Source organism: Anopheles coustani, chromosome 2, assembly GCF_943734705.1.
Source record: "Anopheles coustani chromosome 2, idAnoCousDA_361_x.2, whole genome shotgun sequence".
Classification (NCBI taxonomy): Eukaryota; Metazoa; Arthropoda; class Insecta; order Diptera; family Culicidae; genus Anopheles; species Anopheles coustani.
In genome coordinates, this window is record NC_071289.1 from 18,845,111 (window position 1) to 18,896,594 (window position 51,484).

Consider the following 51,484-nt stretch of genomic DNA (forward strand, 5'->3'; position numbering starts at 1 on the left):
AACATGGCGACACATGGGGGACGATTTTTATCGTTATTGGTTTCCCGCGTTTTCAGGCGCTGTCAGGCCCATTCCATTACCGCTGTCTGGTATACATTCTTTCTCTCCCTTTCTTCACTTGAGTTCTATTTTCGATGGAATACAGGAACACATTCGCATTTGACACCCGAAACTAAAACGGTTCAATGGTACCGGTAATTGATTTCCGACCCGCTTTTGGTTCTTTTTCCCATTCGTTCTGCTCGATTGACATCCCGCTGATATATATTTAGCTGTTGGTGAATATTAGATTTCATGGAACTCGTACACGAGGAAGCGTGCGTTTTCGTTTTTGGGCTTGGGAAATTTATTTTTAATGCCACTCCAGAACACTCCGCGTTCGGGAACCTTTTGCGTTTCTAGCAAAGTAGATTTTCGTTAGAAAAAAAAACTAACTTAAACAAAGCTTTGGGTGATTTATTCGAACGGAATGTCAACCTTCAACAACCCGACTCCGTTGTGGTACAACTTTAAACCACCCCGAAAGTGGTCTCATTCGCTTCATTTGGAATGGAATTAAGTCCAATCGCACCCAATTAATGTTTTCCCTTTTCTTCCGTCCCATGCCAGAAGGTCAACTTTAGTCCCCGGGGAGACTTTCAACTTTAGATACCGGAGGGGAGCCGAAACAAAAAATGAGCTCCATAAATCTTGCGACATTTCAGCTTTTTGCTCCCGCTGGCTCGGGGTTTGAGCGTTTTGCAATTTGTCACCGGAAAAGGTTAAGTCATTACGTATTCCACCCGAAGCGCCGAACGGGAGACGTGTGCGCCACCAAACGCAAAAAGAACTCCCCGGGGGCGGGTAGGGGTGGGAGGGAGGCAAGAGGTTACGTAGCTATGATTGCTACGGCGTCAAAGGGTGCAGATCGTGTGGAAATGTTACGCTTCATCAATTCGCTTCGACCGGGCACGGACCGGATTATGGTCTGGTAAATGGAAAAAAGCAGGATTATCATCAACCATCCGGCGCAATTCGTTCGTTCGGTCGCCCTCCTGTTGTGCTTGAGAGTTTCCCACGCGTAGGGAACGAACAAGAAAAACAAACCACTTGCCGGTTGGGTCCTGATGAACGTCGGGTGTGTGTTGTATCAAACACATCGAATGTATGGAGGAAAAGCGTGAAAAATAAGCGACCAAAGAGAGGAAAAAGACTCTTCCTTCTCGGCTCACTTTCAAAGACGGTTCGGTGCGTCAAAAGTCATGGAAAACGCGTTTCAATCCTCCGTCATCGTGGTGCGAAAGGCCATCGCCAGTGGAAATGCTTTCACGTCACGTCGGCCCAGTGGAAATCGGGTTCATTTACATTGAACCTTCGGCCACCCAGACAGTCCGTCGGGAGGCGAGACAATACAAGTTCGCCAGTCCACCCTTTTCCACCCGCTTTTTTCACCCGGTTCCCATACCCCCGGTTTGCGTTCGTTTGCAAAAACTGGGCGAGCTTCGTTTTGTGCCGGGGCGTTATCTAAACTTTCCACATGAAGAGAAATAGAAACACACACACACAAACACACAAAAACACAATTCATGCTACTTTATACCCTCGTTTTCCCGTTGTGCGTCATCGTTTTCTCTTTCCCTTTCCCTTTCCATCTCCAATGGCGACTCGATCAATGACGTCATTCGAAGGGACGACGTTTTGTTGCCATAGCAACCTGTGGCTCGGCTGGCGGCTAGATCGCTCTCCCTCCTTATCAATTAGCACAACCCGGAATCTGTTCGGTTTAGCTCCGGCCCTTTTTTTTGCCTGCTCGTTTTCCCTGGGAAAACAATACCCCATGGCCTGCTCGTTTGGACCGTTTTGCGGAAAACATGATGCTTCCATCTGCCCGGAAAAAAAGGAGGCCGTCGAGGCGACGGGCATGGATTGTGACGAGTGTGCGCAAAAAGGAAAATCGGAGCGAAACAAGAAAAGCGAAATCGAGAGAGGGATTTTCCGGCACGGATGGGAAACTCTTCCGGCATCTTATCAATTCTATTTGTGAGAAATAAAATGTTTGGTTTCTATTGATTCTGTTTGATTTTTGTTTCAAATGGTAAAACGAGTGTTTAATTTAACGATAATTTTTACTAAACTTTCATTCAGCATTAATGATGTCGAAAATTAAAAAATATTAAACATTCAATGATAACTCTGAGGTCTTTCAATAAGTCGAACTTTATATACACGTGTAGCCACTTTTTTCAAATTGGAAAACACTTCAACCTGAAGGCCACCCATGGCGCCAACCCTTCCCTCCGCCCCCTCGAAAGATTTGAAGTGACACTGTCCAGAAGTGGGGAAATCAACTGTAACGCATTTGCAATAAGCGATGGAAATTGGCGTGAAAATATGCTCCCATCGCTCGAACAGAGTGAACGCACCCAGACAAAACAGAACGAAAAGAATGAAGAAGCACCGGGAAGAAACGCCCGAGGTGGGAAAATTCAACCTAAGTGCAAACGATGTGCAGATGTGCGTAGACGCGCACCATTTGGATTTAAGGGGGTTCGGGCAGATGTCCACCATTTTCAACCGAACGCCGTCCACCCCGCCGGCGGGTTTCCTATTTCAGCCGGTCGGGGATATTTTCGAAACCGTCGCTCCGGGGCTGGAAGTACGGAAAAACACGCTCGCCGCCCGTCCTGGGCGACCGGCGGCATGTTTAAAAATAAGACATTATTTTTAGTTCATTTGCCTTAAAATAACTTTCTCGTGACCTTTTTCTCTCCACGCATATGAGCGCTTGTGTTCGTGTGTGTGTGTGTGTTTATGGGAAGATGAAAAACATTACGATTCATAGACGGTGGAGAAGCTGCCGAAACACGACAAGGGCATCGCATCGGGGTTCCCTTGTTCGTTCGATGGATATGAATCGGAGGAGAGAAAGTACAGCAGGTTTGTCGCAAGCCAATGTTTCAATCTGTTTCCACACGCGCGAGACTTCTGCAGAAGAATGGTATCTCCCATGGAGGAAAAATGGAACTGGCTTGACACGTGCTGCGAGTGCGATGCAAATCATCCTTTGTGCATGATTGGGTTTTTGGACACCCGCCGTGAGCTATTATTGTACTCTACAAAATGTCAAATTATGTCACGAAAGCATTTGGAATCCGTCGCCAGCAAATTGGATGTTGTAGCAAATTGAATCACTTATCGCATAAATGGGAAAGGTTGTTTTTAGCGCGCTATGTTTGAAATTTGTAATGATGAAATTAAACACACCACTAAGCGCCTGTCTATCCGTTTGTTTGCAGATGAGAAATATACCAGCGAGCGGCGGCAAAATGAAGCTATCCGAGAGCAAGTCCGACACGTCCATCATCGCGAACCTGTACAAGTCGATCAACAACAGCTACCGGCGGCTGTCGAACACGAGCAATGTCCTGCACCGCATCCCGGACATGGAGATCCCGTGCATGGCGATCGCCGACGAGTACGACATCGAGAAGATGATCGCCGAGGGTTGCTTCGCGAAGATCTACCTGGCGCACCATCGGCCGACCGGGACGACCGTCGTCCTCAAGGCGATCCACACCGAGCTGACGAGCCTGAAGGAGTTTGCGAAGGAGTTCCACTACAACTACCAGCTCAGCCACCATCCGAACATCCTCAGCTGCTACCAGGTGAAGTTCCAGACGAAGGAGTACTACGTGTACGCGCAGGAGCACGCCCCTTGCGGCGATCTGGCGGCGAACGTGGGGGCGAGCGGGTTGCCGGAGAGCAGCTGCAAGCGAATTGCCGAACAGCTCAGCTCGGCCCTGGGTTTCATGCACCTGAAGGCGCTCGTGCATCGCGATTTGAAGCTGGAGAACGTGCTCGTCTTTACGCCAGACTTTGCGCGCATTAAGCTGTGTGACTTTGGCACGACGACGCGGGAGGGAGTGCTGGTGAGCCGGAACAACAAGACCTGGACCGCGTTCCTGCCACCGGAGGTGCTCGATGTGGTGAAGAACGAGCGGTTCATCTGCAAAGCGTCCGCGGACTCGTGGCAGTTCGGCATCGTGCTGTACGTGTGCTTGACCGGGGCGACGCCGTGGAAGTCGGCGGATTGGGTGAAGGACGCGAAGTACGCCGCGTTCATGAAGTACCAGAAGCGCGAGACGACCAAGATCCCGGACAATTTCCGCCGGTTTACGCCCCGCTTGCTGCGAGCCTTCCGGCGCATCTTCGACCATCGGGATGAGGATCGGGCGAAGGTGACGGACATTATGAAGTACATGAAAAACCGATGGATGGACGGGAAGATTGCGACCTCGAAGTCGGCCTCGAACATTGCCTCCAGTGCGGGCCGGACGGGGGATTTGTCTTCCCAGGCGCAGCAGCATCAGCAGCACTCGTCCCACCCGCACCATCACCAGCTGCACACGAGCTCCGATCAGGACTCGGTGAAGTACATCAACCACCGGGAAAGCCGGAACTCGTTCGATGGGAAGCTGCGGGCGCGCCGTATGACCAGCGCAGGGCTGCTAACGCCCGACTCGGGACCCGGCGCGTCCGGTCTGCTTCCCACAGGTGCCGAACAGCAGGAAGCAGTGCGCAGCAAAGTGTGGGGTTGGCTCGAATCGAACGATCTGAGCTGCAGCGGCAGCGTGGACGATCTCACCTTCTGGAGCACCAAGGACACGAAGACACTCCAGCAGCAGCAGCAACAGCAGCAACAGCAACAACACCACCACCACCACCAGCATCAGCAGCAGGTGCAGCACCAGCTGCAGCAGCGACGGCAGAGTGCCCACGTCGCCCATCACCATCAGCAGGACCTGATTAGCTTCAGCGAGACGCACAACATCGTGCGCGAAACGAGGACCACCATCACCAGCGGCAGCGCGAGAATGTTCAAATAGAAAAAGCAACCTACCAAACCTCAGATTCCAATCGCAGGACACCACCCTCGGAACCCAGCAAACAAACACACATCAACCGGAACCATACGCAGCAACGCTGCGTCCTTAGGCTAGTATAGCTAGTGCATGTGATTATATTAATTATATGTGTGATAAATGCCAAACGCAAGGGAAGGAGGAGAACCGACCGGGAATGGAGTGCGAACGAGTTGGGGATGGCAGTGGAGCAAGCGGACGCGAGGGTAAGCGGATATTTGAGTGCGGCAGTGGTCGAGTTTTCGTAGAGGCATTTTAGAGTGATCGTTTAAGCAGTAAAACGCGCAGAGTGTAGTATGAAGGTAAATTAGCAATGGAGGGTTGGAGCTTGCAGAAAAGAAGAGAAAAGATTTAAGAAAAGAAACCTTCAAAGGAAGTACCGAAAAGCAAGCAAAGGTAAAAGCAAAAAGAAACAGGGAGACGTAAAACTATGAAATTTGTTACATTTAATGAAAGTGATACAGTATAAATGAGGATATTTATACCGATATATACAGCTATACAGTTCAATATATACAAGTTTCGATGATGAAAAAAAAAACCAACAGGTGGCCACAGGCTGACGGGATTTGTGGTTTTGAACCCCCTCTAGTCTAAGCGTTGAGCAACAACATAAACAAAAAAACAAAGAAAAGCAAAACCAATTCGTAGAAAAACAAAACCCAAATAAATTAGAAGTAGAAAGCGAAAAGGAATACAAAAAAATAAAACTACCAGGTTTAGAAGAAAAAAAACAACAAACTGCTCACTGTGTATTAACTGTTTTCCAAAGTAAGTGTTACCTTGTTTGTATTATGAAAAAGAATTAGAAAACCTACGTTAAGGACATGATAGATCAGGTTACCAGCCAACTCAGAGGGCATGAAAGGGAAACCCTACAGCATAAAGTGTAAGCCAGCAAAGCTAATAAAGCAGGAAAAATGTGTAGAGATGTAGACATGAAAACAAATATAGAGAAAAGAAAGGAAAGAAGGCCAATCGTCAATAGTACGGAACGGTGAACGATGCAATAATAAAAAAAGTGTGACACATGGGTGGTGTGAAACAAGTAAAACTTTGTTCAAATGAAACAATAAACAAACAAAAGCGAAAGGCAACATTTGCAGAAGAGAAATGTACTTTTTAGGAGATATAACCATAAAACCAAAAACTAAAAAAAAAAAAACAAAGCCCGCAAGAGGCAAGGGGGAAATGAAAATGTACATAGCTAGCTGATAATGGGCGGGCTGGGTTTCGAAGCTGTTTAGTCGATTAATAAAGTATGTGATAGCGAATGAATTGAAACAATATTAATTTTCGTCTAATGGGGTGTTTTCTGGTAATGAGAAAAATGGAAAGGAACGTTTTTTTCGCCTACGTAAGCAGATTGTTTTGAATTAATTGTTTTGAAGGATCACATTTTCCGATCCGTGCCGGCGACAGTTGTGGAAACAAAACACAGAACAAATAAACCGAGCAGGCCGATCCGGAGTGTTTCGGGTGTCATTTCGAGTGACAGCAGCGTTCGCCGGGATGGAAACTGTCACGCCGTCAGTGGAAAACTAGATGGATGCAAAAAACACACGATGGTACGTGGACTGAAATCCGAAATCGGAAACTCGGTTCGCACGGGGGAAAACGCGGAAACTCGCCGTCCGCTCGTTGGAAGGTAATTGAATTTCTTCAAGCGTCACGGACAGACGATCCTCATCCTCGCGAAGGGAGGGAAAGAGAAAGAGTAGCACATGGGACAGTAGTGTCAATTAGTTGAAAGTGAACAAGTGAGAGAGGTTGAGGGAAAATCTCCACTTGGAAAACTAAACCACGTATGGAAAATGAAACCCACCAACTCGCTTCGTTGACGCCGATTTGGTCGAAGTAGTGAATTATGTCACAACGAACGCCTGTTGCATGAGCTCTCTCTACTCTTTCCCCCCCGATTCGCAGAAGAACTGAACTGAAATTGTTGACAGGATTAGCGAAAGCAAAACACCAGCGGAACACTCGGTCGGAAAACGCTGCCAAAAACCGTACCCCCGGGGGGAGGGGGGGTATGAAGTGCAGGAAAGTCGGTGGAACGATGACTCGGGACTCATTTGCGTACGTCTTGTGAGGAAGAAGCGAAAAAGACTACCGAGGAGCGAACAGGACGAACGTCGAACCGGAGGGAAATTGGTTCCCGGTACAAGAAGTAACGTCAACCGTAGTCTCCAATTGGTCCGAATGGAAAACAACGGAAAAGCGAACATACTCGCGCGGTCAGAGTGCTGTCAGCAAGAAATTTCCGTCGTGGATGAAAAATTTAAATAAAATGAAACAGCCACACAAAGGAAAGCGCTTGAATGGAAGCGGTCGACGGAGACGCCTTTGATTTTCCAACGCAGGAAACTGGGTTTCGATGGTAATATTTTATGGAAATCATTAAATTTCGCTAATGAGCTGGAGATCCTTTTCCTCTTTTGACTCATCGTATCCAATGTCTGCTGGTGTCTCTTTCCAAAAACCAAACACACCAACGCGCACTTTAAGTGATTTGAAACAAGAGGCAAAAATGAAGCTATTATTTCCCCGACCGAAATGCTGCGACGACAACCAGGTCGTATGGAATGCTCATAAAACCGATAATCTTCTCCTTTTCTCCTTACCCGCACATTGGTGTTTCGTTTTGTTTTTGTTTTTTGCCGCTGGCGAACACAATTCCATTTCACGCGCGAGCGCTTTCTCTGACGTCTGGCTGAAAACGTATGATCGTCTGCGCCATCTTTTTAAATAGTTTTTTACCTTTCTTTACGGTGTGTTGTTTCAACTCATTCCGTGCCGAACGTTTTTGACTTGTTTTTTCACGTTTCCTTCAGGTTCCGCAGTAAACAAGTGGAAACTCTTTCGCGTTTAAACCGTGGCGTGGACACATACATACCCGGGAACAACAGGGGTTTACGGGCCGTTCGAACAATGGTTTTTGGCAAACGTCGGTTTTCCTCCGTTTTGCCGGTGGAAAAACAGGAAGAAAGTGGATCGGATGTCGGTTTATTTGGTTGTTTACGGGAGGGTCCAGAATGGCGCTTAATTGTGTGCACGTTTAGAACAATAACTTCGGACCTGGATTCGTTGAGGAATATGTCATCGAATATGTTTGAGCGTGTGCGTTTTTTTTTGCTATTTGTGCAACACATTGGTTACTTTGATTGCATTCTTTAGCTTTAAACAATCTAATTGATTTTAAAAAGCGAACGTAATTAACATTAGTTACACATTACATCAATATCATTAGATGAGCTATGTTCGGTGAAAAGTGCATTTTCAATTCCATTTTTAATTAAATCCATGTAACTCAGAAGTAACATAAGCTTCACAACCAATCCTGTTCGACAGGATTCGAACCGGCTCTGATCTGTCGCTTGTTTAGCAAAGGCTAACGAATTGGTAGCCCTTTCCCTTGTAAATGGAATTTTCCACTTTGTCGTTAACGAACTGATTTTCCCGGCGTGGGTCACCGGTTCGCGTTGCTGCTTTGCACAACAAAAACAACAACAACAAGCGATCCATGTGTGATCCGTAAGCAAACATCACACCAAACATGGTAGCGACATTGATTGCATTACTTTCCCCTAGGGTACCGTTTTCGTACGGAAAAGCCCGAGGCTGAAAACCCGTTGGAAAGCGTACTGCGGTATAAATAAAGCCAGTCCGTCGTTCATCAGCGTTTTCTCCGGCGCTCGGGTTGGCGAGGTTTCGGAGGGCTCGCTCGTAACGGTTTCGTAGAAAAATAGTAAACCCTCTTCCAAGAAAGCACTTTTTTCACCGCCTTCCGAGACAAGCCGGCATCTTTGCAGGCCATCCGTCAAAGTTTCCTTTCGGGCCAACCTTTCCTTCCTTCGCCTCGAGCACGATGCCCTTTGCGGTCCGGCTGATGTTTGCCTTCGGACGATTCCCTCATGATACGGCAAACGGGAAGCATTGATTACATTTTTACAATATTAAATTGGAAAGCAAGCACAGGTATCCTATCAGAACCGGGGCGGGTTTCCTTCTCGACGTATCCGTCGATGGTTTTGGGCCTTCGGAGAATTTTCCCGTCCGCCCCTGCCCCTCTGCCAAAGCATCTGTGTTGCTTTTCCTCTCCGATTGACCGGAAGTCGGCAAACGGCAGGACATTTCACCTCATGGGATTGTAGCCATCTTTCCGGGCTCCAGAAAAAGGTATCAAAAAATCTCCGATTTCTTTTCCTTCCTACGAGAAGGTTCATTAAAGATAAAAAAAAAATCAAAGTGTAATAGCTTTCGCCAGTGAAACATACTTTTGGGAGGTTTACTTCGTTTTATTTCATGCATGTTGGACACGTGTAAGGAGTATGACGGCTCAAAAGGATTTTCATGATTTGTCTCCACATGAAATGGAATTGGATTGAACTGGCAATGATTCATTTTTTCTTCGAAGATTTTGCTAAGATAAATCGTTGTTCCCGGTAATGCTTGAAACCGCACACATGTATTCAATGCAGGAGAATGGCACATTTATTATGAAATGCATTTTGTTCGAAACAATTGCGGGAACTATATATCTTCGAAATCTTCGAATTCGCGATTGTTTGGAAACATTTAATTACACTGCCAGGAAAAGGTTTCCATGCGGTTGCATTGCGGAAAAAATTGAAAAAAAGGAAACGCCGTTGATATTTACACGAAGCGGCTTAACGTGTCGGAAAACACCCACCCGAAATACGAAACAGAAAATTAATGTTTACTACATGAAATATGTTGTGCATTTAAAAAGGCTGGCGATCGATCGGCAGGAAGAAAGTGGAAAAAGGCGTTTAAGAAAAATGATCGAGACATAAGCATAAGCGTCGAGGAACGCATTCCTCGCGAGCCACTTGTCTTGTGTTTACATTCCTACAAGACGCAACCGCAACCCACCCGTCCCCGGATCCACCCAACACCCGCAGGTCCGATTGACCCTTTGCGTGCGCTTTTCCCGCTTTTCGCAAGTGGTCTCGTTCGACGAGTGCGCGAAAACGCCGGATTCGATTTTCTTCGAGCCGCGCCACTAATAACTTATTCCGTCTGCTTTGCGCCGATGCTCATGTTGCCCCCCGGTTGATGTTGATGGGAGTGATGGGATATGATGACGGTTAAAAATAAACAGAACATATGCCAAACAATCTGCTGTTCAATGTTTCCGCAGCGCGCCCTCCGTTTCCGCTGGCGGTCGAGGGCCAAAGATGAAAAATAAATTAACCCATTCGCAAGGTGCAAAGAGGGCAAAGAAGGAAAGAAAAAAGATTAACACACACACACACACGCAAACACAAACCAACAACTGACCGATCGTGCCCCTTTGGCGGGACGATTGGCAAACGATCGATTTTTGAACACTTTTCCCAAAAGGAAAACATGCCCACAGCAGCCGTCCTCTTCGTCGTCGTCGACATGTGTGAGATTTTTCTTGCTTTGATTTCGATTTTGCTCTGTTTTTCTCACGCCCGCCAACAATTTTTCCTTTAATTCCTCATTTTACCATCGTTCCTTCCCTGTTTTCCACCGGCCTCCAAAGCCCCGATTGTGCGACCACCACGTTCAGGGGTTTGTTTGTGTACGGCAATGGAAAATCGATACATTTTTCTTTCCCCGCTCTACCCGCACACTACCCTCAACGCATCCCATTCCCTTTGCCCCCGTTTCCGAATGCCCCCATCGGGACGCCGACGGATCGGTCCGTCTGTTTGGTGTGAAGATATTTTTAAAACTTTTCCACTGCCAAAGGTTAATCGGTTTTCGAATAGGTAAAATCGGCAAACTCGGAACCGGTGTAAAAATAGTATTTTTCATTGCCTTTCCGTTTTTGTTTTGGTTTTGCTTTACCTCTTCTTCAGCTGCTCTTGAGTTCCGCGGTCAACGGTGTGATGGATGAGCGGGGGGAGGGAGCGTTGTTGGGGGGCGGCGCGGGTGCTCAAGAGTTTGGCGTTTTCCGGTGCTGTTGCGGGCGAGCGATCGTTTATCATTCACGGCTTTCAGGTATCATTTACGACGTTGGATATTGAAGATGAAAGCGAACAGAAAAGGGCCCTTCCATATTGGCACTAAGGAAACCACCATGTTTATTCAAGATCGCATACAGTGTGCGTTACGGGGAGGGGTTTTTTTAAATGATGGCTATTTACACAATTCTAATATGTTTCCTTCAACACAATCAAGCGATCAGTAAGTGATGGTTTATTATGATGCCCTATTATTTATTTTATATGAGCTTCTCAGTGATAGCAAAAAGATATTTCTTTCAGACAACGCTCGCCTTATCAATCAGCAATCAGCAGTAAAAATAATAAGATTATTATGCGAAAACATACCAAATGAACAAAAAATCAACACCTTCCTCCGATGCTCCATTCTACGAAAATAAATGAGTAAAGTTCAATCTTGCACATAGATCAGATTTCAACCGATTATTAACGATAGAATAGCATGTATGATAACATAATTTACTCATGTAGAAGAATAGAAAGAAGAAAGGAAAACAAATGCTTGTGAATGCGTTTACACTAATTGTTTTAATCATTTTACGCTGATAAATGAATTTTCTATCGATAAATGGACGTTATTTCCTTCAGATATCTCATGTTCAATGTAATGTGGCTATCAAATTACTTTCTTCTTCAAATCGTGTCCGTCCCTAGTTGTTTGTAAAGTGCAACGTAATATATGGTTGAATATTACACAACTGCGTAATAGTTCGTCAATGTATCTCAAGGACTCGCGGTATGTGAGATAAATCAAGATACGTCCTTTATCAAGAATCGTATGAATACCAGAAATAAAAGAGATGGATCCCATTTCGACCGGAAATTGGAAAAGCAACTTGAAATGCTCGAATCATAGCTATTTGCTGGAGTATTTTAGTAGTTTCAAGAACTGCCAATAATCCAACGAGATGTCTTTTAGCGGCAAGACTAGAGCGAACGCACAAGCACCACGTACAAGCGGGAATTTTTTTCAAGCTTTCCTTTTTTCTTCAAATTCAATCTCAGTGTGATCTCAACTTGTTTTTTGTAATAATTTATTTTTAAAATTATCAAATATGCTTCATCGTCAGATCCAAACTAGACATCGTTATACGCATTCAGCCAGTGGCTGCGTCGTGAAACTTTGTGGCTGCGTGTGAAAGTTTTTACATTTGATTGAAACGACGACAGATGGCGCTAGTGTAAGTTTAGCTATTTTTAGAAACATTATCTCGGATTCGTTGAAATAAAAATAAAATCATACAAATTGTTTTACAAAGTACCGGGAATGAAACATACGAAAAAAGAATATCCGCTCAGACGCTTATTAAGTTTTTATCACTGATTAATCAGCCGTAAATTACCCATTATGCTATGTGTTCATCATTGCGAATAATAAACTAGGTTCTCAACGGGAATTGAACCACAATCTATCATAATAAGGGAGCACAGCTTTACGCACTGCGCTATTTGAAAATTCCAAGAACGATGTGCTGACATTACACAAGCTTACTGAAATGTATCCGTCGAAGTCGATTGAAATGGGATTTTCTCTAAATATTCGAATACATCGATTTTGAAGATTTTAAAACAAATGAATATTCTTTTGTAGCAGTTTTGTTAGAAGTAACATCAACGAAACAATGCGCATAGCATAACATTTATCAAAGGATCGATAATATGATAGCCATTGATGGCAAATAATCGTAGTGTTCGGATGTCTAATGAAAACAAATAGCCAGCGGGTACATGTTATAAAGTTTTCCTTTACTTCGTTTCATCCATCATTGGTGGAAGGTAAATGATTGAACGTGACAGCTACGATAAACGAGTCTGAACTCTCGAAAGGTAAATGGCCCGGCATGAAGATGATTGTACACTATGTCCCTATCCTATGCTAGTAATACAACATAAAGCTTACGACTACGCTACCACTACATGCTACTTATACGCAAGCCACTGGTAATATGCTCAATCTTCGCTTATATTTGTTCTCTCTTTGAAAAACGGCATGAAAGTAGATGACAGACAACAGGGAGCTACAAGATAACGGGACGGTCGTGGAAAACATCTCAAGGATCCTTCAAAAAACGTGCGACAACTTTATCCACTTGTCTACCAGGGGGCGAACGATTGTATCTCACCCAGCAGCTTCGTCTTCTGGCAAGTGCCGCGCAAAACAAGTCGAACGCAAACAGGAGGTTTTAATCTTTTCCGCCCCGAAGTGAAAAAAATGAAAGCACATAAAATCTTCCGCAAAGCGTGTGGAAAAGCCCATTGCGCGATAGAGAAAGAACGGTGTAGCTGCAGCCCCCCGTTGACCTCCTCATGGCCATGGGAAGTGATTTTCCCGCAATACGTGACAGGGAAAGCGACACTTTCCTTGGGACGCGAGAAAAACTGGGAAAGAATCGAGGCTAAGAACCCGCAACAAACAATTGAATAATGGCGTTCGTCGGGACTTACGAAGTCGGAAGTGGAATGGTGGAAAATCGTTTTTCCTTTCGACGACGGCAGGCAAAACACGTGCCAAATAACAAAGACGCCGGAGACGAAGTGGACTCGATAAAACTTTCCACGGTTTAATCTCGTAAGATTATGATGTCGCTTCCTGCCTCCCGGAGGGAACTGGGACCTGTTGGAACGCTCATCTAAACTTTCGGTCAAAGTTTTCGCCGCCACCACCGGTCAGGCAATACGGAGGGAAGTAATGATAAGAAACAAGATATTGGATTTGCGAGAGGGATCTTTAACAAGTTTCTTCTCCTTACGACAAACATTAATAATCGTCCGGCATTTCCGCACCCCTCCCGTAGGAATGCTGTCTAAACTTCTAGGTTCCTATAAACAAAAACACAATCATACAATCCTTCCTGCAACATATCAAACGCTCGCGAAGAATATCATAAACACGTTCAAAAATAACACTTAACTCACGAAACGCACAACATACACTTATAAACGCTATAAGTAATTTACTCGTCTAGATACGCAAGGGTTGGCACTTATGGAATCCTCAAAAAAGAGAGAAAGTATTCGTAATAATAAGAGTGTTATCGTTACTAGTAGTAATATTAATGCGTACGGTGGAAGGAAAACACAAACGGTTAAACGGATTGGTAAAGTTATAACCTTCCGAGAGCTTTTCTTCTGAGTCTTTTGTCTGCTATTCTCCTTCGATACAAAGTCTTGTTGCTTTTCTTCATCGTCGTGGTTGCATTTGTATCTTTATGTCTAGCTTGTTCCTGTATTTATTGTTCGGTCTCGTTAAACGACGAAAGTGCTCTTATCGGTATAACAAAGAGGAACGAGTCCACTTCAGTGTGCTTCACTGCGGTAGTGCCTCAAGACCCCTCTCACGTCTGAATGCCTTCAGTTATGTCGATGTAAAAGGAAGCCGGTCGGACAATCGTCACACTTCTCGTCCGCGCTAATTGCTTTTCCCTTACTGCTACCAGCTAGGACTAACGTTTTAATCTACATTTTTGTGGTGGAAACTTTCGATGCTGTACAGATGAAAATGGAAGTGCAGAGCGGGGTGGGGTGTGATCCTCCGTTCAAATGTTGACCGCAGTGGCCGTGGGTGGTGGAGGGGCGGGTGCACCAGAGGACGGGCCATTGGTTGCGCCGGCCGGAACGATCGTCTTCACCAACTCCATGTACTGGAACGGGACGTGCAGGCTGATGCCGTTGTGTTCGACGATCAGGTGTCCCCGCCGATGGGACGCTCCGGTGACCGTGACCGCCTCACCCTTCCGCAGCTGCTCGCCCAACCCTACGGCGGCCGGATCCTCGGGAAAGTTCATCTTCATGATGCGAGTCTGGGGGTAGCCGAGCTTCGAATTTCCCGTGACGGTGTAGGAGCGGGAAGGTGGCACGGGTGGTGGTCGTTCCTACAGCGGGGAGGAGAGGAGTGGTGCAAAACAAAACACGTTAATAATCTCTAACTGGGCTGACACGGGTTTTCGATTAATGGCCGTTCGTTTCCGGTAATAATGAATGGAAACGAGAAATTCAGAAGACACAGGAAAAAAAACCACTACAAAACGAGTACGATCAGGCGAGTTTCCATCGGTGCGCTCGCATGGGGGCGTGTGAAAAACGATATGGAGGTACTTAAAATAAATCAATAAATATTAATACGAGAGTTTATCCGCACAACGGGAGGTGTGGAGCAATCATAAGCCGGAAAGCACCACTGGCGCTTGTTGCTTTTATGACTTCGATAAATATACAGTTTACTCAAATATGCATAACGGGGATGGTGTTTATTCAAGAGGAATAAACATTTCATCTGATTGAGCATGATACTGACTTTTCCGCCTTAATTTTAACGGCAGGAGACAATTTCGAGGGAATCGATTAAATCTCTTTCATAGGAATAATAAACTTGTTGGCGCAAGCGGAATTAGTTGATAATTTGTTTTCATGGTTCATCAACGACTCCAATGGAACAAAGAAGAATCGATAATTATCCAATTTTTGCATATCTCAGTTTGATAAACTTTTAACTAGCTTATCAATTTATTTAAAATCAATTAAGCGGTAATAACAATTCTGACCCTTGAGGATAACATTTTTGTGGATTAAATTATCGCATTTTTGCATGAATAATACTACCCAAGATGATTGCCTCGAAAAGTAAGGTTGATTTTACACACGAATTAGTTTTACTGTCATATTTCAGTTCGAAATCTCTGAAAACATGTAAGATAAATCTTAAATTTCAATTCGTAACAAGGCAACATGTTTTAGTGGTTTTCTCTGCACGAAATGCTTAACATTAAACAATGTTGGAATCAAATCCTTGGTGGTATTCAAAAGAAATTACAAAAATTTCAAATGAGCTTAATAATGTATTCATTGCAAAAAACTCGGTAATACGAGCGGGAGTATTGATTTTGGAAAAATATAAATTTAGCAAATACTACGAATAAAACATCTGAAAAAAGAATTTTATTGTTGAAAAGCGGAATTCTTCGAAAAAATTGTTTTTAATAAACTATGCAAAAAATTCTGGGATGGTATATGACATGCCCTCCGAGGACATGCGATTGCTGGACACCGACTTACCAAATCGAGCCCGAACAGTGTGCAGGTTTGTGCGATGATCTTCGAGTCGCATTTTTCGTTCGGATCGGGCGGTGGAGTTCCGGCGATCGGTTGCGGTCTAGGTCTCGTCGCCGTCCCGGTGTTGTTTCCGGTGCCATTGCCGTGCGTGACATTTCCCGTGCGTGCACCTGAGAGAGTGAGGGAGGGAGAGAAGCGTATCAGTTATGAATAAGGAGTAGTTCTCGCTCGTCGACGTGTTACTCACCTGAGCCGGAGTTCTGCTTGATGGAATGCAGTGCGCCGCCCATCAGCTGGATGTCGTGCGTTCGCCGGATCGTGCCGAGTCGCTTCCGGAGGTTCCAACCGCGCCAGGTCGCCTGGATGAGGGTGGCGCTCTTCGTGCGCACCTCGGCCCGCAGCCGTTCCAGGTGCTGCCGGATGCCCTCGCTGAGGAAGATGTGTCGCTTGCCGGGCGCCCACGAGAGCGTCACCGAGCCGTCCAGCTCCGGCGGGTTCTCGAGCGCAAAGTCCAGCACCACCTTGCAGTCCTCGAGCGCCTTCTCCTCGCAGCGGCGCAGCAGCCGGAAGGGCGCCAGCATCCGGTAGCGCGCGGTGAACTGCTTGAAGCGCATCCGGTGCGGGAACCCGCTCGCCATCAGGTTGACCGTCTCGAGCACCTGGAGGGCGCGGATCTGCCGCACGACTGCCCCCCGGTCGAACGCACCGCCCTTCTCGGCCGTGTTCGAGCGGATGCAGCGCACAAAGTGTGGGCGGGCGTGCACGAGGGTGCGCAGCAGGTTGTCGAGGCGCGTGTGGAAGTCCTGCGTCAGCGTCGACACCGGTTCGTCGCCGTTCAGCAGGTCCGTGTGCGAGGTGGGCGCGATCCGGAAGCTGAGCCCCCGAGGACCGCTCTCCTGCGCGTACAGCGCCTTCAGCTCCGTGCCGAAGAGGTGCGTCGCGAAGCCGAAGTTGCACGTGTGCTTGTAGAACACCGACACCAGGTCGTCCGGCACAACGTCGCGGTTCGTGTCGAGGAAGTCGGTGGTGTCGTACTCGACGCGCCCGGCAAAGTGGCGGATGGCGAAGAGGCGCGGGTCGTAGGGCTCGAGGGCGCGCTGCTCGAGGCGAGCCGAGTTCCGGTGCTGCACCTTGATCTTGGCCACGTAGCTCTCGGCCGTGCCGCGCACCGAGCACTCCGCGTCCAGCATGCTCAACAGGCCGGTCCGGAGCGACGAGATCAGGTCGATGCACGGCACGTTGTCGACGTAGTCCACCTCCGTGTCGCAGATGATGCCCTCCTCGCGGCACGACTCGACCGAGCTCTTGAAGATGTGGGTGTTGTAGAAGTGCTGCATCGTTTCCGCGCACAGGTTGATGCACAGGTGCTCAAGCTGTGCAGGTCGTGGTTCCTCGAAGCCGAACATGTCTAGAATGCCTGCAAAGATATCGATGAAAGGATGGAATTATTTTATGAATTTTAATTTGAAAACAAAGATCTTTAAATCGTCAATAAAAATATCTCAATTTAGTTTTTCTTCATTATTGGAATCTCTTACAAAATGAACAAAATCCACAATTATAAACGGCTATTTCAAAATGATTCAATGTTTAGCGCACGCAGCCGATTACTGCATAATTTTGTGGCTGCGTACTTTAACTTGAACTTGAACGGTAAACTCAAAATCAACACTAGATGACGCTAGTGTAGAAAAATCTATTTTTAGAATTACTTCTGCTTCTTGCTTTTTCGATATTCTTACATATATTATTTTTAGTGAATTGTTAGTGAAAAATAGAGGCTTCGTGCTAAATCACCAGTCGTGTTTAATAGTGCTCTTAAGTGCTAGAAACAAATAAAGTTCCCGTTTTTAACCTAGTGAATTCCAACATGTGAATTTCTTTGCGAAATCCGAAGCCCGCAGCTTCGTGCGAAGAGAAAATTGTTATTCATTATTAATCATTGAGATGTGTGAGATAAAATAAAAATCAACTTAAATGTTTTAAACACTTCTTTTGAATTCTCTCCTGAAGAAAAAACCCTTAATTTTCGTGGAACAAATATATCCAAAAAATAACAATAGTACTTCAAGAGTTTCAATTTTTTTTATGAGTATTAACTAGAGCTACAACAAAAGAATTAAATGTCAAATTTTCTTCTCTTTTTTGATTAGCTTTAAAAGCACCTTTTATCTGATTAGTAAGGTTAGAAAATTAAAACTTTCTTAATATTTATTCTGTTCTTAAAACATACCGATAAATCCATCCGTCGCGTGTCGTACGGCGTTGTTCAGTGCTGCCATCGATTTCGAGCCCGCATTTCCGCCGATCGTCGACGCGTGCTGGCTTGCCACTTCCGCCTGATTATGCACGGACTCGTTGCTGTCGGAGCTAAGGGTCCCGAGTGTCGAACCGAGGCTAAAAAGGCAAAAGGTAGAGATTCTCGTCGTCAGTAATAATTTCCTAACCGAACGAGTTTCTGAAAATCCTTACCGCTTGAGACTGTTTGCTCGCCGGACGATAGTTGCCACCGTTCGGCAGTAGAGGGCCTTCGCCAGACAGTCGCGCGTCATGTTGGACATGTTGGCGTCGCACACGGACTTGATGAGCTGACCCCGGGCGTTGTGCGTTCGCGTCGTCAGCCCGCGGAAAAGTTGGGCCGGCGGGACACCGAGCAGGTTCGCCACGGCGTTCAGTTCCGTTTCGCCGACCACCTCCACCTCGAGACCCTGCCCGTCGACGAACTGCACGTTGCCGAGGAGCAGCACCGCCGCCAGCACGCGCACCACGTCCAGGAACGGAATGCCCAGGATGCCGAGGCAGGCCTTCCACGCCTGGAAGCGGGCCGCATCCTCCTGCTCGTCCTGCCGGATGTCTCCGTGCTGCAGATAGCGCAGGTTCGCCGGCGAGTAGCCCTCCAGGTTGAGGCGGGCGCACTCGTCCGCGTTCAGCCCGGCCAGCATTTGGTAGAAGATGTGATAGTTTTTCTCGTTCGGCAGCGGCCGGATGACGCGCGTCTGGTCGAGGAAGTAGCAGTGGATCTTGGTCCGGTAGAGCGCCCCGTCCGTCACCTGCACCTCGATGAATTGGCCCTGAATGGTGTTGGTGTGGATGAGGGAAGTAGTGAGTAAGTGAAATCCCGGCTAAGAGTTTCTCATGATACTCACAATTCGACTCGATTCCGAGTTGGTCGCCGTCTTGGCCGAGCCGAGCGAGCGCAGGACGGTGAAGGCCGCGGCCAGATGCTTGAACGCGTCGGTTTCCGGTCCTCCGCCAGCGACGGCGAACAGCTGTCGCAGCAGCAGCATCGAACAGTGCGTCTTGCCCGAGCCGGAAGTGCCTGAGGTGGGTTAATAAAAATACAGCCGCGATTAGGCGATTAAGATAAGCGTCTCTCTTTCGCCGGTGATCTGTGTCACCCGGGTCGGTCATTTTGGTGCTAATGAGTCTCCAGGGGATGACTCGAGCCGCCACTTGGATGGGCGTTAGAGAAAGCCGTCAGGCGTGATCTCGCTCGCATTCGGGCGGGCTCACATTAGGAGGATGTGGGAAATTCGAGCTTCGGTGGGAATTTGATCACTTACCGGAGAGAATGATCGCCTGCGGGTAGCCCGTTTCCGCCTGCTGCCGGACGGCCTCCTGGACGATCTTGCGCAGCTGCGGGGCGAGGGGAACCGAGCGGGTAGAGGACAGCGTCAGCGGGTTGCCGACGTCGTGGTACGGATTGACGGACAGCAGAATCGGTCCAACGTTGGTCTGTTGGGAAAGGAGCGCGAGAAGTTCAAGAAATCGATTACCGTCCGATTCGGGTTTATGATCTAGCCATTTTCACCATCTCGGTATCCAACATTTAAAAGCAACAGAAAAAATTTACCCTTCGGTGCGTGAAGCTTTTTTATAGTTCAGCTAGGGGTCGGCACACATTTTTATAAAGTAGCAGATTATAAAACATATTTCAAAACCGTTGAGTAGATACAGAAAACCCTAAGTTATTTTTTTAATTTTTAAATTATCTAATTTTATAAAACAGGACCTAACAAACAAAAGTAAAATAAGGTGAAAACTTATTTTAATTTTGACTATTGAATTTTCAATTATTTTCTCAACAATTTTTTATTTTTCTTCTATTTTTGTTGATTTTCTTCATCTGTTTTACATCTATGATACTTTGATGAATCATAGAAAGGTTTGTTATGTACATTCAGTAATTACCAGATACTTTGAACCGTATTGTTATGTCATATATTATATTTTGAAATATGTTTCACGAATAAATATATTTAATTTTGGAACAAATGACTTTTGGTTGGTACTCTGTCTTTTTGAAAGCTGTAACTTGTGTTTTGAACAATATTGGTATTGGTTTCATAAAAATGATCACTTTCTACCTATTCTATTTTAATTCTAGTACTTAAGTGATCACCATAAGAAGATGGATTTGATAGTTGTATAAACCTAGGAAATAAGCATTATTTCCCCTTTGCTAGATTGCAAATAAATAAAAATCCTAGGTATATATAGTTGATAGTAATTATTATTAATATTAACCATGTTTTTTAATCCGCGGGGGTCCGCGACAGCCGAGCGGTAGCGCCGGTTAGAAAATCGGCCCATGAGCGACGGCGTGGGTTCGAATCCCAACCGAGACCGGACCCTCCCCTGTACGAGAGGCCTGACTATCCACGTACAATAGGGTAAAAAAATCTCGTAAGCCCTTAACGGGCATGCATGACCAATAAGGTCGTTACGCCAAGAAGAAGATGTTTTTTAATAGGAACAGTATCTTAAAACATCGGGCATAACAAACAATTATGTTTGCAGCCAGCTACGAATGGAATGACCAACAAGTTTCGATTGAAGGGTTAGCAACACAGATTTATTAAATTGATCTATTCGCACGCCTGCAGAAAATAAGTCCACCCCGATGGACACGCTCTCACGAGCAATTAAACGAGCTTTTTGCCTTAAATCAGACCGGCGTCGCAATTGCTTGCCAAAAGGAAGGGACTCGCATGCACGTGCGAAACCAGAAGCGAAGGATAACTAGAGGCCAATGCGACGAGGTTGGCGGTATCCACGGTACGACACTTTAAGGTCCCTCGAGACCACCTCGAGCTCCTGTGTCTTATCTGGGGTGTCGTGTTGTCGTATCCCTTCTTTTTCGTGTTGATTCTGTGGTGGAGTGACGGAAAATTGTGCAACTCCTGGTTTTGCTGCTAGTTTTCATGGTTTTTATTCGTAGCTCTTTTTTCTTTCAAGTCGTTCAGTCGTGTTCTGTCTACGCAGGCCAGGTAAAACACACGTGGTCAATTTGTTGACTTGTTTTTTGCAGCTTGGTGCTCCAGCTCGATGTTTACATTGCAAATCAGCGTGGGCTGGCCGAGTGCGCTATTTTAAATTTTTTTTCCCTCCAGAAAGCGGCGTGTCAGCCTTCATTAGATTTAATTAAACCTCATTGCATGACACCAGCATTGCTTGAACTTCGGTGAGATTGTTGTTAATGATGACCTGACTGTTTTTAGTTTTTCAGTTTATTTTTACTGCTCATATTTTAAGAAAGGGAAGCAAGTTTTGCTGAATGTTTTTCCAACATCACAGCCACCAAGGAGGAAATATTTTATTATAAAACTAAAACGACCGTTGCGCAATTTCCCCGACGAAGGCCTTAGACCTACTTTGCCTCTCAAGGGCTGCCCTCGCCTCATGAAAAACATTCCAACGGGGATTTCTTCAACTCGCTGCTCGATCGATTGTGATTTATGTACGAAGCCCTTCGGAATGGTGCCAAAGGTGATCGAGCGACTGTCGTAGAAAGTTAATGCCCTTCCAAACACCTCACGCAAGTAGGTCGATCGAAAGGTGCTGAAGATCTCTCACCGATGCGATCAATTCTTTAAGAATGTCTGATGTCAATCGTTGAAAAAAGTGGGAGAAGAAGATAATGAACATTGGGATAAGTTCGAAGAAAAAAGAACTAAGAAATATGTTTCGAAAATAAACAACTAAAGATCGTCTTCATGACTCGATCCCGAAAGCGCAACGATCGCAGGTATTTCGAATCCAATAATCACTTATCGTTAATCTAAACGGATCTGGAGAAAGATATTTAGCCAGAAGAATTTTTAAACGAACCAGCAAGCATTCATAGAACCGTAAATCGATTTCTTGCGCTCTCTTCGTTGCGCAGCAGATGTTAATGCGTGCGTAGCGCCGACTTCCACCTTCGTGCGATTATTTTTAATCTTCATTTCACCGCCCTTCCTCCACTCGGCCCCCCTAACTAATGATCCAACTCTGCTTTGCAGCCCGTTGGCGTTTAATTGGATAAGAGTCCAGTCCTCCTCCCTCTAGCTTGGCTTCTTCCGGGCGTACACTTCTTGCCGGTTTCGCGCGAATCGAGTAGGGCGGAGGCAAAAAGCAACCGTCAAAATGGCAGCCGCAGAAATGGTAAAAGCAGCGACCAAAGTCGCAGCATCGGAGCATGTCCGTGTGTTCGTGTTCCTGCCTTGTGGACCACCGTTAGAAGACGGTTCGCTCATTCCATCCTTTTGCGATTTTCGTTCCCTCCAGGCGCTTACGGGCAAATGGAAGATAGAGGTTGAGAGAGAGAGAGTCCCATTGGAGTTAGTAAAATCCAAATGCAAAAGCGGCAAAACATTGCTCAGCGCTTTTTAATGCGTTTCTTCCCCATTTCTTCGAAAGAAATCGAGCGGAAGAAGAAGGACGTCGCACGAAGCTCGCGAGTTTGCAAAATGGAATGAATGTAAAAATGGCCTCGAAGGGTTGCTGGGTTGGGCAAAAGCGGACGCAATGATGGGGTGAGCGGGAAAACATAACCCCACACACTCTAAAACGAACAGACCACACCAGCGAAGCGACGAGACCGGTTCGCTGAGGAGTCTTGTGACTGTTTTTTGCCTTCCGTTTCATCTCCCAATCCTGCGTGGCCGCAGGATGGGGGAAGGCGGAAGGCATTCCGGACGAACGTCTTCGTAACGGAAATGCCGCGAATCGTTGGCATAGCTACGGACTCACTCCCGACCGATGGGTGTTGATTATTTTATTTTCATAATTTGTTTTTGCTGCTCTTATTTAGCTGCACCTCGTTGCTGGCTTTATTGATTACGTTTCGGTGCGAAGGGTAGAGAAAGGGCGGGAGGGAATTTATGCAAATATTTGCCCAACAATGTTATCTAGTCTAATTAGTGCGGAACAAGATGTTTGACGGTGTTCTGTGTCCGAGCCGAGGAAAGCGAGAATGCATGCATAATTGGTGGAATTTGTGTTGTTTTTGTGTGTTAAGTTGATTTTAATTGACTAACAGGGCATGTTTTGTTTTTATTTTTGGATTGTTTGTATGCATTATTTATTTATTTTAAAATGAAATAAACTTTCGTCAGTTTCCCACGATTTGAAGAAGAAAGTTTACTTTATTATCCAATTAGGGAAACCCTTTCGGCAATCATCTTGTCAATTTAATCGATTAACAATAAATAGTTGAATTCGTTTTTGCAACATTGAAATCGAAACTGAACAAAAATTTAAAAATCGAAAGCTTCCGTTCATCGGATCGACCACTTTCGAATATTCCCAATTTGATTTCCCAATTCGCATCAGCAAAAGTCCCTACCGGTGACCGGTGGAAAACACTCACTTTCCTTCACGGCACGGATCTTGAAAGCTAGCGAAAGGAAAAAGAAAAGTCAACGCATCATTTCCGATTTTCCACAGCACAACACAAAGTGAACAAAACATTACGATGCGCGATCGAGAAACGCTGGACCATCAATCAACCGAACGGACGGCGTGATTTCGCCAAACCCAAAACATCAACCGGGCCGCAAATTGGTGTGAACTAGTTTTTGGGGGAGAGAAAGATAGAGGAAAACGACAAGAAAATTTCCTCCTTCAATTTTCACCACGGGACGCAAACACACAGAGGACCGGAAGCCCCGATCGTCGAGGGGATGATGATTTGTGTCGTGTGAAATGTCAAATTAAGGCAATTCCGAAACGACGAGATCAGTGTAATCAAAGAAGAAAGAGTCCAAGCGGGAGATATTACCAACGGGGCGGATGGAAAAAGTTGGAAAACGAAATGTCAACCATAATTGTTGTCTTCGGTAATGGAGACCTAGATTTTTGGTTTTGTTTTCATTCCGTCTTCATCAAAATCGTCCATTAAAGTTAATTCGGTAATCAAGCAAATGCATGCATTGTGGTCAGCAACAACAAAACCCCCCTCGAAACAACAGTGAATGGTGGAAAAGTGAATTTTCCGTCCACCGGTTGCCACTTTCCTTTCCTCTCTCTTCTTCTACCCGGTTGGACAGAAGATTGTCTTTAATTCTTCGGGCCGCTTCAGTTGGGGAACAATTAGCTCCGTTGATTTTCTCCGCAGCCTAGATTCGAGATGGAAGGAAAAGTAATCGGCCGCTGCAAGAAGCTAAGCCGAAATGGCCGGAATTGAACAGGTCGTGTCATAGATTGAGCTGACCGTGACACAGTTTGGTGTTTCGTGTTGGTTTTTCTTTCGAGCCAATGACTTTCAAACAATCAAGAAAATAGATTTTGCAATGCATCGAGGAAGGTAATGAAAGTAAAGTACATTAAAAAAGTGTTTCATCAGCGGAGGTACAGAACTGGCAGTGTCGAGCAAAGTGGGTCAACATGTGTGCTTTTATTCTTCACTGATTTAATTTTTTCGTTTGTTTTCACTACTTTTTCCTCCGGTCATGATGAAGTTGGATTGAATATGCAGTTTTATTTCATTTGTTGGCAATTAAGGGAAAGTGAAGTCGGTGAAGGTAAGTAGTGATGTTGAGAAGCACACGGGACTGCTCGGGATGAAATGAGTTGGTCGGTATCCATTCCGCAAGTCTCTGTTTCTCGTGCGAGTGGGTGAAGTTTATAGTTTTGTGTGGAAGCTTTATGCCTCCGACACTCCATTAGCTAATGAACCAGCGTCCCAGAATGGAAAGACGTTGACTTGAAGCTGACTAATTTAAAACAACACAAGTCTCGACCGCGAAATATATTGCTCGAGAGAAAACCGATGCATTTGTCACCTTTGGGCGATGGAGTACTTTTAGAGTTAAGGAGTTTATCGAAGATCTTGTTAAAGGTTGAAAGCGGAACACCGCCTCCCACCAAAAACCCATTTCCAAACGAAGGTCATTTATTTTGTTTCCCCAATCCATCTTTTAACAACAAGTCCCGAGAAATTTGACACCTAGAAACCGTTTACGTCCGTCGACTTCCTCCTTTGCAGATGGATGACTTCCTCGTTCCAAATCGTCCCGATCGAAGCCCCAAGATTGTGAGGTTAGGTAGCGTTGAGGCATACTTACGAAATATTTCCCGTCGTTAAATCGGTTGTGAAGGGTGCGCATGACGGCGTCCTCGGTGAGTGGTCCGGGCAGATGTATCAGGTCGTCCATCTCGCTCGCGGCGGTTCCTCCGGCATCCTGCCGGTCCCGAACGTGCCCCGCCGACTGCCCCGTCCCGCCGAACATCCCCGGCAGGGCTCCTCCGGTTCCGGCACCGCTCGGGGAGGTGATCGAACCGACCGATCCCCCGATGTGTCCCATCGCGTACTGCGCTCCGCTGCCACCGAACCCCATCGTACCCGTGCGTCTCGGCAGCGTTCCGCCGCATGGTATCGTGTCTGCGAAGGGCGATTAACAAAGACGAAGAGTGGTTAGGTTACGCAGATTTTGGTGGAAGCAAATCAATAATCCTTTTGTTTTTCGACCGTACACACCGAACGAATGTGGAATGTACTCATATCCGATGAGTTCGAGCGTTCGGTCTTCGCTCGAAAAAGTGTTCGCACAGCATGGCGGACCGATAATCCTAACCTCGAAATTTAATGTGAATCTCTCGCGGTTGCTGGTTTCCTTCGATTCACTCGTTCGGCACCCCGTTGCGTATTAAAAAGTGTCCCTGTCAGAGGAACAAGTTTCTCCATCTCTAGAATCTCGTGTTCAATTCCTCAACAACCTTCCTCGTTCCTCAATCGACTTAACGGTGCCCGCTAATGCCGTTCGATTTGTTACCTTAATGGCGATGCGCATAAACTTAATCGCGGCGGACGCATTTGTGGCAGGATCTCGCACGGACTCCGGTCGCGGCGAGGAGAAAGAAGATTAACCAGAATTCCGACTCGCGACATCCAAGCGCAACTTTCGCTCCGGGATTGACCACCTGACGCATTCCGTGTTCCTTTTTTCTTTTCTGCCTCTTCTGTGATCGTAGTTCATGCGCCATAAATTACCGAATATTCAAATGAGCTATCAGCGGATTCGTTAGCAAACGCATGATCGGGTGGCTGCGCTAGAGAAAAAAACCGGCCATGTTGGTGTGGTGCACATCTTAATTTTATTTCTCTTTGCCTTCGGTCGTTGACGGTTCGTTTGACATCAGCATGTGTTGATGGTCATGAAGATCAATAGAGACTTGTCACTATGGGATCATAGAAGATCACTTTCCAAACAAGTATGATTTTAAGACAACAATAAAACCATGTTCTTACTATCAATGTTCGATCTTGTTTATGGGAGTTGTCTTTAAAAAGAAAATTGAGGTTACCACGAAACAACGTGTTGCTCGAAGTTTGGCCACATCTAAAACAAAAAGTAAACAACTTATTGGAAAAAGCTCTATGCTCTATAGATGATCTTTATTTTTAGGTTTACAGGAGTTCTTTTGAACTTGGTTTTTTATTGTAGGTTATGGTTTCTGCAGCTTATATGAGCTCTTTTGAACTTGGTATTCATGACGAGTTATTCAAAATTTCATAAATGGCATTTTCCAGTACATAGACAAAAACTATCAGTCGCAATGGCCGTGAGTATCTTGTAAGCTACATAAATTGATGTCTCTTTCAAATTGTATGACTTTACCTTCGTTTGGAAGATATTTCAAAACATGGAATAGTAAATTATACATTCCTCGATTGTTACAGTAATTGCACCTCAAATATCTTTTTGTGGCGCACAATTCTCTCGCCCAAACAACCTGTTTGCAGCTGAAGCAGCAAAATGTGCAAAATATTCTCCTTTCTCTCAATTATGTCCTCAATTCTTGCCCAGTGAGGGGGGGGGGGGGGGGGGGGGGGTAACGAAAATGATACGTTTCCGTTTATGCTGCGCCGCGTCCAGGTCCGGCGCGGTCGGTCTCCGTTCTGATTTATGCTACACCAATAAAACAAATTATATGCACAATAATTTAAACAACGTGCCCTCCGCGCCGTGTCGGCACGCGGGATGGTCCTTATGATTACCGGGCACCACTGCCAGAAAAACAAATTGCCTGCCATTTCCTCCGACCGCCTTCGTTCTGGCCGCCGGCCTCGAGCGCCTTCCAACGGCATCGAACGAAAGTAAAATGAACCATAATCATGGCTGGCGACTTGGCAGGGCCTATCGGGGGAACGCAGGGCCGTGCATCCTTCGGGTCGGGCATTATGCAACGCGAGCGGTCCTCGTCACGTCTGTCATCCATTGCATTCCCTTTTCCACCCTCCCACCGTTTCCCGTGGCAGGGAATCAAGAACGAAACGAGATTCGCGCACGGCACGAAACGAAATTACTATGCCGCTCAGGTTCGGACGTCTGATGGATGATCGCGTACGCGACCCGCAAGTGGAATGCACGCCGGAACACGCAATCCCCGGCACGCTCTGAAGGTCCCGCAGGGACATCACTTGCAGCTGGTTGGAATTGTTTTAAAGACCGAAAGGATCGAGAACATTGCCGCTGATGGAAACCTGTGATAGGAAGCTTCAAGAAAATGATTCGGTTAAACCCAAAAAACCCACAAAAAGATACTTTCGATCACTTTAAGTTTTCTTTTCTTTGAAACAATTCTCCACGGTGTAGACTGAAACATTAAAAACGAACATTCCCCTTCAGTCGGGGATGAATTAATGCGCACAACTATCGGGTTGAATATTCAACACGCCACCCGAGCGAACATACTTTCCCGGGGCGGACGCATCAAACGCGCTCGTGGGAGGGTGCCGGTGCCTCGGATTGATTAATCGTCTGCTGCCGCAAAGGCAGCATAAACTAAACGAACGCACTTGAGCACGCGCGTCAACATTGTTCTCGTGTGGCTCAAGGTGGGCCCTAATTTAGGACCGTCCGGCAGGTGGAATAGTAAATGTTATGTTTTCGAAGGGAACCCATTTTCCCCTTTGCTACAATGCTTGTGCTGTCCATTTATCATCGCCGGCCACGAGAAGATAGTTTCCACTCCGGTCTACATGTACTGAAGTCCGTCGATTGGTCTTTTAGCTGGAGACGTTAGGAAAGGGCCCGAATGGTTCGCTGTTCCCGTGCGAGTTTGCGCCGTAAACTCACCTCCGTGCAGCATCGTGCCGTTGGTGCTGGCGTTGTGATGGGGCAGCGGGTACGGGATTGAGGTATTCCTTGGCGAAACGATTGGCAAGACGTTGACGTTCGGCTGCGAGGCGTTCAGATTGTTGCCGTTGCCGCCCGCCTGGACCGACGACGGTATGCACTGGGCCGCACTCGTCACTAGCATGTGGTTCTGTGTGTGGGGGGGTGGAGAAGAAAACAAAATGAGCTGAACGTTCCACTCCGAACCGGTGGATAAATCAATCGCGCCGTAAACGTCAGCAGGAAAGCCCCGAGCAGCCCCGGAGTCTTTTTTGTCGTGACGTTTCTGCGTCGCCGAAGACATACCTTAACATTATTGGTAGGATTGTTGTTGGTGTTGTTTTTGCTGTTAATGCTAACGCTGTTGTTGGTGTTGTTGTTGTTGTTGTTCGGGTTGTTGTTGTTGCTGCCGGGACAGCCTCCGTTGGCAAGATGGGGCAGCACGTTGATTCCGTTCGCGCCCACCGTCGTGGCCATAAGTCCCGAAGTGGTGTGTGTCGCATGGTTCGACGTACCGTGCACTCCTCCGCCGCCGCCGCCGCCATTGTGGTTGGAGCCATTGTGGTTGTTGAGGTTAGCATTTGGTCCAGCGTTGGGCGAAACGACTCCTCCCACTGGGACGCCACCCGTTCCGTTCGGACCAGTTCCGGTCGGTTGACCGCCAGTGTGGAGACGGTTCCGTAAGGTCACCAACTCCGAACTGAGGCTTTTCAGTCTTTGCTGCAGATGAACGGCTTCGTTCGATGACGACGCATCTGGAGGAGACGGGAGGAAAGAAAGAAAATATTGCTTATAAAGTTTGACTACTTCTTGAGGCACTTTTAAGACATATTACATCATAACAAATTCTTTCCCGAGAATTCGCTCCCTGTCTCCCTCTCCGTGTCATTAACTTCGCGGAGTCTAAAAAAAAACTAAATTACCGATCATGGTTCACTTGGACCAGATGTTACATGAACGCACGGCCTGCTTCGTTAAACGTAGACAAAATCCTGCAGCGCAAACATAATTGCCGCTTCCTGGCGCTTCGGGAGTCTTTAATCTTAATCTGCGAACAGAACAAGGGATTTGCTCCCTGAGGGCTCGGAGTAATATTCTGATCTTCATTCAGCCCCGTATGTTAACCTCGGCACGCATGTTCACGTCAGACTAATTTGGGAGTTTGCGAGAGGCGCGGAGAAAAGATTCCCGGACAAGATAAGGGCGAAAACCGAACGCTCCGGACGGTAACTGGACAAATTAAGCCCAAGTGGATTCGTGGAGAAAAAGTTCAAAAGAAAGAGCCCGGAAAACGGAGCGGGATAATAACCGCCCCAGTGGGTCGGGGCGGGGGAAAGACGCAGTCAGTGCACGCCATCATCGATGGGCGGGCCCGATTGACGGAATCGATCGCGCTTGCGTGTAGTTGCTTCGTACTTGCGGTCCGAAAAACCGGTGAATGAGCGGCAGTGGTGGTGGTGATGGCGGTGGAGCTGCACTGATCCAGATCCCGATATGTCCGCGAACCGTGGCAGGAACATGCTATGCCCAATGCCGCAATTTCATTCAGCTCCAGCCAACGCAAGGCTCATCAAAACGCACGGCACATACGCGAGCAGATAATTACGGCCGGAGTAGCTCTCCAGGTGGCTACAGTGGTCCTGCCCTGCCCTTGGTACGTGAATGAAGGCAAGCTGTGCCACGGGAGATGAAGAACCGGAGGAAGAAGAACGCATGGAGGGTGATCTTAATCTTATTATATCATTAAAATTCTCAAATAACACCACCTGGAGCTCACGTCCAGGAAGGTGAGAATGAAATGATACTGGCGGATCGTACGAGAATGGCCGGAATGTGCTCGGAACATGTGCTCCGGACCAGGAACTAGTCGGTGGAGCTAGCGTGAGCCCGGGGTGTGTGATCATTTCTAGAGCGATTCGACGACCCATTGTCCCAGCCGAGAGATCTCCGCGATATTGAGCACACCGAGCTTATCTGGTTCAACGGCGACATTGGGTGACGTCTCCAGTGCATCTTTGAAGACCCAGGAAGTCGGCAAGAGGTAGGTGTAGTGTGACACCCGGGTTCCAGCTCGCTCCCATCCTTTCACCCTCACGCCCAAACGGGGACCAATTTGCGGAAATCACCGAATCGTGACCATCAGCCGGCTGTGGCACCAACCCCGCGCCTCTTGCAGCCTCTCAAACGGTGGCCCCGAATGGTTTCCCGTTATGATAATCACAGCTGAAGCTGGCAGTTGGTTGTGTTGTAGGAAAACCAGCGAGCAGCACACCTTCGGGAGCCCAAAACGCGATGGGTCGCCTCTCGCCGAAGGCCGTCATTTCGTAAATAAGCATTACGAAATAATTGACTTCGGATTGTTGCTCACGGGCTCCTGGCCTTTTTCTCCAACTGCGCACTCCCCATTCTTGCGGGGCTTTTGGGCATGCCTCTTGTTTATGCGTTTTTGCGCACCAACTCCAGATATCGCTCTGGCGTTTCTGTCGAAAAGATTTCTTCGTTCGCGACGATTGGAAATGAAAGCTAGCCAACATACACACATACCTGAGCCCAACTCGACTCCTGGAGGACCCTGCCGGTAAATGGTGTGTGGTATTGCAATTCGCACTCCACTCCGGCTGCCCACCGTGCTCTGAGGCGCGCCACATTTCCGATCACCCGGTTTCGTGCTAGTTTTCCATTAACGGGTTTATTATAAACATAAACGCGTAATGATATGTTTTACGTCGGCTCATTTGTGCGGACAGTGTGCGAACAAACGAACCGCACCGCACCCTGGTGGAGGAAATGGTGACGGGGTTTTTGTTTCGGGGCTGGTGACACCGGGAGTTTCCCGTCACTATTTCGGGAGACGGATGGAACGACGTGAAAACCGAACACACCGGAGTCGTAATGTATGAGATTTGCGCACAAAATGAGCTGTTAACGGAGTCCCTCCTCCAGGGGGAAGCCGGAGTACCATTCTAGAGCCCCGGTTGACCTCAATTCCAGCCCGCTGCACATGTCGCTTTTCGTTGGATAAAATCTCAGATAATGCGGGGTTTATCTGCCATCACGGTTCGATGCGAGGGCTGGACGGGACGAGAAACAATTTGTTGTCCGTCACAAAAAACCAAACCTCCCAACCGAACGGGCATCGAAACGTGGAGCCATGGAACTAGCATTTGCTTGTCTAGTGATTCTCCCGTCCTTCTCCCTGTCTCCCCCATGAGGCCCTTTCCACCGTAGTTCAAACTGGTTCTGGCTCGGTAAGTTCATTCTTCCGTACATGCATTCCGTTACAGCGGACGAAGAACAAACATGGAAACGAAGCCTACCACGACGCCCGGTGAGAGGGCTCGCGAGGGGACGAGGGTCCACTCCATGCTTGAAAGAAAGCTAGAAAGCCGGTGGGATATACAGACTCAAAGCTAATTACCAGCGCTTTTTCGCCTCACCTTAATACGCAATCAACGAATGCAGCGGAACAGCTGGCGACCGGTGCTGCCGCCCCGATGGAGTTGGCTGGTTGGGTCCGTTTTCCTAAGGCTGCTGGAAATGGCACACGTCTAGAAAACGGTTGGGTACCCTGGTATAGGCTTCTTAAAATCCCCCTGAAGGGTCTAATGAGCACCGAGAGCTCCAACACGGCGATGTTGGTTCGTTTGTCTTCTTCAATGCTTAAGGTTATATCCAATCTAAATTTAACTTCACAACACCTTGAGCGTAGAGTGAGTTCAATGGAATTTTTCTCAAGTGTGGTTGGAAAAACAAGAAAACGCCTGGAAACTTGTGACGAATCGTTGATGGTTGGTAATGGTGGTTAATTAAATTTACATCTCCATCAAACACATCTGCGCGTGGACACAGGCCATCGGAGATAACCGGAGATTCCAAGACAAATTCCTACCGACACTTTCTACCACGAGCTCTTGCAACTACCGATTCAGGTATGGTTGTGATGGACAGCATAAGAAAAACAAGAGGTGGCTGAATGCACTTTCTACACCTGGGACCAGGACGGTTCCTCGCAGAAGAGGACGCGTGAGCATATTGTTCACATCTGGAATGCATCTCTGGAAGTAGGACATTCGTCATCCGGTGTGGAGAAAAAGCCTTACCGAGGCCCTGCCATAACCGGCCCCGAGGAAGGGTAGGTTCTTCGACCAGATATAGCTGGAGTGATTCAGAGAACAAACGAACAAAGGCGATCGTACAGCTGTTCGTGCCATCCCGGGCGGATCTTCGTTCCATTTTGATCCCGGGAAGGAATCATTTCGACTGAGTACTGACGCAAACGATGAAACAGTGGGGAAGGAGGTGGAGTTTTGCTATAATTGAAAACATCAACGCCTCTAAAGGTAAGGACCCCATGCGAGCTTTTGATTTCTTGGAAAATATTCTTGAACCAACCGTTACCCGCCGTCAAGACCTGTTACATCAACTGTGCCTCTTCGGAGGAAGTTTGCTTATCTAACTTATTATTTATATTTTGAGTAAATCTGTTTACAAACAAGTAAAATATTCCTTTGGTAAGAACGTTCGATAGTTTAAATCAGCTTCGTAATCAGTAAAGTAAATTGAATGTATTAAGATGAGGTAAGCTTTCGCATGTTAACCGTTAACATTGAAGTTGAATGCTCGTTTTAAGCAGCCCATTGGCAGCCTCGGCAAGTCGATAGCCTCACCTCATAAAACGGGTGATCGAACGATCGGCTCATGCGTGGAAGAAGCACAAAATAACCTTTCGAACCGCAACGTGTGACGAATCTTTGAACGAGGTGCGCTAATGGATTGGAAAAGTGCGCCTTTGCCAGCGTATGCTGAAGGGAGGGCTTGATGCCAGGGGGGGTCGACCAACTCCAGCAACGTGTCCGCCATCGTGTGAGTGTTCAGCTATAATCCATCGCGACTTACGGCAACGCCTTTGCTGAAGGCTTCATTCCTCCGAAGCTCGGACTAACCGCAAGACTGACTCGGGAAGGTTCAACCAGCGGAAGATGGTTGACCAGGGGCCGCGGAGCAAAAGGCCACCCATCGATGGACGAATCACACCCTTAGTGGCCACACCGGGGATGGTCAGGAAATGCAGATTGCAGCTGGCAAAAAGGTTGGATGGCGATAATAATCGTATAACTGATGGTGGCCATCATTTCCACCGTACGGCGGCATAATTTAGCGACCGCGCTGTAAACGGACGGTGATGAGTTTCCTCTCACCTTTTGTATGTGTGTGTGTGTGTGTGGTTGTGCGAAGTGGTCATAAACGATGCGTGTGAGATATACGACACCCCATCGTCGGAGGACATTTGTTTTGAGCTTGCTCATATCGAATCGGAGGGATTTTAATAAAATTTATCTTATCGGTAAAAACTGCATGATTTCTATCCATCGCATAACTGTACAAGTGTTGCCAACATTATGCCATGGAAAACATCTCAAAAGCACACACACTCACCGTAAAGTTCATTATTGTTTCTCGAGGAGCATTTTTCTTACTGATCTTGAGTTGCTCATCGTTGAAGCGTAACGGAACGATTAAGTACGCTTAACTCAAGTATTTTTTCTTGTACTACGACTTACACCAGGTGTGGAAAAAGCTCATGTAAATTCATTATCTTCATAAATAGATGAACCGAATAAAACAACCGATAAATACTTTTAAGCGCAGTAAGAAAACACACCAGGTCATCTACCTGAAACAGGTTCAAACGGAGTGTTTTTCTTGCCGGAAAATTTTGACAATTAAAAACAGCACCACTGGTTTATCTAACGACCATAGGCCATTACTGTTCCACTATTTCCGCCACTTCTCTTTCTTTTTTTTTTGTTAAAGCTTAATCAACGTTGTTCAACCGTTCCCGCAATGCCCGGTAGCAACGTTGGAACGAAGCGGTCATATTATTAAGAAAACTAATCACTTTGCTGCTCATTAAAGATCGCTTTTGCTTCCGAGCGACGGTAGAGAGAAACAAGAAAACATCAAACCAGAGCAGATCAGTTAGTTTGTTGCTTTACTTTATGAAGCAGAAAAAAGGGGAAAAACTAGATTACGTTCTTTGGAGAAAATTATCAATGAATGAAAACATTCAAACTGTAAGAATAGGACCACATTATTAAACAGGTGCAAAAACATTACATTCAAGCGTTTGACTCAGTTTATGAGAAGATTTATTCTTTGTTCTTTCTAAAATTAAAAGCCAGCGAGTTTTTTACTTTGTATTAAACATGGCTTAACCTCCCGCTGGCTGTAGAACAAATCAAAGTAAAGAGACCAGAGTGTTCTTTCTCTAATGGTAATCATTAGTAGGGCTAATAACCTTCCTCACAGTGCATCACCAAACGAAAAACGTATAAAGCCGAGACAGAAAAGGGCCCGCGTCGAACGGTGCGTTCTTAATTTGAGCCTCACATCTTCGACCGGCAAATGCGCAAACGCTTTGTTCGACAACGCGTAGGTCAACGCCAAAACTTCACCGTGGGGGAAAGAAAGATGCGAATGAAAGTGGGTAAAAGATATGAAAGCGGGGCACGGGAGAGGCTCCTGAGGGCTTTCGAACGAAACGCAGAAAGAGAGCCTCATCGAGCCAACGCCAAATCCCGTTTCACTGGTGACGTTCAGGTTTTGAACTGCGTAGAAGATGGGTTGAGGCTAGAAGGAGGAGCGGTGTTACTTTCTGAAGACTAACCTGATGGATTAAGGGAGCGAAGGGAATCGGCGGCAAACCCACCCCCTTCCCGACCGGGAAGAATTCGGAAGACGGCGCACCGACGCCCTGTTTCGAATGTTTCTTTTGCATTGCGTCGATCGAAAAGTGATCTTCACCGTTCGATCACATCATTTTCCAGAGGTATCACGCAGGGTTGGAAAAGGAAAAAAATAAAACGAACGACCCCGGAACGATTGATCGACCATACACGGTGGAGCTCCAGAAACGCAACGATTTTTCTTCCCCAGAGCCGGTTTTTGTGGAGCACGTCGAGCGAGTTCACAAACCGATCATCATCAATGTTCTCTTCGAGGGGGCTCCGAGATGGTTCGGGCAAGATTAACGTGGCCTATTGAAACCTCTCGAGAAAGAGAGAGGGGGAGAGATGCCCAAGACCCCTTGTGGATAAGGTTAATTGGGATAAAATAAAACCGAGACCGCGGGACAACAAGCCACAGCGCACGGACAAGTGGATCGACAGCCAACCCGAACTCGCCCTGAGGGCGTCCGAACGAAGAAAACCTTCGTTCTTTTGTGCCGATAACGCCGCACGCAACGCCGCAGCCGAAAAACCGACATCCCGAGAGGTTGGCTTTCACGCACGCGGTTTAATCCTGTTGGCCTTTTTGAAGCGCAAAAACCCTCCGTTTGTCCACGGGGAAGGAGAACCGACCTAGAGGGGTGGGATAACGGAGTCGACGACGTAAAATATGTCATCCCCGGGAGCTCCCGGTGGACTCCCAAGGGCCCAATTCACCTGCCAGCGCGGACTTGATGGACGCGCAATTTTCGACGCAACCATATACGGACCGGCCGCTCAAATCCGAACCGGACGAGCTATTAAAACGGAGAGAAGCTAACAAGCGACCCGAAAGAGGGGAAGATTTGTTGTTTTCGGGATTTCGGGAAAAGGGTTCGCGGGATTGATCGATCGATCGATTTCGGATCGGCCCTCCGAGTCGGAGCGGAATTATTGACAAGTAGGTTGGGCCGGCTAATACGCGGTCCCGCGGCGTTGTTTTCCTCGCGGAGGCCAATTAGGAACGCCGCGAAAAGCACCGCTCAACGGCGTTGGGAATTCGTTTCCACATTTCCCCGCGGTCCGTCGCTACGCTCCAGATTTAATTCCCCACGCGCATCATTCACGCCACCGAACGGAAAATGAAGGATGGGCCGGGGCCTAATTTTAAAAATAAGCTCGTCTTCCAGCTCCTCACGAAGCGGAAAATTAACCCATGCGGAGCGTTGCGGCAGTGGAGCGCGCGAATGGACAAACAAAATGGCAAACAGAACGACCCAACGAGGCGCGCAAATTCGATCCGAACCGAACAGCGTACAGAGGAGCGGCCATCGCCAGCACAAGAGACGGGGAGACGCGAGAGGCTACAAATTAACGATTTCGGCACCTGCCGAAATTGGACACCGTTCGGCTCCATTTTCTTCTGGAGTTTCCTTCCCCGATGGGGTCAACAATACCTCGGGACGCGAAAAATAGCGCGAAAAGAACCAAAACACACACACATACACGCGTACACGGTGTGTTATAAAATAACAAGCGTACAGTAGAAGGGTAGGGAAAGGGAAAACTGGAGGAAAACACACGCCACGGGGGGCCCCCGGTGTTTGTCCCAGTGTCATCAATTAATCACCACCGGCTTCGCGAGGCCAGCGCGCAATAAATTGGCGCGTGAAATTACAGTCAGCAGCCTCCAGTTTTATTTTTGGCGATGTTTTTGGGGGGGGGGGGGGCTCCCCCCCCCCCCTTTCCCAAACGCCCATTCGGAGACAACGGGACGAGTTTTTCCATCCCCGGTGGCGTGTGTTTGTGCGTGTTTGCGGTTGATTGTTGAGTCTTTTTGCGTCTTTCCGTTGCGAATTCAAGATCTGCTCCGGCTTTGTTACAGTATGGCATAATTTTTCGCATTAAAGAGAGTAAAACTGGACCGTATTTTATTCAATTGCCAATTTCTACGAATTTAAACTACATCAAGTGACGAACTTTTCTGTTTCAATGACGCAGTTTTAATCATTTTAATTTCTATATCGCTTTGAATTCTTTATTGGAAATTCTATATCGAGTTTCTCTATAAAATAAGCGTCTCTCACTGTGTGTCAATAAAAAAACAGCCTCTTTCTACTCGTCCACTTGTCGCGTCGAGAACATGTCAAGAAAAGGAACCCCGGTCTCGTCAAGCGTCAAGCCCACGGATGTCAACAACTGCTTCGGTTAACGAACCAATGAAATAAAACAAATCAACAACCTCTTCGCGACCAAAGGCTCCTTCTTTCCTTTTCCAATCGGTCCGATCTTCGTCGCAACAGCCTCCGGGGTGCGTTGGCCGGTGTGGTCACGCACGATCGCACACCGTTGGCCATAAGACACGTCAGCTTGGCCGTTGCTAGATTTGAAAAATCGATACGATTAATTTAACGAATCGATAGTAATTTATGCAAATAATAGCACATATGCATACCGGGCCGGGCAGGTTCGGGCAGCTTTCCCAACCGCCGGCACCGCCCGGGGAAGAAAGTTCCAACAGTTCACCACCACCACCACCACTACTGCCATTTTCCCTCTTCTGCTCCCGCTTTCTCTCCGGCGTTCTCTACGGAGCGGAAAAAAACGATCGAAACAAAATAAACGACCCCATCAAAACATTTGACTTGTTCTCGTCAACAGCGGTCAGCATGCCCGATTCCTCACAGATCCCGTCCCGCGGAAAGTCCACCGCAAAGTTTGCTACCTTTCTCACACCTTCCGTTCCCGAAAAACGGGTTTTCTTTGATCGGGCTGGTTAAAGGTTTGTCACTTCGTCGACGACGGACGCAACGCCGAACCTGATTTCAATCGCACTATATGGGGACGCGAAGAGGGCGGCAGGAAGCAGTTCGGAAAAGCAAATCGACCAGCAAATAAACACAAATCAGTCCGTGCACGACGAACGAGTTTGATTCTCGAGGACCAGGAAAAGCGGGAAGCGGAAAGAAGAAGAAAAACAAACTCAATCCCAAAGCTCGAATATTACAGGTTTGGGAAAAAAGGGGGGAAATAAAATAAACTCATCCAACAGAGTCCCAGCAGGGCAGTTGCGATGGGCGGGAAATTTGTTCTTCTGCTGTTGTTGGGGCAAGCTCGATCGAAACCATCGCTCCATGACTTGAGGGTTTGATTCTTCACAAAGCAAGACGTGATAAATAATTTCGACTTTTTGATTGATTGAACATAAAATTTCTGTCCATCTTTTCCTTCTCCGCCCGAAGGTCGAGCTTGCCGTTGGGAACTCGTTTTCAGGAACTAACGCTTGTAGCTCCCGAAAGGAAAATAAGTATAATAAACCTTCCAACAAGCCCAACTCTTTCTTTCCAACTGGTTTTTCTTCTCTTTCATAGGGCACGATCAACCCTCGTTTAAATCCCTAGTTATAAAAAATGAAGAAAATCTCCTCTAACTACTCTTTTAGGGATCAAGAGACTAGCCCAGACCACGAATTCCCCCTCGAACAAACTCCAATGCGAGCCATGTTTTCGTTTCATGTCGGTCGGTTTATCGGTGCCTATGTGTGCGCGTTTGCAACCAGATCAATATCTTTCTCCGAACACCGTGCCGGGGCAGAAACTCGTTTCGCGGCGGAAGATAATCCTTATTATAAACGATCGCTTGTTAGTTCGGCTCGCCCGGCGATGGAGATAGTTTTCACCCATATTTCTTTTCCGTTGGTGTGACGTCGGCATTGTTTTAAGCAGAATCGAAAGTATGCAAAGCAGGTGACGAACAAAGGACGCCCATTAGATGTGAAAACAGGTCAAAGAGTTGTTTCGAAACGCGACGGTCGTTTGCTGGATAACGGGGTTTTCAACAGGAGATTAATTTTCCTAACAAAGCCTAATGGTGTGTAGTGTTTGAGGGTTCTTGAAGGAGGCTGTAGCGTTGCTCGTTTCTCCACCGAATAACAGGTCCGTCGATCAAACAACGATATCATCATCACCATCATCGGGTTTCATCAAAAACGCTACCGATTGGAAAGAAACAAACACGCGGGTTCGTCGTCCGCGAACCTCGTTGAAGTCTTTTATCTTTCGCTCGCTGGGGGAACGAGCCGACCGGTACGAGCGATCGCGTCTTGTTTCGCACGCACACGATAACCGACTGTCAGTCATCTGTCATCGGCAAATGATCCGCTTTTGGGGGCGCACGTTAATGGCGGATTGTCGACTGTTAATCGGCGACGTGGCTGCGTACGGAGCATGCCTCGGTGTGCATTCCTCGGCACGGCGAAAGCCCTACCCATCCTTTGTGCTATCTTCTCCATTCCGGGGGGGGGGGGCGATCTTCACAAGCTCTATACTCAGACACCCCAGCTCAGAACGGTAAAATGAGGATAACTTCGCGTGCGCATGAGTCGCGCGCTTCCGAGTCGGACGCTAATCGGGCAGAAATCGCATCGCGGGCACTCCGCCGACAATTGCCACCGTCACCTGTCAGTGTGATGGAAGATTTCCTGGAATCCTTGCCCCGCCGGGTCGTCTCTTTCGCTTCCCCGCTCGGTTAGGTTTATCCCATTCCGCAGCAATTATGTTCAAATTATCATTCTTCGTTAATTCAATTTGAAGCGCTCATCTCGCTCGTCGCTTACAGCAGGAGGAGGCAAGGAAAGGGGGAGGATGAAAAGCCGTACCACACGTGCTAAGCATGAGCGAAGCCGTACAGTTGGTGACATAGAGATGAAGGGTTTTGAATAGCATTAATTTCTCCCGAGACATTAAAGACGTACACACCGAGCAATAAAAGTTAATATAAAAATCCTGCATGATAAGAACCAGCACGATAATTAGGAACCCGATGGAAAGCTATCTCCCTCCCTGGTGCCTGCTTTTCCCTCTGGAAGGACTTTAATAAACAAGGCACACAATCAAAAGATGATTAAATGATTCGGCAACATTGTGTACCCGAGGAAACGTTGACGTTGATCGATGACGCACCGGAAGCTGCCAGTCAAACGGTGGCCATTGCATTAGAGTGGACGTTCCAAAGGCACCCATTTCTTCCATAATGGGCCCTCCGTCTGCGTGATAAAAGCCAATACAGCGGGGCCGTAGAAGGAAGCAAAGATTTGTGGGGAATTTTTGGTAGGCTCGATATTTATGGTCAACCCGACATTACGGATCCGACGGCGTAATATCGACGGCGATCTCCCAAAATGAAAACAAAAAAAAACGGAGGGAGTTTCCCTACACGGGAAACCTTTCCCCGATGAAAGCAGCCGTTCCGTGTGGGGAAGGGTGTAATTAAAATTCTTTCTTCACCCCGAAACGCGAAGCGCCATTGCGACCGATGATCAACAGGAATCGCGTCTTCTGGAGGTTTTCACCGTCGCCACCCAGATGATCCACTTCTTGCGATGACGCAGACGGCTATTCCGGGTGAAGACAGGCCGGGGTGGGGAGGAAAGGAAAAGAGCATGAATAAAACGCCATCGTTTATCCGTCCACTCGCGGGCAAGACCTCTCGCGGGCGCAAGGTTGTGTGTTTGGTTTAGTCGTCGCCGTTCGCCATCTTTTCCCCGTTTTCTCCGTCGCTCTCCTTCTCGGGATCGCATCATCCAGGGCAAGTTTTATGATGATTACACGTTTTGCTGCCCGGCCTGGCGTTCCCGGCCGGTGGCTGGCTCGCGCTCGCTTGAATAGAAAACTCACCGCACCGGGAAAAGGGGAAAGTAAGCGCAAAATGGTCGACCGAGATGGTCGGCTTCGGTTTGGTTGCGTTTCCGTTTGTGGCCACCGAAGCCGAACGTGTGGCTTTTGCGCTTAGGCTTTTAGGGTCCCGTCCCGTTCGAACGTCGCAGGAATATCTCGTTCGATGCGCCCAAGAGATCGACAAAACGTTCACAGCTTGAGTGAAGGCTGTGCAATGGGAAGCAAAATGGCAGAAATTTACCACCGGAGTGTTACCATCTCATAAATACATAAATTGACCTGTGAGGCAATAAGAACAGCCCAGTCCGAGTTCGCTCGATGTATCAATGTGCCTTTTGCCCGTTCATTTGGCAAGCAGTGCTCCACCACAAACACTCCGTCTCCCTTCCTCTACGGTGCTAGGCAGCGTTGCGCGATTTGAACTCCGCAAAACGTAAAACCCCATTCGAATCCAGATTCCACATTCCTACCGATGTTGGTGGACGCGCAGAAGTTGCCTCGGAGCAACAGAAGTCACTGCACTCACTGCAAACGGTCGATGGAGGTTTGTGCAGAGCTCGTTCAAACGGCGACGACGACGGCGACTGCACATTTTTCCCTTTAGGAAATTTGCAATAAAAATAAATTTTCGTTTTGAATTCGGCACTCGAGCATTTTTACGACCACTGGCATGTGCCGACCTAAGTGTCCGTATCCATGTATGTGTGTATGTTTTTATGTGGGGAGTGGTAGCTGCATTTTACTGTATTCTTTTTGGTTAATTTTACGAACCAGTTGCAGTTTAATTTATATCCCGCCACATAATGCAGCCATCGGACGGACCTCGCGAGGGATTCTTTTAACTGCCTTCAGTTGTTGTATTTGCTTTGGCGGAAAGTTTTTTATTGAGATTTGTGCAGTAAAGTGCTAAATAAACTGAAGCAGCATTACGCGCCGATGAGCGTTTTATAAGTTTGAAACGATGGCCGGATAAACCGTTTTATTGACCACCTGTCTTCAGAGGGGTTTATTTCGGAGTTGAATGGGGTTTCAAGTAATATTAAACCGCGATAAATGTCAGCCATAAAGAAGAGTGTTTGACTATCGACCAGTTTATAAAAAAAAACAATTAATAACGAGATAGAAAAGAAGAGTTTAATATAGTATTCTCCTACCGAATGCTTCGGGCAAACGAAAGCCAAAGCTCGATTGGAAAGGTTTACCATTTGGAAGCGGCTTCTAATCGATCCCTCGAGCTGTTGGTCAAAGCGTGTTTGGAACATCCTGAAGAAAAACCTTAAGCCTCTAAGCGCCCCGAGTCCCAGTGGAGTGGGAAATCGTGACAAACCATTTTTTCGCCTCCCGGTCTGTTGCTGCCAACCAGCATCAAGCACCTCCCGAAACAATCACTTCTCGCTTGGCTCGGGCGTCGTTGGAGGGAAGTGAAAAGAAGTTAAATGAAAAAGTGCGCCACCCCAACCCTTTCCAAAGCAGCGAGACTTCCCCGGGCCGACTGGGGTGTGTGGTTAGGGGATTTGGTTTGGTGGTCGTTCGGTGGACATTCACGGGTTTGTACACTCCCTCCAGGGATCAGACGTTTCTATTCGCTGGAGGAGACTCGTCGAGGCAAAACATAAAAGAACCCACGGTAAAGCAAGCACATCGGCGTCGCGAATGCTGTGGAAGCCGTACACTGGGGGCTATTGAGTTTCCAAGCAAAAACCGCACGAGGGAAGTGGGTTAGTACAGTGAACTTGCGGGCGTCAGTGGACGAACCACTGCGGCACGTCGAAACAAAAATTCGACGCCAGAGCTTGGCTGCGAAATTGAAAGCGATCGTTTGGGTCCGTTTTTCACCGAGTGGGTGTCGTTTGAAAGGGTTTCCTTCTACGTTTGGCGAACAAAAGGCGATGTAAAAGTTCACCAACAATTGATTGTGCTTGAAACCTTTAACAGTGAGTGAGCTCCCGGGGCAATGTACCATTTACGTTTTTCAGAAGATTGTTTTGTCCACGAATTTCACAGTGGTTCGAAGAAAAAAAAAACGACCAAATCTCAAGATGCATGGGGTCCGCATTCTCAATAAAGGAAGCTAATGAAATGTATTCCAGTTTTTTTTTTTCAAAAAGAGAACATAAAATAACGCTCCGGAAAAATTAACAATAAGTTGGCAGCAGAAGGCGAGCAGGAAAAGGGAAAACCTACCGAATGGCTCAAAGCGAACCGATCGAGTGGCCAGATTTAATTAGAGAATTGAAATTTGATACGCCTTTCAAACGTGCGGAAAGGTGGGGAAGAGAAACGAACACAAAAAGAACGCTTCCTTTTTCTGTTGTTTTGTACCGACGAGGCGACGAGCGTAAATTATGTATGAATATAATTTGCTCTGTGTGAGAATTCTTTTCGATTTGTTTCCCCGACGTCGTTTCCCCAACAGTGGCGCACTCATGCATTCCCCGAACGGTGGAGGAAGCGGTGGAGATGGGGCGGATCTTTCTGTGTTGTGTGTGGAATTTGAACAACACATTCGCCGGAGACTGCGGGACGAAAATAAAGCCGAACTCGCGGTTCGGTCCTTCTTGAGGCGAGTCGTTTCTTCGGTAAACAAAGCAATACGATGGGGAACTTGTGTGTGTGTGTAATTTGCGGTGGTCTTCCGCTGCAACAGCACGATCGTTTGATAGAAAGAAAACATCCAGCGAACAGCAGCGGGATGTAAATAAATGTGAGCAAAAACATGACGCACAAACTGCAGCTTCATTGCGTCAACATTTCTGGCTGCGAACCGATGCGACACAATGGCCCGGTGGCAAACAGGGTGAGGGAGGGAGGGGTGCAGCCCTGTCGGGAGTAAAAGACGAAATAAAAAATTCAAAATACCACCCTACCGCGACCGGGAGCGCAAAGGAACGCAGCGCAAAATGGCCACCACAAATCATTGCATAAACATCATTGCTGCGGCAGACATTTTTATCCGTTTGCCCAAGCCACACACAAATGTTTCCGCTCGCTCGGAGGATCGTTTTTCACCCGTTTGTCGGTACCGGCCCCAGTCACTCCTGTCCTCACCCCCGTTGCACATGCACGGGCACGTCAAACACTTGCAGCATGCAGTTCTTGGAAAACGGAAACGAAGGACGACAACGCGCGAACCAAACGCCGAAACCACGACGCGTCCATTGCGCGCCAAATCGTTCCCCGCCCGGTGCCATTGGCCGTTCAATTGGATGCATCGGTAAACTGGTGGCGGGGAGCAACGGGTGGCCCCCGTCAACCCACTTACCAGCGATTCCCCAAAGAATGCCACGATAAATTCTGTTCCATCCTGTTACAGAACGGCTCGGGGAGATGGTGCAGCGAGGGGAAATCAAGTTCCAAACATGAAATCGGAACATCGACAGCCACGACATCAACGTTGAGGAAGACCACCGCCAACCACCGACGTTGTCCTGTTTATCTTCTTTCCGTACCATTATTGCCGCACGGGTTCGTCGCTTGAGCTTTCGTCGAGCTCTTTCTCGGCGCGCGTTGTATGGCGAAACGGCGCAAAAGTAATCAACGTACGCGAGAGTGGTTTGAGCACATTGCCACGTCTCGTACAGACCAACACAATCAACCATGGGTCGAGGATGTTTGCATGCAGTTGCTAATGTTTCATGTGTTTAACAAATAAATAGTATGACGACTATTTCAGCACGAATGTTGTTATTGAAACAAATAACTAACACAATATTTATCGATACTCAAAAGTGAAGTTAAATTCATAAATATGTAACCTTCCTGTTACCTGTTTTCTTTCGATCTTTCTTTGTTATTTCTTGTCCTTTATCATTAAATAATACTCCTTGCCCGAACATCCCATTGACATTGAAAACTATTTTCATCCGACAACCGAGCCGACACCGAAACCACCGGGAGCGCAAGAACCGGACAAGAAAGATGGTTTTTCTCGCAAAAAAAAAAAAAAAAAACAAACAACGCAACCGTCCGACGACGATCACGCGCGAATCGAAACCCCATTTCGCAAAAGGATGGAAAAAGCAAAAGGAAAATAAAAGGATAAGAATCGCCGGAATCCGGGGAGTGGGCAAAAAACAAAAACAACCATCCCGTGGTCGAAGAAGAACCTCCTCCGAGCGCAGCTCAGGGTCGACGCAAACCATCCGAGCCCGGGGACGGAGAGAAAGAATGGCGGACTTCCCAATCTACCGCAGTTCAAGGTTCTGGCCATCATGGAGTCGCGCTCGAAACGGAGGACCAAAAATGAACCGAGCGCGCATAAGTTATAATTTACGGAACGATGTTTTTCCCTTTCTTCGAGCATTTCGTTCTATCGCAATGGAGTTGCGTCGAAATTCAATGGAAAACTGCAGCCGAACCGGCGGGGCATCTCACCTTGACGCCACGCCAGCAAATGGACACACAAAGACACATAAATTTGAGGAAAGAAATGCGATCGTTTGATAAGGGATCCGATCGGAGCAATAATTAGAAATCCTGCCAGCGGCAAACATCGGCAACCGGACTCCAGCGGAGTTCGCATTCCACTGCCGAAGACGATCATTTGCGGCTGATTTGAATGCCAAACCATTCACCTCTTCGTTCCGTCTAACCAGGCACCTTCTTTGTACCTTCCGTTGTTTAAAGTGCATCTTTCAGCTCCACCCTCGAAGGTTTTTTGAAAAGCATGAAAAGAAGTTGCATCAATGCCAGACGATGTACCGACGAAGGCGAATTGAGCTCATCAAATGGCACAGCATGACGTCCGTCTCGAGACAGCGCAGAATATTATAGCTTACTCATCGAAGCGCCCAATTGTGATGATAGAAGGCGAACAGCCCTTAAGTGCCTCAGGCGGCACTGTGGTAAATGAAGAAAAAAAAAACACTGCAACTGCAGCTGCAACCGTAGAAGATGAACGTTTCGCGTGATAGGTTAACCGTCAGCGAGAAAATACATTTATCAACCGGCGACATTGGATCATGTTCGCATATACGGTCCCGACTTTTATTAACGAGCAAAACAAATAGCATGAGTGAAATATAAGATGTTTACGAGGGAAGCAACAAATTGAAATTGTTAGAATTATCAAAAGTCACAAATGAATTAAATGACTTTACTTGGAAATACGAATCATCTATTCTTTACAACAGGAAAACATCTTGTAAGCCCTTAATGGACCGGTATAATTTAAAATTGATATTCCAAATTACAAACAGGATTTTCCCAATGAGTATTTTCTTGCTTTAGCAGTTTATGTTTTCTTTATTCTGGGCTTTTTCTATTTTTCTTTTTCCAAAATGTCTCCAATTTTCTGTTTTATTTTTATTTGTCTTTGTTTGACGTAACAACAAAGTCGCAGTTTTACACCCTATTTTAATGCCCAAGAGCTGCTGGAATACTTCAACAAAACATTCCCAGTGACCGGTGCGCGAATAAACACTTTATTTTAACTACCACCACGATGTGTAAAGCAACATCGTGGGCACAATAAAAAGCAATTAGTTGAATTGCCATCCCCAGTACCGATCGTTATCTGGTTCTACCACCAATTTCTTAGTTGACATCTTCCCAGTCGGTATCTATTTTTCTGTTGTTTTTCTAGCGGTTTCGTAAAGGTTGGTTCCCAAAACAGCGAAGAGCAACCGAAAACAAGACAAACCAGCAGCAACCGTTCATTAATTGGCTGCTCACTTGCACTTGCCGTTTAGGGGTAGGGCTCCATCGGTCTCTTAAAACCCGGTTCCCGGGAGCCATCGCACCAGTTAAAGCATCATTTTCATGAGCTACGATATAAATAGCATAATTTCGTTTCGAAATTAATGGCGTGCGTCATTAGGCCCGATGGTGGAGGCGCAATGGAAGCGGTCCTTTGCCATTACAACCTTTTCCGGAGGAGCTAAGCGTTCGGTGTGGAAAGAAGCAATACACTCAAGAACGCCATTTTGCTCGTCATGAAGAGGTCGAAGCCGTCAGTGATGTCGAAACGAATAAGTGGCGACTATGGGTTAGGTCTTCTCCGATGGTTTTACATTAGTGAAAACATTATTTAGTCTTCAGTGGAGGGTCTCATTCTCAATTCTAGATGATTCTGAAATGTCAGAGCGTCCAATCTGTACGCTACTTGCGCAACACCATTGCATTGCCTTGCCTCTGAAAACGAAACCGACCCCGCAGTTCGGAGTCGCATACCGGATCTCCGGTTCTTACCTTGCAGCTTCTTCTCCGTTTCCCAGAACTTCTGCAGCTCGGTAAAGTACTTGTCCAGGATGAACACCTTCGACAGGCCTAGGGTGGCCATCTTGCTCGGTGAGGCACAATCTTGACGCTCGCTCGCACACTCCCTCGCTTCCACTAACACCATATGCGCAGGTGCTTCACGAACCGCAATCCAGGGTCATCGGGCAAGCGTTTACACTACACGGTTTAACTTTTTCTTTCTCAATTTTAATTTCCCAAAACCAAAAGCACCTTCACGTAAGCTTTGACACCGTGACCCGAAGGATGGATGGGATTACTATAACTTTTTTCGTCGATGTTAATTTCGGCTTCGATTGTGTGATTTCTTTTCCCTTTTTTTATTCCTTGTGTGTATCGTGGCGCTAAACCCTACGATTAGGTGGTTCGGTAATTATCGGGTCGAGAAATCGGTATTCGGCGTCGTTCCTTCGCTTCTTCTCTTCCTCATTCGCTTCTACTTTGTCTGACCCCGCAAGCAGTTATGGAATCATTCCTTGGCCTCCTCCGCGACACCTATTTTTCATTCAACACTTTTTTTTTCTCGTTTCCTTCTTCGCTAGCCCGTTTTGGACGCACTTTTTTGCCTTCGATCACCGGACCGGACCATTGGGCCGGAGCCTGCACTACGGAGGCACGCACAAGCACACATACATGGGGGGGGAGAAACAACCCCACCGAGAACGAAACACGTACACAACCGGGCAAACCGAGGTCTGAAGCACTTCGAGAACTCCCGATCGGGGTGTTTATCCGTGGATGATTATTACACACCCGGCGGTTTCCCGTGGCGTTTTCTGCTGTTTTATTCCTCTCTCTTCGCACCGTCTCGCTTTCTTCTTCAAACTTTTTCCGTTCACTTCCTATCCTTCGACGGCCCGAGATTCTTACGCTTCTCCTTTCTTTTCTACTTCCAACTAGCCAACAACACTCTGGCTGCCCAGACGGGGGCTTTCGGGAAGGGGTTTATTTGGTTTTCTTTCTTCGACCGGGAGGATTGCGTTCGTTCACTGCATTCGCCGTATCGAAAAGCATCATCGACACCGCGGCCGCCGTCCCGTTTCGTTGCCGTAATCCTCCGCCGCCCAAAACCACGGAGAAAACTGATCGTCACCGATCGTCCAGCAGCATACACACATACAGGCACACACACACGCATACACACGTGCACGGGGAGAAGAGTCTGCCTATGATTTATAATGCTTCGTTTGGACGGTCGAAAGGAGCCGTTTGTGCAAGTCGTCGTTCCATTTGCGCCCTTGGAAGAGCTCGGTTTTCCTTCTTGCGTTCCCTTATTGTTTGTTCCGTTGCTGCCTTTCCTTTAAACCCGTCTCTCGATCTTTCTTTCCAGTCCAACTCTCTTCCTCTTGCGTTTTGTTGTTATTCTTTCTCGCTTCCCCGTTGCTTGGCTTGTTGTTGTTGTTGTTGTTGTTATTGTTGTTGTTGATCCGTTGTTTCGCTTTTCAGCCTCATCTCCTCCAGTGCGCACGAAGAGGCAATCCTCGACCTTTATGCTGCCTCCAGTCTTTATTCTGCGCTGCCCGGTTTGCTGTGGACTTTTATTTTTCTGGACGTTGCGCGTCCACCGAATGAGTATTCCTGTTTTATGATCTTTCCGACACCAAAAACACACACAGACATTCGTATGCAACCGAAACGGGCTGGGATAATTTGGAGTTGTCGTCGCTATTGTTGTGTTGTCCCTGTTGTTGCTTTTCTTTCCGAGGGGATTTCGTTATTGTGCACTAATAGTTTGAAACTAACTGCAGGTTGCTGAAGAAACACACCGCGCCGAGTCTCGATCAACCCTTTTGATGAATGTTTTACAAAGGCAGCATATTTAACAAAGCCCCTTACATCCCTATCAAGGTGCTACAGCGTGATGCAACGAAATGGAAGCTTTTGCCCCTTCTCATCCCTACAGGATGACACAGGTTCTTCAGCGATTGTATTCACATCCCTTCCTTTGCACTTGCGACTATTTAACGAATGGACCATATTTGTTTTCAACTCTCTCTGCCAACTATCACGGTTGTCAGTTTTATGCTAGAAGTATCTTCTGGCTCACAATGTCGGGCAAATGTGACATTCACTTCACTCGATCCGATCCGCACTCGAACTCCTTCACAAGCACTCGCGTTGCCTTCGTCAGCGAACACTTTCTCGAAACTGAAGCCATCGCCAGGAACGGTTGCGGTCCGAACCGAGCAAGCTATGGATCTCTTTTTCTTACATCTCCCTCTCGCATGTTTCTTCTTTCGAACTTATGCTCACCTCTTCGCTGGCTCGTGATTCGAACGCACACAGAGGCGTACGAAAACCGTGCCCGAGAATCAAATGCAACCTGCCAAACGGTCGGTCAGCACCAACACAACCACCGTCGCCTGCCAGCATCAACCACCGTGCGCTAAGCTCGCGAGCAGCAAACGAAAGACTTGCGCGAGCGAGAATAAGCGACGAACCTCATCATCGTGAAGCTGTAGCATACATTTCAAGCGACAGGTCCGGTGGAGCGAACGCGTTCTCGCGTGCAGACGGTTTGCTGAGAGGTTGCTCGAGAAGTCCACCAACACGGTGGGGTTGAGAGGGAGAAAGGCTGCGAGGGAGATCGAAAATGCCAAAAGATTTATTCACGTTTCGTCCGCCGTTTCCAGCCGTCGACGCTTTTGCTTCGGCGTCGCCAGAGTGCCGAAGGAACAAACAGGGAAACATCTTGCTCGCTTTCTTAGACCTTAAAGCTAACACGCCGGAACGCTCCGTCTCGCTCGCGCCGTTCACTCACGAGCAAGATGTTATCCGCGCACGAGACTCGGGGGCTTTCAAAAAGGGTTTGCGTAACGTTCTCCTGTGTCTCGGGCTGCAGACGTAAGGTCAGAAGGAACGGCGCGCACCAAGAGGGAGGGATTTTTTCCACAAAAGAAAAAAATGAACACACAACACACGACCGGAGTGCATTCGATGCAAATGCAGCAAACCGAGAACCATTGGCAGGGGTGAGGGGCTCCGGTGGGGGTCAGGGTGGAGGGAAATTAAAATACTGAACGATTTTTCCATTTATCAAGATCGCGTGCAGTCGTCGCGCGGGTCGCGAAACTGAATCGGTTTTAATTTTAATTTTGTTTTTCCCTCTTTTCGCCCGTGTTTCGCTTTGTTTTCCGTTTATCGCTAGCCTGAAGGGTCCCGAAAGGCGTACACCGAACTTCTCATCGCTATGCCGAAAGAAATGCAAAAAACAGGAGAGGAAAAAACGGTTGGAATTTATCGATTTGGATTTATCGCAGCGAACCCATGCAAACAATAAATACTTCCTGAGGAGAATGCTGTTTCGATAACAGTTTAAACTTTCCTGGAAAACTAAAATTGTATCATTCCACCACGTAGCAAACTTTTCGAAATTCTATAACAAAAATTGTTTATAATAAGTTATGTTGAAACCGAAAAGTAACGCAATGGACAATGTCAACGAAAAGAAAAATCAAAAACATGAAACGAAAAAGGCTCATTCATGCAATCAGTTCACCCAAAGCTCCTCGGAAAAGCTCCCAGTGAACACTTCAACATGTTGATGCTGTATGATCAGGAAGCGCCAAGAAAGAGTAAACTGGAAAACAGCTTATCTCTCAGCCAGTGCTTTCTCGATCGTACCAACACTAGCAAAAAAGGGTTTCGTCCGTTTCCGCGACGACCTCGACTGAGTTCCGCCGTCGATCGCGCGGATCAGGTTCATGGCGGCCGCAAGGCACACACAGGCATGCACGCGAAGGTCCGGTCAAGTGAGCAGGTTTTACGTGCATGTCTTGCACACACCGCACACTTTCGGCCTTCGCTTCCCCCACCCACCACAGTTATCCCGCGCTTTCTCTGCCCATCCTCGTGTGTTCGAGCGAAGGGTCTCGCGAAAGCCCAAAGAACCCAACCGAGAGCGAGCAGAAAACTGCTGACGTTGCCGTGTGCCCAAGTGTGTTCCCAATCCTCCAAACCGATTTCTAAGCTTTTCGGGAGTGGGAACCTGTTTTTCTAAGCTTTCTTCCCCGGAGCGCAGGGCAAAACAGGGGCACGCAGGGGGTTTCGAATTCCAACCGTTTCTAATCGCTTCGAAAACCTTTCGCCGATATTTAATTAGGAGAAAACTGGTCAGCGGCTCGGGCCCCGGGGTCAGATGGGCGGCCGTTCGATTATTTTGTTGCTAAAGGTCGGTCGGACACCGAAAACGGAAAAGAAAAAGCCTTTCGCGTGACGACGTGCCCGGTTCGCTGCGTGTTCCTTTAATGGGCGAATTTAACCTGATTGCATCACCGCCCTGGCCTGACCCTTTCGCGGGCATTCGCGCCGCAGATCGCCATGAATGATGGGCACAATTTGGGTGCGAAAAAAGGAAACCGACCACCGACCAGCCCGAAAGGAACCACACACGGTCGAGAAGGTGGCGCAATTTTACGCCAAGTGCTGTGCGAAAAAGGGCCGGCAGTGATTCGGTTTTTCGGGGGAAGAGACGAAAAGAGGACATAGCAAAACACCTCTGGAAAATAAAGAACGATGAAATATTTTGTCTTG

The 51,484-nt window shown here is 47.2% G+C and overlaps 2 protein-coding genes across 2 annotated transcripts; one reads left to right on the top strand and one right to left on the bottom strand.

Annotated features, from left to right (window-relative positions):
- The first annotated feature begins 3,275 nt into the window (after nt 1-3,275).
- On the top strand, nt 3,276-6,170 carry LOC131263580 (serine/threonine-protein kinase meng-po). The gene is made up of 2 exons (XM_058265804.1): nt 3,276-4,302; nt 4,372-6,170. Exons 1-2 carry the CDS (start codon nt 3,276-3,278, stop codon nt 4,863-4,865), a joined length of 1,521 nt encoding a protein of 506 aa, XP_058121787.1. The 3' UTR covers nt 4,866-6,170.
- Nucleotides 6,171-14,436: 8,266 nt separating this feature from the next.
- LOC131263703 (unconventional myosin-Ia-like) lies at nt 14,437-47,057 on the bottom strand. The gene is given in 11 exon segments (XM_058265949.1): nt 14,437-14,772; nt 15,953-16,191; nt 16,194-17,366; nt 18,183-18,346; nt 18,422-19,020; nt 19,096-19,268; nt 19,513-19,684; nt 25,279-25,595; nt 28,294-28,483; nt 28,639-29,087; nt 46,904-47,057. Coding segments are annotated over 11 exon segments (3,966 nt in total).
- Between the last annotated feature and the right edge of the window lie 4,427 nt (nt 47,058-51,484).

Coding starts and splice junctions, on each gene's coding strand:
- LOC131263580 (XM_058265804.1), top strand. CDS start 3,276: ATGAGAAATATACCAGCGAGCGGCGGCAAAATGAAGCTATCCGAGAGC. Junction 4,303..4,371: donor GGCCTCGAACATTGCCTCCA/GTGCGGGCCGGA, acceptor CCCACCCGCACC/ATCACCAGCTGCACACGAGC.